The 72,089-nt window shown below is 39.3% G+C and overlaps 1 protein-coding gene across 2 annotated transcripts; it reads left to right on the forward strand.

Moving 5' to 3' along the window:
* The first annotated feature begins 4,505 nt into the window (after positions 1 to 4,505).
* Positions 4,506 to 53,932, forward strand: mtss1lb (MTSS I-BAR domain containing 2b). Of its 2 annotated transcripts, XM_026294257.1 has the most exons (15): positions 4,903 to 4,989; positions 18,663 to 18,724; positions 18,957 to 19,030; positions 38,000 to 38,084; positions 38,601 to 38,692; positions 39,367 to 39,441; positions 40,485 to 40,493; positions 43,956 to 44,113; positions 46,088 to 46,195; positions 46,284 to 46,381; positions 47,477 to 47,753; positions 47,905 to 47,979; positions 50,713 to 50,895; positions 51,706 to 51,871; positions 52,263 to 53,932. In XM_026294257.1, exons 1-15 carry the CDS (start codon positions 4,903 to 4,905, stop codon positions 53,147 to 53,149), a joined length of 2,436 nt encoding a protein of 811 aa, XP_026150042.1. In that variant the 3' UTR covers positions 53,150 to 53,932. The 2 variants fall into 2 exon arrangements, with proteins under 2 accessions (XP_026150043.1, XP_026150042.1); XM_026294258.1 differs by lacking the exon at positions 40,485 to 40,493 and having other exon boundaries at positions 4,506 to 4,989.
* Positions 53,933 to 72,089: the final 18,157 nt, after the last annotated feature.

Below are 72,089 nucleotides of genomic sequence, written 5' to 3' on the forward strand. Positions count from 1 at the left end.
TTGGCGCCCGACAATTTCTAACACACATGACATTGCTTACAAGGCAGGTTATGCATGATTTTGACCTGACTCTATTGTATTTGAAAGTATGGGGGTTAAATATGGTTTTCAGTAAAACAGTTTTATCTTCTATGCTTCTATCTAGCATCTAAAATCTGCTTTCTGTAATTATATATTACTGTCAAAAAGGCTGTGTTAGTAGGGGTTACCACTGATTTTGCTTCCTCTAAGGCCAAAACAAAACAGAAAGTCATTTTTAGCTCTCTTTGATAGAACTTCCAGTTGATAATAAATTGCTTTTTTAAAAGAACAACTCATCAGATGACACCAGCATAAGTTCACATATTGCAAGACAAGTACTGTGTTGAGAACTGCTCACATCTGCTTTCAGCAGGCAACACTGGTTGCTCAAGTTCTGGTGCTTCCTCTCAAAAGAAATGCCTGGTCATCTGATTTTATGGTCAGTTGACATTTGACCCCACCCAGGGGCACTGGTCTGAGCAGACTATATGAGCAGTTACATATGTGTGTGTTTCAGCATCAGCACAGCCCTGCACAACACAGAGCTGGAACCTGCTCTCACTTTAATATAGTTATAACTTGAATTAAACAGCGGTTGCTAATACTAAACAACTATATTTATTTTTGTAATTTCTGTAACATTTTGTTTGCTTTTTGTTGTTTGTTTGCATTCATAGGTCTTATTAGACCTATTAGACCTAAAGCAGACCTATATTTTTTTACTGGAACAGGGTAAAGAACTGTTCAATGCCGTATAGAAGGATTGTTGTGAAAGTCAACTTTGCAAAAAGGAATGTGGTCAGAAACAAAAACTTGACTGACTTGATTTGAGGTCACTTAAATGCTTGGTGAAACTGCATCATAGAAAATCAACAACAGAAATCTCAGCTATTGTTAATGACGAATGTAAGATTGTTTTCACAACGTGATGAGAGTAGTGTCATTATCAGGGGTTTTCACATGTGAACTCGCCACCATAGTCCTGACCTTAATGCTACTGAAGGTCTTTAGGGCGTGCTGGAGAAGATTTTACTGGTTCAACTTTCCCATCATCAATACTTCATGCAGTTATCAAAGCTAAAGGCGCTCCAACGATATTTTAGTGCGCAAGGTTTTTTGACCAGTCAGTTTAAGTAAAGACAACTGAGCTTTGTGGGCGTTAGAAGTCATTTCTATCCTTTACTAGTTATGTGGGGCAGTGCAGTCAGTGGTTCAGTAAGAGGTGGAAGTAATTAATAAAAATGTATTAGACAACGATCTCTTGCCATAGAAACATGTACAGATCCATTTTAAACACAGTGCCTCCTACACCGACTCCATACAGGCTCCGCTACATGTGATTCACTGCAGCATGTGAATCATCGTATTATGTTAACTCTTTTTTAAAAAAAATACCATTATAAAACCCAGTGACTAATCTTCTGAGCAGTTTGACCACAGGCATTTCAAGCAAAATACATATTACAGAAGAGAGATGTTTTGATGCCACACGGGTGAAAATGTAGAATAAAACAGTTTGTACTGTATGCACTGGCAACAGCAGTGAGATTCACAGTGCTATCAAAAAAGTCAAAAGGTCTGCTCGGCATAACATAAGAAGGGTATGTTTTCTGTTCCATGCAAGAAACAAGCACAGCTAATGTGGTAACTCATGGTCACTGAAAAAGGCAAGGTCATTTAGGTCTGTGAATGAACCAAGCAGCTAAAAAGGAGCATAGTAAGTAATAAATAGGTAGTTCCTGTTTTTCTACTCTGTCTGTCGTTACTGTGTCACGCAAGAATCTAGCGGGCCAGTGTAAATAGAGCAGATATATGAGAATTGGGGAAACTAACAAAAAGCATACAAAATGACTGGCCATATCCTTTAAGGTGCAGTTTGAGCATTCAGGATTCAGCATATAGCTTCAAGAGCTGATGAGCTCAGAAAGCATAAAAGATATAATACTTATTGTGATGCTGCGTTTTATGGCATCGTGATGTGTATGTGCAACAGTCAGAGAGTAAGATTTTGTGGAAATATGTGATGAACTGCTCTGTGTTTTTGCAGATATACTGTTTTAATCCCCTTCCCTCATCCCATTTTTAACTAGAGATTAAAATATCCAGATAACTGTATAAAGTGGTCACAGATGATGAATTGTGTTGTGAAAGTTTGGACATATCTGCAACACTGGCACCAATGAATTTGATAATTTGTGGTAAATGTTTTAATAGAATAAATAGGTTTTAGGTCTAACAGGTGAGAAAATCAGGATGAAGATACGCAAAGTCCTATTTGACCCTGCAGAACCTTTAAGTAGAAATCAGCTCCCCAGTTAGGAATGCAGTAAAACCTTGTCAAATTGATTTAACCTGGCTGGAATCTGTCACTTTACCATACACAGCTGTTAATACACACACAGTGTTTTCATGACTCTTTAGAGTATATTTACTTTCAACATTTGATCTGATCATTTTCAGGAAAGGCCTCATTGGAGATAATGAGAACTAGAGAGTATTTTTTCTACACTTCACCACATGTTTGTTGGTTTTCTGCCAAAGTCCAAGTGAATCAGCAAATGTTGTTGGGTTCCACAGTAGCAACAGTGTGTGTGAAGAAACTCTGTGCAGGAACGACAAGGCAATGTGTGAATATAAAGTCAAACGTAAGCTCCACACTAGAAACACTGACAAGGGTGTGTCCTGTCCTGTGCTATGTGAGGTCTCTCTCAAGATGCTGAAAATTTAGCTTAGAACAATGTGTGTGTAAATGGGCTTTTCCCTATATGCATAATTTGTTTTGAGTAGAGTTCGTGTCTTCATGTAACATAATGACAACACACCACATTCTGAAGTCATCATGTGGTCATGCCATGACAGCAACAGCTTACTGCACTCTCTGCTGCTGTCTAATTTCCAAACACTTCTCCCTTACATGATCCATATGTGGTCACAAGAGTCTCCAGTGCACTCTGACCTTTGACCTGCTTCTTTACAGCACAGCACAAGTATAGCACATTTACTCCATATGTATACAAATACACAACTCTGTAGTTTGGTTCTTCACTCTCATACCTTAGTTTTATGTGAGCATCCAACAGAAACAGAATATTATCCAAATGTTGTCTCATGAGCTTTTTTCATGAGCTATGAACGAACACAAGAAACTGCTTATCATGTGAACTTCATGGGGGAATACAAGACTTTTGTGCTTCTAAGGTCCATGTGTTTTAATAAGAATGTCAGAATATGAAACAGGCTCAGACTTTTTCAGGGAGGCTGTTCCACAGTCAGGGAGCTCCTTTTTTTTTAGTCTAGACTGTGGAACAGCTGAAGGGCTGCATTTGTGGACCTTGAAAAATGGTCCAGCCTGTAAGGGATTAAAAGGTCAGAATTAAAGCTTGTAATCAGCCCTATCCTGGGTTTTAAAATCAATCCTAAAACTAACTGGTGACTAGTGAAAGATGCTAATGCACTGAAGGTGAGACGTGCTCGTGTTGTTTGCACCTGCTGTTAAAATCTTGGCAGCTGAGTTTTGCACTAATGCCATTATGTAATTTAAACATGAATAGCAGTTTCTAGATTTAGGGCAGATTCAAATGGCCTGATCTTTGAGCTCATCCTAAACTGACAGAAACAAAATGACACATTTGTGTTTATGTGAATAATTGGGGTCAAACAAAACAGAGATTTCTACACTGCTGGGTGATAATGTGGGAATCAGGTGCCTCTGTAATATTAATGTACTGTTACAATACCAATTAAAAGAATTGTTTTTTATGGTTTTAGTTTAACTTAGCTGTCATCTATTTTAGGATGTCAGTTTAAAATGGGATGAATCAAATAAAACTCTAAATTGTCATTTATTCATTATTATAATAAAGAATCAAGCCAGAGTTTAATTAGCCAAACTCTAAACAGAATTATTGTTGGGAAAGTTTCTTCAGCACCAGGTTTAGTTATTCACTTTGCTCCGGTAGATCAGCTGTCATACAGATTAATGTTGCTACAACGCCAAATAGACATGATTCGTGATAAATCAAACACATGGCATTTTGTGAAGGATTCGAACAATAAATGCTTATGTTTATTTTTTAAAGTGATTAACCAGGGTCGTCAGGAGTGTGTCATGCACACACCTTCCTGGTAGATAAATGTACTTGACATTTATCCCCAGCTGTTTCTTTATTCTGGTGGTCTATGGTGTGTGTATGTTTGCACGTGTGTCTGTGCGTGTGTGACCGTGTGACAGGCGTCCAGGGTTGTCCAGCCTCCTTTTTTGACTCCCTTGCAGTTGGATGGATCGTATTACTGGCTGCTCTCCCCGCACCGCTGAGCCCACCGCCTCTGCACCAATCACAGCCTGCCTTTACCTACGCGCACATGCATGCACGAATGCACAGTCAGATCCTGACATACATACACACACACACACACACACACACACACTGCGATCGTCGCTCCAGTTCACGGCTGCTTTCACATGCGTCCTCGCCATAGCCCTGGCTGCGCCAAGATGAGCGTGGTCCCGGTACCCTCTGAACGTATCACCGCCTGCTGACCCAGAGTCAGAAAGAGAGAGAGAGAGAGAGCGCGAGAGAGCGCGCGAGAGAGAACGAGCGAGAGAGAGAGAGAGAGAGAGACAGACCATCTTTCCTCTCTCACAATCCATCTTCCCTTTGCTTGGAAGAGACCGTAGCGCAGCCGTTTGTTCCGGCATCCTTCTTTTTTCATCCCCCCTCTTCCTCCTGTTCCAGCTTCATCCCTGCGTTATTATCGGCCTCCCGGTTTAAAGGACAAACCGGACTGCCGGTGCTTTTGTGGAAATACATTTTTGGATTTTTTTTTCCTGTTGGGTGTTGGTAGCGCGCAGTTGGTGCGCGCTTCTGCAAATTCCGGTGAATGGTGGATTTGGCAAACATGGAGACCGTGGAGAAGGAATGCGGGGCCCTCGGGGGTCTGTTCCAGGCGATTGTCAATGACATGAAGGTAAATGGTTTAATTTTACCTCTCACCGATTCTCTGACCGTGGATAAACTCATGTGGTCCCTCCCTGACAATAACCATACAGCCAAATTACGATGGAGCTGGTGTCTCACCTCTACTGAAAGGTTATGCTGATATAGGGTGTATGTAGGCTCAAACATTAGGATGCAATGGTCGTTTTACTGCAAGCGATGCAGCGGCCCGGTGGGTTGTTGGTGCGAAACCCGCCTCCTCCACCTCCTCAGAATATTGGCTGCGTATGTGGACGTCAGTGCACCCGTTATTTAACATGCGTAACGTGACGATTTCACAAAACATTCACTCCTCTGTTTCCTCCCTCTGTTTCTCATGCATCTGACATAATGTGATGATGCGCACACAAACTGGGCTGTGTCGCTGGGCACCTACAAATGCCCTCACAAACCAGGAGCTCCATTCACGTCAGTGGATTTGCGAACGTCTTAGAGAGGCCGCTAAGAATGATTGAAATAATGGAGCTATCCCTCAGTTAGGCTTTGCTGAGATACATTCCGTTACATCGTATGAACCTGGCTGGATTATTACTTGAGGTGCTCCATCATCATCATCGTCGCCTTAAACATTGTCTTGTTTTTAATGAGGGAACACTGAGACATGAATAGATACATATTCAGCCATGAATACTGTGCGTCTGCATGTGAGTGCGGCGTCATTGATTTTCTGTCAGGCTGATCTGACACGACACATGAAGGCGTGAGAAGCCGTGCAGCCGTCAGGCACCCAACCTCCCTGTCTCTTTGCCAATTGGTGCGTCTGTTCTCCTTCAGCCGTGTGTCTGTCTGTCAGTCAGCGATTCTGCAGCTTGATTTTTCCAGCATGGCACTAACAGCAGCTCCTGTCAGGCTTTAGCGGTTCAGCACCCACCCACCCCATTCTAAGTGCACTGTGTGCACCCATGCTCCTGTATGATGCTTTGGATAAAAGCGTCCATCAAACGATACAGTGTCTGCCAATATGTCTGCCTGTGAAAAGTCTGCATGTCTTTCTGTCTGCCCATCATGTCTTCCTTCTCTCTTTGTCGCCTCCATAGTAAATATTGTTGTTTATGCATCCCTGGATCAGCCATGATTGTTTCCTGCAACATGAGCCGCAATATATGTCCAGGTTTTGTCAATTAGACCTGAAATGTAGATTATGTACATTTACACTTTTATCCTGTAGATTCTGTTTCTCTTTTCTCATTTTATTGTCATCTGTGTGACTGAACATACTAGAGGTCAGTACATTCCTGCAGTAGGAGAAGAGGAGACTGTTGACTCTGGTGTTACACTGAATCATCCAGGATAATCCAGGATACAAACTCAGTACTAATGCAGCAGGTCATACGTGGAACAACAACTTTTACCATTATTAAAATATGGAGATGTGTTGATTCACTTCATTTTGACAGAAAACAATGTGTGATTTCAGATTTCACAGCATGGCAAAATGACTGAATAAAATACCCAAAGAGGAGTTAACATTGACTGGAGTATGATTTCGGTTTTTCAGACTGTCATGAAGTATCACGTCATCTCAGTGCGCAAGATTTTAATGTATCTTTTTGTTTGCTTGGATTCGGCATTTCTGTCATTGGATATTTATTAGATTATAAACTTTACAATGACCTAACCCTAATATCAATATCCAGACTGCCTGTTGAATAAAAAAAATTAGTAAGATTTTAATATGTGTGTCAGATGTTCTCAGTAATATAAGCATCACACATACTGCCTGTGGTGTCTGGACTGTAGACATTACACAGACACAAAAAAAAAAATGCAGTGCTTGTCCTATGATGGGAAATTAGGGGTTTTGGCTACAGAGTTCATTCATCTGTACTTTGGTAAACACGCAGGAGATTCTTGTGAGAGCTGTATGATGGGATGCACCCAGAATGCAGATCATAAATCAAGGCTGTTTCAAGGGTTCTGTGCTAATGGGAAATCATTATTCTGCCAACTGCAACCATTTTGAGATGATAACAGACTTGTGAAAATGTCCATCCCTCTGAAAAACACTCAGTTTAGTTGCATAGCAACATCAGCATCTATGACACAGCATCTGTATTAGTCCTTAACAGAGTTCAGACTGGAGAGGCAAGATGAGTGGGACACAAATGTACTGTTGTACTGTGACATGTCAGAACCAAATAACATGTTTTTCAACATATGTATTTATTTCAATTTCTTGTTCAATTGGAACTGGAAGTCATTTGTTTCTTGTCAAATGACCCCATAATCTTTTCTTGGGCCCAGTGTCATTAAACTATTAATCCATTTGCGGATTAATAGTTGCTCTTTTGCATGGAGACATTGCAAAAATGCCCCCTGACCTACAGAGCAGTATAGTGCTAACACTTTCTTGACATCTTGATATTAATATCACCACAAGAGTAAGATCTCACTTTATTAGAAACATTTTGAATGTTTTTTCTTATGCTGATGCACAAACACCAGCACACATAACAATGAATAATCCGTGTTCAAAGAATACCACTTTAAAGGCTTCTCCCTACTCATCCTTCGCTTACACTGACTCTGTTTTCATCTATTATTCATTCGGTTTTTAATAGTCCTCCTGTTTATGTTATCCACTCACTCTCAGATATACGGGTCACTACAACCTGGGACTTCAAACATCATTGCCCTAGAATGGATGAATTCCTGAATACCCAAGGAGGCAATGAATGCACATCAGTGAGTGGATGAGAATCATTTGAGTCATCAGCCCCCAACAAACTTTGACTCTACAGGAAACAATGTGGCTTTAATCAGTGTTTATAGCTCACCAAAGACCAAGCTGTTGTCAGACGAAACAAATGGATTAATAGTTTTCCTTCACCGCTTCTCGGAAACAGTTTGGCAGCTTGGCTTATTAAGTGCATACAGGGTCAGAATCACTGTAGAGAAGACATAAAAAAAAAACACTCCATGATTAGTGCACTGCACGCTTTCTGCATAAATCTGGCACATAATCGAAAATCAAACACATGATGTGCACTAAAAGGCCTCAAAAGGAATCCTGAACATCTGGATGTGACAGTTTGAGAGTGTATACCGTAACAGATCTGTGATGTGACTGTTCAAATCCCTGTCAACTCCAAGATAGATAGATAGATACTTTATTCATCAAATCTAAGAGTGAAATATCAGTTGACAGGCTTGGAATCTAAACAGAGCTGAAATGACAAATTGATAGGCAATAAGTATATGCAGAGTGGATTAATTGACAACTGTTTTGATAATCAATAAATCGTTCCAGTCATTTTTCAGGCAACATGCCAAACATACATTGGTTCCAGATGAACAGTTTTGAGGATTTGCCAATGTTCTTTTTGTATATAATAATTAACTAAATATTTGGCTAGATAAAACACTCAATCTGTGGATTTGGGGAATTTTGATAAGCATTTTTCATTTTTTTTGAAGAAGCACTGTTGATTGAAAAAACAATGAGTGGGTTAATTGATAATAAAAAGAATTGGTAGTTGGTTAAAGTAAATTAGATCAGACAACATGACTTAAATGCTTATGCTTTTTTTAATTGCATTTGCTGGTCCCTGGAACTATTAAAATCAGGACGTTTTTGCACAATACATAAGATGGAGTTAGTGCAACATTCTTGTGGCATTTAGAAGCAAACAGTTATGTCTGAAGTCCAACTTCTCCCCTTATTCCATCCTGCAGTCCTACATTTACCACATGCCATCATTGCCAGTGGGCCTGATGCTTGGTGCATGTAAGTGTCATACATGTCCACGAATTCACAACAAGAAACAAGGTAAATGCTATATATATATATATCTATATGTATATATATATAATATATATATGTATATGTAAATGTTGTACTCCAGTGTCAGCAGATTGGCTACATACTGTATTCAAAGCACTTTTTCTTCCTCTTTCCCTGCTATCTTCCTCTTCCTCCTGCTCAGGTCCTCCCTTCCTCTTTGTCTCCTCAGCAGATCCTCCACCCAAGGCAAACCAGTCACCTCTTAAGTGTGTGATCTGTGTGTGCATGATTTATTGTACGCGGCCTGGCCTGGGTTTGTTTTGTGCTGCAAAGACCTGATAGTTGGAAATGAATAAATGTGCATGGTTGGAGATGTAAAGAAGCTCATGATAAAACATCAGTCTTATAGGAGTTACAGTAATTTCTCATGCTGTGTATAAAAGGAGGATGTTCGACATTTGAAATAGACATATGAAACTTTTCTACATGCTCACACTGTAAATGTGAGGGGTTGTATGTGTAGTCATTATGTAGTTGCCTGTCAGCATGTATCTTTGGAGGCTATGTCTCAGAACTTTCTAGTAAATAACACCCACGCACACACAGGTCACAGAGGGATAATATGATGAGACACAGAGGTCATGTTCATAGTCAGCTGGTTCTATGGACCAGTAGAGGCTTTTCTCTGCTATTCACTGTCTGCATGTGAAATTATCAAAACACATTTTGAATAAGGCAAAGAAAATATACCATGCTTTGTCTTGTTTGTTCAAATATAAACTCTATAATCAAAATAAAACAAAACAGTAATCACTGGGAGGATCGTGAAAAAGCAATGGAACAATTCTTTGACACCAAGATAATTAGCAGTTAGGTGTCATCCTCACTGAACGTGCACTGAAATAATATTTATAGCATAGCTCTGATTAGTTATTGTGGTTGCTACTCTCAATACAGTAGTTCCAGATTTGAAATATTAAAATTCAATTGCTTGTTTTTGGAGTAATTTCTTGTGTTCATTTCTTGCGATCTCCTCATTTTCATCCTTGATGCAAATCATATTCATATTTTCCATTTTGAGTTGGAATACACACCAAAGAATCAAAATGCATCTAGCTGTATCATGTCATTTTTCAAAGCAAAATCCTCAAACATTTGCTGTTTGAATCGTCTCTGATATGATTATTTTCTGCATTTCTTTTTGTTTGCATGCAATGAGTTGTCTCCAAAATGTCCCTCCCACTATGTTTCAGCCACAAGTAAAATAAAACTAAGTGGTTTGTATCAAGCTTGTTATCACACACATTATCAGTCAGAATATGAAACATACATTATATATTGGTATACTGTATATATGGAATTACAGCTGCAGCTGCATTCAACATCTGTTAGGAAATCTCACTTGCTTGTGCACAATCCCTCTACTACAATAAGTGTAGTATATATTTTTCAATTTTAGATTTTAAGCAGTATGAACAATAGTTGTGCTGTTACACAAAGTAATGTCGAACTATATTTTCTGGATGACAACATTGTGAAAAGAGAATGAATAAAGAATGAATAGAGTTTATTTGGATTTATAGGTTGTTATGTTGAGTTGTGGAATTTGTGATGGGTGTTTGATATTTCAGAGACTGAATGATTAATAAATTAATCAGAAGACTAGTTGAACTTGAAAGTGATCATCATTACTGTCCTAGTTTCAGACATGAACAAACAAAAAATAGCTTTGTTTGGTTTTATGTTATGAAGGTTTTCACTGGTTAATACTGTAGCCTGCTATAAAACTATGGGATATAAGCATTTCAAGAGTCCCATTAGCACATCAGACATAAATCCTTGTTTTGCTTTGAAGATGTTTTTTTCTTCACGTGCAGAGATGCTGTTGAAGCGTAAAGTGTTCATCTCTGTTGTGGTAGGAACCAGGAAGAGACTGCAGCTTGTTTTGGCCAGCCACATCTGCTCTACTTATTTTCTCTGACCATGACCAAACCTCCCATGTACAAGTGGGTTAGTGTCCCTGTAGTTACTAAATGTTGGCGGTTTGAGTCTTAACTGCTGATGCATTTGTAGCTCCGTCTCGCCCATTTCCTATTCAGCACACATTTCCGATATGTGCAGTAAATCTTTTGATCAGTGCATAAAATCTCACGAACCCTGGCAAATAATAGACTTTATGTTACACTGACGCTGGAGTTATGATGTGGAGTTCAGGTGTTCCTGAACATGTCTGTGTACATATACCCTCAGTTGTATTAGCAGTAGAAGTGTGTCTCCAGTCCATGTCTACGTATATATATATCTATTCAAGGGCAAGCAGAAACCATTTATGGACATTTAAGGTCTGGTCTCTTTTGTTTTCCATTCCACATCTCTACCATCCTACCACCATGGTGCGTATGGATGGCAACAGTCAGGTGATGAGTGGCACCTACAGTATGTCTATAGACTTCATGTAGCACCTGGCTTTCTTCATCACGTTTGGTTTCATCAGATCTTATCCTGATACTCTTTAGTCAACACTTTGACAAACACCATGTGAGTCGTGGTTTCAGAAAGTTTTAAATGCTGCAATGTCACCTTGGCTGTCATATTACTCTGGTATTTGCATTTAGACTGAAGTCTATCATTAGTCCAGTCTGTGGTGTATTTGTGTCTGTGTGGTCCAGGGGACTTTCCACCACAACACTGTTAAAAACAGAGTGTGTGTCAATCGACAGAGGGAGGGAAAAGACAGAGACAGCTCTCTTATGCTTGTGGCTCCTGCATGTCCATAAACCCTTAGTTCCATCTAACCAACAGGCACTTTCCATCCGTTGAATAATTTGACACAGCAAAGCAGGGAAAGCACAGGTGATAGTAAAATTAACTCCATACCAGACAGCTTGTTTCTGTGCAGTCAGAAAATAATGTACCTAAGACAAATAGATCACTTTCTTCCATGTTTTAAATTGCAGCCATAACCGTGGTCTCTTTTGAAAGGTGATTCTTTTTACAACAAAAAGTCAGAATAAATATAAGAGAAGCTACAGAGCCACAAATATGCTAGAAAGGTAGAAATGTGTTTCCCTTTGCTGTTTTTCAGACTATCTGTGCCAAAATCTGTCTGTCTGTATCATGCAATGGATGTGCAGTTGGTGGGTTGCAGGAGTGGTATCCTGTAAGGCTTAGTTGTAGTTTAATAGGCCTTATCAAGGCATACATACTTTTTAGTGAATATCTGTATAGAATGAGGCCAGATGTTGAAGTTCAGTCTCATTTTTTTTTACATATCCTTTTAAAATAAGCCTAGTGATATAGTGACTTATTATATGGCTAGTGAGCCTCTTTAGCCAATCAATTGCTAAAACTACAACTAGCCAGCCACAATTTTAATTTATTCCAAAATATATACAGCTAGCCTGGCATACTTCTGTCTTATAACTGACTGAGTGACAGGTCTCTTATGGTTCGTAGTTTATAACAGTACCCTGGCAAAGCTGTGATTATACTTGCAATTGCAGCAAAATCCACTGAAATGAATTGACTTCAGTCAGACATCTCATTATTGTAGAATATTCCAGCTCTTCTATACCTTCAACATCTTTGTAGATCAGAAATTTCTCCAACAAATTCATTTTGAAGATGAAAGTTTAAGGAGCAAGGCAAAGAAGTGATCAAATTTGCAGTAAAGCTGATTTTTAGGTGCCAATGTGCCAACAGGATCACTGGACTCATAAACGAGCATCTCCCTCGTTAGAGCTTGTTAAAATCTCTGAGGTCCTTTAGCTTGTTAGGGCTGGTAGAGATGAATGGGGAAGACTGGTCATAGGAGGTGTGGAGGCTGCTGGGAGTCAGCCAAGACAGCCTCTTTCACTGAACCCTTTGTCAGGCCTGTCAAAGCCTTCACATCACACTCTGCTGCTGACTGTAAAACACACTGATCATTATGAACAGGCCAGGGACAGAGAATAACAATGAAAGTGGCAAATCGATATTCACTTGTTCATTTCAAAAAGAAACTACTGAATAAACAGAAAGTTCTCCTCATGCTCTACATGTCACATCTTCAGTTTAGAAAGATGTGTTTGTGGTGAATTTAACTCTGTGCTTATATGTGTGTGGGGTGACATGCATGATTATGATATCAGGCAACAGACTGAGCAAAAGCTATGAAAATCAGTGTTTGTTCTCTTGTTAGAAGCTGCAGATTTAAGTCACAAAGTGGTTTTGATTACCTGTTGGTCAGCAGATATGGGCCAACATTAGAATTAAACTGGACTTGGCTTCCTGGCTATATGTCTAATATTCATTCTTATATCCACTATACTCAGCATCTACCCATAAAGCTTTTGTGTTTGCCATTTGGTTGTCAGATTTAACAGTATTTTTTTTTTTTTTTTGCTGAAAACACCTGCCTGCTATGATTGTAAGTGATGGTAATTAAAGATGTGAGATTGAACCAAGCTGTAAATCCAAATTGATGAGCTGATGGATTGTACAGAGCTCTGTAGAGCTGAGGAGAAGCACTGAGTTGGTTTGTTGGTTATATAAAAATATTAATAAGTGCAGGTTTAATGACAGATATTGTTCCTGTACAGTACAAAGATTGATGCTGGGGGTCAACTGTAATCCAATGAAAACCACAGTGTTGCAACCAGCATTCACGTAGGCAGAGATAATACTGTGGCTCCTCACTTTTTAAAAAATATTTTTAGAATCACCCGAAGCTGCTTCTAGTCTTCGGTTTTTAGCACATGGTGGTTTTAATCTGCTTGATTTCATCAAGTTCCTATCTAAGTGCTGAGAGACATAGTAACGGTTGTGGTCTGATAGACACATCTTCAGCAATCATCAACAGCCTTTCACACATGCGGATAATGAGTCCAGCAAAGGAGAAAAAAAAAGGACATTTTCATACCTATAAGAGCCTGTATGATTGATGGCTGTGAACACAGCTCTGAGTAAAGATTATGTAGATGGTTCCACCTCCATCTTGATTTTTTTATCACTGTGCTAGTTGGTCTTTGTGTATCTCTCTGTACATTTCGTTGTTCATGCCTGATTTTGTGTTTACGTGTGAAAAGTTGCTTTGGCCTAGAAAGTGTATAGACCTGAAAGGGCAACTCCACATCAAACATGGTTTTATTTGGCATGGTTAGCACAGAGATATTTTCTAAAGTCTGAAAAAATAACTTTAATAATGTCATTAGGGCTAGACTTTCTTTTTTACCTCTTCTGATACGGTTGCATTTAATTTATCAGTCATTATGTGTATATTCACGGTTACCCCTGTCTGGCATATTACATGACATTCACGAGTACTGTTTTACCCAGAACATCATGCAAACATCTTATTGTGCAGATGTTTTACTGATAGAGTCTCTATGATCTCTGGCCTTGCAGCGCAAAGACACAACAACACACAGATGGTTTCCACTTTCCCCTCATCACTATGTTTAGATTGGAATTAGCTGCTGCACTTCATCAATTATGCAGCGAGGCAGCCTCTGTCTCCTCATCTGCATCTTGATTCTTCTCCCTTTGAAGCAAAGTGCCAGCTGATGTCCCGGAGAAGTGTTTTACTCAGCGTGAAGGAGCAAATCATGACTCCACTTGTCTTCTTACTGCATAATGCTTTTTATAAACAAGTGACATACTGGTATGCACAACATTCTTGAAGCTGAGATTCATCTTTTTCAGTTCATCTTTTTGGCCAGCACGTTCTCCCACTGAAACAGCAAAATAGGATGTGACCATAAGAAACATAGGAGTGTGGTTAGTGTTTGTCTTAGAATGTACATTATTTTGTATTCACGGGAAAATACCTTAAACTTCACTATAAAAAGTACAGGGATAATTTTACACAAAAATGTGATGTATTGCTGATATTTAGGCTATATCAGCATTGTAAATATAACTGATCAGAACATTAGATGCTTCGATCTAGGCAGTTTAAGTTAAACAATTTCTTGGCGGAAACCCTGCAAAGTCCGATTTTGTCCATTAGTAGAGGCATGATGCCTCTCCTAAAATGCTTGGAAAAAGTACAACCTGTTAGGAAAATGTTATAATAGGTTTTAATGAATGTTTAATCAAAATACTTTTAATGCTCTCATGTTTATAGGGCAGTCTTATCTATCTGCAGAATCAACTTAAAAATGTTATTTGATAAATTTTTAACACCAATAGGATCAAGGCAGATGAATATTTAATGACATTTTACAGACATTTTATTACATTTCATTACAGATAAAATATATCAGATTTAGTGAAGTATTAATGCCAGTATCCTGTGCTGTTTAGTATTTTACAACAGGACTGTGCAGTCTGTGTAAGGGAATCAGAGTCACTGCAATAGAGGAGGTAACACCATTCTTCCTGGGAGAAGTGAAAACAGATAATATGTTGCATTTTTCTCTGTGGGTTATACACCCGTCTCCAGCCTTGATAAAAATGAGTTTGATCCTCTTTTTGAAGAATCCTAGCTAGTCGATTATACATATGAAACACTGTGAAATTAGACTCTTTTGTTTGGTTCTTGCATTGCTCTTTTAACGTATGAATTGGCTCGATTATGCAACAAAAAAATCGGACTAATCCTTACATCCCTCTCTGCTTGCCTCCACCCAGTCTCTCTCTCCCTCTGTGGCTCTTGCTGGATTTCCTCTGTTTTTCTGTCTTGCTGTGGGGGGAAACAAAGGGAACAAAAGAATGAGAGGAGACAGTAAGCTTCTCATCAACTGTAGTGAGTGGTGGAGTGAAGCTCTCAATGGAGCGCTGGGCAGACTGGGTGGACTGGTAGTGCTCTGAGAACTAGGCCACAGGACTGTTGATGGCACACCAGAGTCCAGAACCTGGATCTGATGAATCAAAGGATTACTGGATTAAAGAGTGTAAGGAAAAGGAAAATACTGACTATGTTGCTTGATATAATTGATTAATATTAGAGGATAGAAGAAAATGGAAGGTCCCTTTTGGATTTAAATCAGGGACAAGTGCAGGGTAAATCACAGTTTGTCTATTTTTTATACACAAGAAAAAAAAAGAAAAAATGAACCTGACTGATACAACATGCATCAGAAAATGCATTTTATAATAGTTAAATTACAAACAACAAGCATTACATATACCTACATGGTGACTATGGATAAACATCCATAAAACTGTTTTAGAATCATAAAACATACCTTAGAAATTCATATCATATTTATAATAATCTTGATTAGTCTTAGTTTAGTCAATCCTGTTTAATTATCAAAATTAACAAGATAATTGTCAATCACAGTACAAACATAAACTGCAGTTACTTTTATTTAACTAGCTGGCTATTTATGTAGCGTACAGTGCTGTTACCCCTTTCTTAATCTTTGCAAAATGCTTCACTGTTTCTTTAGCAGACAGACACAGCAGTCAAGGGGCACAGCACTGGACCAAATCTGAGATGTGGGTGCAGATTCAGAGGTCTGGAAGCAGGTTTGAAAATGAGTCTGGCCTGCAGATAAATTGCAATCTCCATGGCAACATTCAGTTTCACATCATCCACATCCACAAGAATTGCATTGTATATATAGTGTTCATAGTACCGGCAACATATTTTGAAAATTGCCGTATATGGGGATGCTATGGTAGCCGAATAGGTAAGATGCATATCACAGAACCATAGTCTACACTTTGACCACAGCTGTGTTGCATTCCCCACCCCACTCTCTCTCCCAATGTTTCTGGGCTACTTTATATACAATCTTCCTTCCAACAGAAGCAAAATGTCAAACAAAATCAATGAAAACTTCACTATGTCATTCTCTGCTAAGAGATCTAATGACTATGCCTGTAGTCTGTATATGATCGTGACATGAACAGAGCCTCAACATGAACATACAGAATTAAATTGCTAACAGTTAATGATCATCAGATTGCTACGTTTAGTCTGGCTTTGTTCTGGCAGAGGCCATGAAGAAGGAAAGGCAAGAAGGGAGGGTATAAAGAAAAAAGGAAAGAAAATGTGTCAAGGTATAAAACTATATACTGGGATGTATTAAATAGGATCTGTGTGTGTGTGTGTGTGTGTGTGTGTGTGTGTATGTGTGCATGAAAACTAATCATGCATGCACTGCTGAGTTTTTCTGTGACAGAGGAAGTGGTGATGTAATAGTATACAATCCAAAAGCTTTTTCACACACTCACTGTCTCCGGATCTGTCTCTCACTCACTGATGTGTTTGCCCCTCAGCCACCATGATATTCTAAGTAATCCTTAAATGCAAAACTGAACTTCAGAGAATTCACAAAGCTGATATTCGACGTTGGACAGACAGCCTCTCTCTATGTTCTTATTCCATTTCCCCAACTATACCAAAAAAAAACTTTCATCTAAGTGAATACTGAAAAGAACCAAAATGTATGAAGAACCCATTACTCACTATACGTGCATTGTGCAAGGTTTCCTTAATTCCTCATTCCTCAATTCTATGAAGTTTATCTACATGTCTCTCTCTGTCTGTCTATCTAGTTCTGAAACACTATAAAAATGTTATACCTTGAATTTCTGTTTTCATAATGTCTATAATGTGCAATAGATGTGTTCAATAAAGATTCTACTGGTTACCTATTAACTGAACAATAACATTGTGGGATCTTCAACAGTATTTATTTAGTAGTGACTTGGCTACTTACTGTAACTTACAGCAGAATATTAACACAGCGGATGTGGGGAAGACCTGCACACACAGGAACACACAAACACACTCAGGCATCACTTGGTCATTTGCCACCAGGCTCTTTTCCTGGACTTAAATGCCCAAAATATTCTAATGAGGTGCAGGGTTGCTCATGTGTGTATGTATGAGTGTGTGCAAGGAGGAGGCATCACTCTGTGTTATCCCCCATCCACACCACTTAAGCTTTGTAGGGCACTTCAAACAGCCTGCAAGAGGAGGGAGAATTGTGTGTGTGTGCGTGTGTGTGTGTTGGTAGTGAGGGGTGGATTGGGTAGATTTTGATACCAAGGGGAAATAGGGCTGTGATTTTAAACCAAATTAAGCCACATCAAACAGGCCATATCAAAGAGAATACAGTCCTTACTGTCTGTGCCAGTCTGACATCATGACAGGATGCCCCACCTCCAACATACACTCCTATTTCCTTCCTATGGTCCTACTTCACTTTCATTTTTTCACACTTCTGCATATTTACTTAAGTTTCCTTTCTCACATTAGCAGATTTCCCATTTCTTTATTCCTATAAGGATATACTAATAATAATAATATATATACTAATATAAACACAACCATCCACACACACACACACACACACACACTCACACAATGTGCAAGAACAAGGGTTAGAGGTTAAACTGGATGAAGTATAATTTTATATCCACTGCAGCTGAGGGTGTGAGAACACTGTAGAGCAGTCGATCAGTCTGAGGAAGGAGTGGGGGAATCGGGGAGCAACATCCATTAGAGACGTAGCTTTAGCTTTGAATTGTGGCTGGCTACTCTCTGATGCAGCCTGACGCCAGTAGCTGTCAAGTATTCTGAATATGTAGGTGGATTAGATAGCTGCATTGGCAGGAGAAGAGGGGCGGCTGTAGGTTTTGGGGCAAAGGAAGACTTAAAGACAGGGTGACAAAGGGGGCGACAGAGTTGATGGTGATAAACTGAGACAATATCTGATTAAAGTCTCAACAGCTTTTACAACAGTTCTAGAACATTCCTCAAACAGCTCTGAAAATGCCTGCTTTATTTGGTTCTATCATTTGTGCAACAGCTTTTTCTGACATTTTGCATTCATTTAAGAAACTGGAATTTTTTTCATATTTTATTCATACGTACCCACCTCTCTCTTGTCAAATGTGGTGGGAGGTTGGGGGCATACAAGGTATTTAAAAAAAAACAAACAAATATATTAATAAATGCCCTGTTGTCTGTGTGTTGCCAGTGCTCCTATCCTGTGTGGGAGGACTTCAGCGCCAAGGCCACCAAACTGCATTCCCAGCTCCGGTAAGTTTCTTTGAGGACAAAATTAAGAAAATATAAATATAAAAACACACTTCTCTCTAAAATAATGTAACAGCACATTGTATCCAACTTTTGGGATAAAAACCTTCATTTTTATTTAGGCCTTTTCATTTAAAAAAGGTAAATTGAAAAAATACATTTTGACTATGTAATTTGAACTGATCAAGGCGCTCATTATTTTGTTAAAAATAATGAATATTTTCTGCCCATCTAGAACCACTGTTCTGGCTGCTGTGGCCTTCCTGGATGCCTTTCAGAAGGTGGCAGACATGGCTACCAACACCAGAGGTACGACACCTTTGTGTGTATGTGAGAGAGAAATAACCAAATCCCACCAAACTAGAAGTCGTATCCCTTGGTGCAGTTTGAGTCCATTTGCCAAACTGTGGTTTGCTCTTCTGCACACTCTCCACATGGCAGCACTATTCTTATCTGATTATCAGATATTATCTATCAGCATGACTGGAGGTACACTTTGTCCAAAACTTTAAAGCAGCTGTGCAGTTTCCATTGAAAAGACAAAAAATACAGAAATATCTTGGCAAGATATTTTTGTTAGACTTTCAAATGCAATGGGAAGATCAATTTCCTATTCTACAGTTTTGCTTTTGAAGGCTAGTGTTAGTCAGCTGTGTGTTGATAGTTTGTGCCAGTCTGTATGTTTTGTCTGTATGTATGTAACTCAGAGCCACCAGGTTATGAAAAACATGATGTAATGTCGTATGAAGATGCTGTGACATCGGGGCAATGTGTTTTCTGTGCCCATGCTGCACGTGCATTCAGGACTGCTTGTAAATGGGAAACCTGTGATTTGCAAAGCTCATTGTAGTATTTTTCTTTATACTTCATAGTATTATGGTTAATGGATAGCTTTTATGGTTTTTGGCTTAGCACTCTACATGTAGGCTTACAGCTTGGCATTAGTTTTAATAGAGTGTGGGCTGAGAGCTGAGAAGGGCAGACAAACATTCACCGCCCACTGAAGGCCATCTGAATACTATGGGACCACTGAGAGAAAAGAGGAAAATTAGGAGACATCAGAGGCTGTAATACAGAATAGAGAATTCCCCCTCCTGTTGTCACTTATTAGGTGCAGCTGCTAGACAGCGTATGTAATGGCGATGTGTGTGTGCTGCCCCAGGTGGGCTTCTATAGAGGATACAAGAAGAGACTCATACAGCTTTTACAGGCCAGACAGGAAATCACCAAGCACCGTCAGCTCATTACAGATGCTGCTACCACTGCCATACACACAGAGGCAAAAATATAACATAAATTATGTTGGCATAGACTGTGCATCAGAGGCTCTTTGTACTTTTTGTCCTGATGAGTCATTTCTGTTGGAGTCTGTTCACCAGATTGCTGTACAATCGCTGCTCTTTCTTTGCGATGTTCTCTAATAGATTTGTTAAATGGATGGAGGCAGGAGATGGCACCAATAATGATGCTCTGTGCCTTCTTGCCATTCATTATATCAATGTGCCACTTATTACAGTGTATCCATATCTATGTGGTGTACTGTATTTTAACTGAGCCTAATGGGTACTGATGATCTTATGCTCTTCTCTTGTACCAGCACTCCCATTTATGAGCCAGCTTTGGCTTTTCCATTCTGCTCTTCACCAAATTTTATTTCATTTAAAATGTTGAAAATCTTCCTTGGCTGGATGGAAATGAAATACTGTTGATTTAACAGTGGTATAAAGGAAACTAATCTTTTTTAACCATGCTAGTGGCATGGCTCTAGTGATGACAGTGTGAGTTGGTGCATCTCTTTGGTCCAGATTGATCCTCAGGATTAATTGTAATAACATTCTGCACACTTAAGTGTTAGCATGCATAATAAACAAAGCTGTTTACCTCTGAACACCTTACACACTGTGATGCAGTAAACTATCCCACAGTAGCGGTTTTGCCCTGCTTGGATCTTGGCCAGGCCCTGTTTTCTGCTAGGCCTCTAATGTCTAATGTCTTCCTGTCAAGCTGATAAAGTTAAAGATAAAGATGGTGACAGAGACAGTTGTGTTTGTTATGGGGCAGGAGGAAATGTGCATATGTTTGTGGATTCCCTGGTGAGAAGTGAATTCTAGTGTGCTTTCACTCTCCTCTCATAGCTCAGCCATTCACTTTCCCCAGGGCAAACAGGTTGTGTGTATATGTATTTGTGTATGAGAGGGAGTCTGTGAGAATATCACAGTAAAATTCAGAAATATGGGATGGTATGATGTGTGTGTGTGTGTGTGTTCACTAACCTGCCTGTTTGGCACTGCTTGTGGTGAACCTGCTTGATGTAGTTTCAGTATAGTTTATGAACACAGCAATCAGGATGAGATATTGTTGTTATCGGTACTTTGCTTGATGGGACAATTGTGATGCAAAGTATACGAACCACAAATGGCAGTGAACCATTTAAGATATTGAGAAGAGAAACCAGTCATGGTGAAATAATGTTTTTTTCACCCCTAAGTCACCTGTGCTGTCATTTGCCAGGAGGAATGGGCCAATCCTTCTGATGGTGACCCCATGTGTTTGATTTACACACAATGTACAGACAGAGTCACCAAATATTTAAAAAAGTAGATGTAAAGTTTTGACCCTATAAGAATGTGATAAATAAAAGCCAAAATAAAAAATGATCTCTACTATTATTCAGACTAAATATTCAGTTGTATAAAAAAATGCATTTAGCCAAGGTGTGTGTAAACCTTCAGCCTCAACTCTTAAGCGCAGTCAGTGACAACAGCTGTGCTGTGCAACTAATTATACTGTGTAAAAACAATATCTTTGTGTGCAACACTGCTCGTACCAAAGAGTCAAAAAATGCCATTTTAGATTACGGTCATGTTGCCGTATAGCTTTATAGTTTTGTGGCTAATGATGCCATACAGGAACACTGTTTCAGTGCTGTTTCTGTTATACCCTAATACACTTGATGATGGAAAATGATCTGCAAGTGCACATAAAAAGAACAGAGATTGTTTTTGTACTAAACAAGAAGTCAGCAGAAACAGGGCTAAAGATTATCTCAGTGGCAGATGGTGGAAAGCAGAGAAAAGAGGCTGGAAAGCTCATTTCCAACATGTTTATTGTCTTCAGTGAAACCAAAGTAAGGGAGCTGGGGGGCAGGAAGCAATGAAGTTTATGGGAAATGTGGTCTTGATTTTGAGAAACATTACCACTCATAATACCACTGAAGTGACATGGAGGTTGCCCATGATCCTGACTGTGCTCTTGTGATTTTACAGTAATTGTACCAAGTTAGAAAATTTAACTATACTTTATTAGTGTTTAGAACTGCCACACACAGCTCATTTAAAACCTGACAAAAAGAACAAGAGCACATTGACTTGCAGTAAATAGAGAACCCCAAATTTAAGGCACAGTGGCTCTGTGTGGAGAAATGATAGTTTAGTGTTTAAATGGTAGTGAAGTAATACAGACCAACAGCTGAGGATTGTTCCAGACCTCAGAGAAATGGAATGATGACTGTATGAAAACACAGAGGGCCATGCTTGCAAGCAGTGTAGCGGGGACTAAAGCCATAGACTAGACAGAGGACTGTTGTGTGGAATTGTGAGGAAGTCTTCAATAGTTCATAAGTCTTCAATAGCAGGCCTGTGTTGTTGCTGTTGTTATGAGTATCAGCTCAGCCAATGGAACCCGATGTATTTTTGAACGTGCGTGGTCAGACTAACTCAAGTAACTCTTCCCCAACACCAACTGGGTGGTGCTGAACATTATTATATTGTCTATTATGTGAATATTAATTAATAATGAATCCTTCAGTGTTCAGCATGCTTGTGTGTCTTACAGCTGTATTGGTGAAATTGTGCTGTACTTGTGTTATATCTGTTATTTCAAATCTTTGTCCATTACTTTTAACTGTGTGTTGCTTTAAGCCAACTATTGGAAGTGCTTATAGATTACTTGTATCTATCAATTTCAAAGAGCTAACTCTGTAGACCTCTACTTGCATGTAATAGTTTTAATATGCTTTTAATGGCAATATATGATGTTTGTTATGTTAAACGGTAACTTTTCCTTTTGTCAAATTGAGTTGTGTTTGTGTGAGTGAGTGAGTGAGAAGGAGAAGATGCGATGACATCTTGTTCCTGAAATGGACCATGTGGAAAAAGACACAAGACACATGTTGCAGCCTGGGTTTGTTCATGTCTTTTTGTGGTTATGTCAACAAATACCCTTGTTCTGAGGACATTTTGGCTGGTCCTCACAAGTTCAAATAGCTGTTTCAGGGTAAAGTTTTAGGATTAAGTGAGGGCAAGGTTAATTGTTGGTGCATTTTGTTGAGTGTTATGGGTAAGGGGCTAATGAGTGCACTATGTCACTGGGTGTCCTCACAGCTATAGAAAGATGAAGGTGTGTGTGGGCATGTGTTCATTCAGTATAATAAAAAAAAGTGTTCAGCACTCCCTCAACTAGCTGGCTGCCTAGCAGGACACCCCACGCAGGCTGCACTGATGACTCCCTTGGTGGGAGGAAGAAAACACTCATGTGAGGCCACTTAAATTATTACAGCTACAGACACACACAGAGCACATACAAACAAGCCCACATGCAACTCAGCAGGAGTGATTTCCCTTATTCAGCCTGCAGCCTGGCACACACCCCCCCCATCCCCACCCCCTAAGGATAACCTGCTAGTTATTACCACAACACTATCTTGCTCTCTCTCACACACACACACACGCAGTTTTTGCATGTGTGTGTAATCATGTAGGCACTGCAAAGTATAAAGCATGCCAAGCGATCATGAGCACACACACATGCACATACACACATCTGCCTGTTGAAATGACATGCAGTGGGAACAATAGGCAGTCGGTCTTGCCCTAGAAGACCATGATTAGGTTGTATACACAAAACACTAAGCTGCATTTGAGCAAAACGTTATTTGTAAGTTTATGCCTCCTGTGTGTGTGATACATGCGTGTCTCCCCCTTTTCTCATTCCTCTGTCCAATCGCAGACAAGCGTGATCGCATTTACGAGCATGGTTGCCAGGCAACAAGGAGAGAGAGTGAGAAAGAGTGAAGTGGTGGCAGAGAAAAAATAGCCACGTTGTTGCCAAGAGGAAAGCAGAAATCTGAGCAAGATGGTTTAATTGCATTTCACAAATAGCAGGCCATTCATGGTCAGCTGGAGATACATTTGATCTGATGCAGTTGAACCAGAATGTTTGAACTGGGGTTCTTTATTAAATATAACTGGGTTAGCATATTAGGTAGCTACTGGCCTTACCTTAACCTTTCTGTGGTGGCTGTATGCAGGATACAAGCTCTAATTAAAACCTAATTCTCTGCCTGACTCCGGGGTCGTCTCTTTCCACTGCCCGATGGGGTAAAAGATTCTGAACAAGCCAGCAGTTTAGATGGACTAAACCTTATTATTTGGAGAGAAAAACAGCTATTTCACACTTGCAGCAACATGTTTGGTTCATAAGTTAATAGCTAGCATCATACTTGTGTTGATTCCTATCCAGGGGTACTCTTGTCCTACCTTCCTCTCTGTGCTCTCCTTGTTACCTGTGTCTTTCTAGACTGTCAACAATGTAACAAAGACAGAAAAAGCATAATTGCTTGAGCTTGCATGTTCCCCGTGTCTTCGTTTGTTTTGGGGTTTTCCCTGATTCTCCGAGTAGCCTCCCACAGTCCAAACACATAGAGGTTAGTTTGGTCTTTGTGATTCTAAATTATCCGCAGGTGTGAATGTTTATCTGTGTCTCTGTCAGCCCCTTGAGAGACTGGAAGTCTGTCTGGGGAGCACCCTGCTTCTAGCCCACTGTCAGCTGGTAGATAATGTCTTGTTTTCTGTTGCTATACCCACTAACTGTACAAAAGCCTTTTGAGATATAACATTGAGATATGAATGTTTGATAGAGTTTGACTGAGTAATATGTAAATAAATCACATTTGAAAAGAATTTGCACTGGACGAATTTGTCTCTTTTTTCTCTCTCTTTCTTTCCCACCCTCTCTTGTCCTCTGTAAGTAGGCCATGGCTGAGAGGCCTGTTGTTTTGGAGAGCTGCAAAAACAACATCATTGTCTTTAATTAAGCCTCAGCCACAGTCTACATCTATTTCCCTCCCTCCATTCCCCGAACTCCTTTCTCTCTCTCCCTCCTCCATGGGGCTTTTCTGCCCAACTCTTCAGTACTTCCTCCTCTCTCATCTCTTACTCCAAAAGCTGTTCTCCTCTTCCCTCCTCTCTGTTCCCTCTTCCCTTCTTCTTCTCTCATCCCTCTTCCCAACAACTTTCTCCCATCATATACTGTCTCCCACTATTCCTATTTCTCTTTTGCCCTCCTCCTTCCCTGTCTCTCTGTCTCTGGCAGCTCTCTAAGGACATTTCCTGATGTCACAGTGCAGCATTGTCCCAGAGGTCAACAACACAAGACATGCTCTGTTGCTCTCTCTCTCTCTCTCACACACATGCAAGTGCAAGTGCACACATTCAGTAAGCATGGGAAGCTGAGTGCAGTGAGTCTTGCTGCTCCAAGGCCAAGTCCTGTTGAATGAGACAAGAGGCTGGAGTGAAGAGTGTTAGAGTCACCAAGTTTGAATTTCTTTATGTGGTCATCTTTAAAAATAAAGATTCGGTCCTTTCACTTAGCTTTTAGGTTTTAGTAATATTTAGTAGCTCTTACTGTGCCCATCAAAGTATTCAAGCAGCACTTTGAGAATTTGGTGTATTGGTGTGTGCCCAGATAGTGAGTGTTAAATGTTAATCCGCAGCATTAGCAGTCATCAGCCAGGCGTGATAACTGGCGTGGGTACTGCTGGCTCAGCTGTACACAAACACACACACACCCTTATAGTGCTATCCTTCTGAGGACCCCTCCTGTGACATCTGGCTACATTTTTCTGTAAATCCTGGCTGTAATGATCAGAACTACACATTTTGTTGCAGCCTTTTTTCTAACCTTAGAAATAAAATAAATGTTAAATCACCCTGTAGTCTTGAATGGTTGTGAGTGGGCTCTGTTGGTGGGGTTGTTGATTCAAATACCAATGACACAAAGAAATACAATTCAGGCAGTCCAATTTGAGGAACAGATTCAGCGTTAGAAGGTTGCATTAAACAACTGCATTGTCACTTTAATGAATGTATTTTATATTCAGACTTGTAATGATAGCACAGCATTCTTTCTGTGTTATTTATTGAAGCTCTGAGGCTAGGGAAGTAACCTCATTTTATGAGATTTGTTTGAAAGCTCCATTAAGGCTAGTAAGAAGTATTAATAACTTGTGTGTAGTCTCTAACACATCACCTGTGAAGATTCCTAGTCGTCCAGGTGAAGTTAGCTAGAGGTTGAGTCATGGCAACTGGACTTCTAGGTTTTTAGGACGTTTCACTACTCATCCAAGTAGCTTCATCAGTCTGAGGGAAAGCTGGTATGGAATCTCTCACACAGTAACACAGTATGCCTGATTATTTTCTTGATGAGGATGCTGAAAAATTACATGTTATTTGCTGTTCTCATGCTGTTCACGTATGTTCACTCTTGAAGTTTGCTGGATGCTGGCTAGAAGCATTGTTAGCTGAGTAAGAGTGAAACAGTAGGCTAACAGTAGAACAGTGGTTTCCACAACTACCTGACCTTCTGGCAGCCAGACGCTTAAAAAGTAGACACACAATGACCTCCTGACTCTCTTTCTCACACTCACACACACACACACACACACACACATACACACAGAGAGACAGATTATTTTGCATCCCCTGGCTGTATGCATGTTTGTATGTTTCATTATCTGTGAGTAAATATCTGTGCTACTGTAACTGCTCATTTTACTTCCAATCCTATAATCTGTAGTCCTTTAACTGTTGGGGTCAGGAGTGTGCAAAGAGGCACAGGAGCATACATGATGCTCAGACTACATTACCCACAATTCTATATTTAGACCACTGCAGTATGTGACTCAGCACAGCCAAGATTCTGGTATGACAGCAGAGCTCTGATTCATTGTGATGCTACCCTCTGTGTACAGTTCAATGCATAGCCTATTAAGACTAGTTCATAGAAGCAGTATCATAATAATTTGAATTGATGGATCCCAGATAATGTCAGGTGTCAGGTGTATATTAATTTTTGTAGCCCATAATCACAAATTTGCTTCAAAGAACTTTACAGTTTGTACAGCATATAATACCTTAATCTGGAATAAGCATAAACTCCTATTTTGTATGACAGATTGAATCCCTAATATACAAAAATACATTCACAGTTTTGTTAAAGATAACAAATACATTTGCTAATTTTGGTTTGTTTCTGTAAGCAGCGATATTCTGTACTTTCTGTCCATGTTTTAATGTAAATTGTGTGTGTTCTGGATTATTAGGCATGCAGACATGTAACATGAGAATATACATACTACAAATAAAATAAGGGTTAATCCACTCATTATCATGTGTATATAATCCTCTTGTCTTTGATCCTGACACACCCATTTGCACAGACCCCTGATCTTACTCTTAAGCAACTCATGTTATGTGGTCATGCAGATGGCATGCTGCACATTACAGTGGATGCCATCTATATAGAATGTGAGGTTACCATTGTGCATGCATATGCAATTAAGCTGGCTTGAGAATGTACATGCACAACGCATAGGAACCTGTGGTTCAGTCGGTATGCAAGGTTATATGCATGTAATCTGTGACAAAGTGTGGAGGGGCAGTCAATTCCAAACATCTTTTCATGCAGAGCAGGATCTTGTCTCTATGTTCATCATGTTTTAAGCTGTATGTGCTTTACATGCAAATGAAGGCGTAAGGAACCAATGACAAACAGGTTTGTGTAATGTATGTGACTGTTTTTTCCCTACTTGATCTCTTAGTGTATTAAGAAATACCAGGTCAACAGACTGAATCATCATCATTTCCTCATCACTTTAAAAGGCATAATGTAAAATGAAAACCTCTTTTTTGTGGCAAATTCTAATTATCAATTTTCTTATCGAACCATCCATTCCTTATTTTGAACTGTTCCTTTAAAGTAATTTTTCTGAAAATAAGTGCTTTCTAAAGGGAATCTGTGTAGGTGTAAGAATGGTCTTGTGTAAAGACCATTTTTGGAAAATTTGGAAAAGATTGTCTCACCCTAATGGGAAAAGTTTCTCTGTTATTTTATTGAACAAAAAAACAAGACTCTGGATTAGATTGTATGACTCATTTGACAGATATTTTAACAGTTCATGGATAAGAATATTTGGCACTTGTGAGTGTGGAATCCTCCAGTTTTAATGTTCTGTCCCTTGTACATAAATGTGTGATATGTATTGAACTGTTGAAAAGTGAGGAAATTGTTTAGTGGTTGCAATATTGTTTAGCTGACCATTTCAACATATGATAGCAGAGGATATGTATATATATATATATACACACACACACACAACGCACACTCCCACAAAGCAACAAAAATATGTTACGTTGATAAGCTCTAACTTGAACCTAGCACACTGGCTTTCAGGATTTGCCAAAGCATCAAAAGCCCCTTAAGATCTTTAAGATGTCATGTAGCCTCAAGAGGTTAGGAAGGGCAGAGAGCACAGAAAATTAGCCACTCAACAGCCAGTTCTGAGAAGTACCACCATCTGCACAGCCATCAAACAAGCGTTTTGTTTAAACTGGAATGTTTACTGAATTCTTAACCAATTACGGACACGATTTATGTGTCTGGACATAGAATTTCAGACGCTGCATATGTACTATATTCATACTGAACGTCAACATGGTTATGTTGATAAAAAGAAAGATGTCAGATCAATATCAGGTTGCTAAGGTGCACAAATGTATTTTCAATTGATTTTCCTTCTCATTGGTTCTAGTTCAGCATCAGGTTGCTGAAATATAGTATAGGTAATATGAAACAGTAATACAATATGTTGATGTTTTCCATGATAAAGGTCAACGGTTTTTTAAATGCATTAGTATTGGTGAGGTCATCAACCATGGGGCTGATAGAGATTCAGCATGCCTGTGTATGTCCGGGGCAACAAATAGTCTCCAATGTGTGTGCAGGTGCATGTGTAAACCCAGTTGTTTAAGAGGACTGTGCTCCCAGCTACCTTACTGAAAATACTGACAACTAAACACACGGAGCACTAGATTTTAGCTATCTAGCCTCAGCCTTTTGCTATAAAACTGTGAATTATGCATGTATTAGTAGCAAAAATCATTGTTAATGGAAACAGTTATTTTTTTATAATGATTGATGTATTTAATTAAAATATTATACATATACTTATTTATTTGACCAAAATGTTTTATGTATATCTATCATTCTGCCTTTTACTTTGCAAAATATATTTCTCTCCTTACACTGAGACAGATCCAGGGGAAGCCTTTTAGTCCTTCTGAACATTACTTTTTTCTTGAATTTCTTTCTTTTTCCCATGAAAGCTGGCCTGGCTGCTTTCACTTTTGTGTTGTTATTTTTAGCAGCAGAAACTGTCCTTTGCCAAAACCCCCAATTTTTCAGTGTATATGCCCCGACTAGAGGCCTGTAGTTCAGCACTGTTGTTCACTGGGGACAGTGTATATTAGTGTTTCATGTTGTGTATTTGTGTGTGTATGTGTTAGTATGTGTGCAAGAGAGATTTAAAGCCTCTGTAATCAAAGCCAGATAATGTGCATGCTTTCCCAGGCCCAGCTGACTCCATTCTAAACCATTACACTAACACACTCACTGTTCTACAATACCCTGCATATTAATGGGTCCAAGGTGCTGGGCTTTGGGGTAAATGTATGTACATCTGTGCATGTGTGTTTGGTGGGTAAGGAAGTTGTCTGGCAGTGGAGTTCCTCTATGATACCACATTGAGCTCTTTAATATCTAACTAGGTTCTGTAATCCTGTAGCACTGTTCATGTTAGATTTTCAGGATATCTGGATGGGACCTTTCATCTAAATAAAAGAAACAACATGGCCTTTTTTATCATGAATGTCATTGCAAGAAGCAGCTAGTTAGCAGAATTTATCATGTCTTTGTCCCTAGAAGAACAATGCACAGAAACATATAGACGCATGTGTCTCCAATTACTTTTGAGCTGATGCTTTTTGCTCTGACCTTTGACCTTTTTCTGTTCAACATAGATGTGCTTTGACTTTTATTCCTAGCATCTTCATGCTCAAGGTGACTTTTATTTTAATATACAGCAAGGCTTAGGCTTATCATTCTGCTTCTCTGCTAATCACTTTACCATCCTCTTGCCACTCCTTTAATAGTGGGATATTAGGATAAAATCTTCTCATAGTATGTATTTGTAATTTTATGTCCAAGATCAGTGTAGAATTTCAGATATTTCCCAGAATAATACTGATATACTGTCTTATGCAAAAATAACAAGATAGAAATCTTCATTTGAACGATGCTCTAAAAACTAATACTTGCTGGCACAATGACAGCATTTAACAGAGTACAAAGTAAAAGGTACAGTTTATTGCAGGGCTGTTGCACTGGATTTCTTCACATAGATGTTGATGTTATTTTGACAGTTTTGTTTTTTTCCTGTCTAAATATATATTTCAAATATAATTTTTGGCTGCTGCTGTCAATTGTATTTCCACGAGTTCAGTCCATCTTAATGACCTGTACTGGGATGGAATTACAACTGCTAATGATATAATTGCTAGTCTTTAATCTCAGTGACCATTAGGCTTCATCAGTTGTGATTGGAGCTTGAACCTTCCCCTTCTGGATGTTATAGAGTGCTAGATGCATGCTGCAGCATGTGGCAGTCTTGACTATTATTATTATTATTATTATCTGTATTACATGTACCATCTCTAGTTTAAAAATGAAATATTTGGATCAGTTGGGGATAGGAGCACCGTTGGGAAAAGTTACTTTTCCTGCAGGTAGCATTGAATGTTACCTTCTGCTCCCTTGTTCATTCAAGTGGATCAGTCAAGTGGATCAGTTTTAAAATGTTGAGCATACAGATACATACATATTTTCTGATACACTTTTTCATTTCAAAATCAAATACATCATGAAGAGTAGACATTTTAATTTTAGGGAGTACCTAATTACAGATTACATAAAGAACAAGCTTGAAGTGCTAATTACTGTAAAGGGTAATTGGAGTACTAAGGCATTAATAGTAGCTACTCAGGGCTGAAGAAGCTATAATCACTATCCAGTTTAAAGTAGCTTAGTAGACTGACTTGATATTTTAGCTCAGCTCTTATAAATCCAAGAACAGAAAGTGTAAAAACTTCTGGTCAAGGCAGTTATCCCATTATTTATAGTTAAAACTGCTTTGACATAATACAGGGTTAGTTTCATATTGGTGGATTTCGAGTTAGTTTGGCATTGTTCTCAATAACTAAAATCTATTTAATATATGAAGTCACTAATGTCATTAATGTAGAACATTTTCTATTTCACTCAATCAGTATGTTGTCACAGTAGGCTGGCTTCTATTTATTATTTCCCCCACCCCATGAATAATATATTGTATATATGAAGAGCCTCCTCTCTTCTTCTTGTGGCTGCACTGGAGATGACACTGACTGGCCATGGACATCAGCCAGACTGGACCAGAACATTGATTGTTCAGGTTAATCACAGCACATGCTCATCTGGGTCACATTGTTCAGCATGATGGGTAGTATTTGTACAGTAAGCAAAATATGATAAGCACATGAACAAGTAAAGCATTTCTTGCCTGTGCTAGCACAAGGAAAATGAGACTTGAACCTTTCACTTGGGAAAGTAGACAATTAATGGGGCGATAAGGGGCAAATGTTAGCATTTGTTTCAACACTAGGGATAGAAAGAAATACAAATGAAATATGTGAAGAAAAATAAAAGAAAAAAATCTGTTGCATAGCACATTTTGTTTTTGGCCTGACAGTATTGGTAAGTTCAGCTGTCATTGGCTCGTCTTGTCCTATCACCATGGCAGCAGTGGTTAGAGTGAAGAGATGTGTTTTGACAAGAAGTGACCTCGACATGCCCTCCTGACTTATTCCATGGATATTGAGAGCGGGTCAGAGGTCAGAGCTCTGTGTGTGTGTGTGTGTGTGTGTGTGTGTGTGTGTGTGTGTGTGTCAATTTTTGTTGACTAGAAGATTTTCTTACTGACAGGCCAACTTCTAGTTTGTCCTGTCTGCTCAATAATTTTGCTTTGATTCTCAAACTGTTTCTGAGACCCCTCAGCACACACCTTTCTGTCAGGAGTTTCACATGGCCATTTGAGACAGCTATTAACGTATTATTCATTATTAACACTTATTCCTTGCTTGTCTGAGCATACCTTCACCTTAACCTTTACTCCTGTCTCTGATCTAAGCAGAAGGCACACAGGTAAACACACTCAGAATGACCTCATTTAAAATTGATACACTGGCTGTAAACACACAGAAGTCACCTGTTGTAATCTTGTGAAGGTATGATATGTTGTGACAGGTTACCTGTGTAAAGTGTATAGAGCTGTATTATAAGATGTTCCTTTCTGAGACACATTTATCACATGGTGTGCTCTGTCAAATATCACCACTCACATTACTTACTCAACACATGAAGCAACATCATTGATTAGTAAATACAACAAGCCTTGCACTAGTACTACTAGTTTTCCCATAATCCTACCAAACCATGGCCTCTTGTGGCTTATTCATCCATCCATCCATCCATCATCTATACCCGCTTTTTCCTGAAAGCCAGGGTCACGGGGATCTGCTGGAGCCTATCCCAGCTCTCTCTCAGGTGAAAGGCAGGGGTACACCCTGGACAGGTAACCAGTCTGTCGCAGGGCCACATAGAGACACACAAAGACAGACAACCTCACACACTCACACTCACTCCTACAGGCAATTTAGAGTCACCAATCAACCTGTCTGTGGGAGGAAACCGGAGTACCCGGAGTTGTGAACCCACAACCTTCTTGCTGTGAGGCAACAGTGCTAACCACTCAGCCACCATGCTGCCCTTGTGGCTTATTACTTAAGTATAATGTATCATGCTGTAATGCATTCTTTCAGCATGTGGTATTGGAGGATTTAGCAATACACTTCACTGTTTGTGCTGTAGATGGTGTTGTAGTAGAGACTGATGACTTATTTTGGTCAGGGTGACTGGCCGCCTGGGTGTCTGGAAAGAACAGTTTTTGACTTGGTTTCATTGTGAGAGGAGAATCTAGGACTCCTGAATAATTCTGCTTTATCTAGCACAGCTAGTACTGTATTCTCTCTGCCTTTGCCTGTCGTCCCTTCTTTAATATGTCTCCTCATCACCTTTTCTCTGCCCATCTGTCTCTCCCTGTCTGTGTTTCTTGGTCTATCTCTGCCTTTCTCTTATTGTTGCTGTGTCACTGCAGAGATGCTGGTGTCAGGGGAACAGATGAGCAGTTGCTGCAGACGTCTGTAACCTTGGCAACTGCAGCCTCACCTGCTCTGGCATTAACCCTCCCTCCTTGTTATGCTACCTGAGATACAAAAGCAAAGTCATCCCTGACTCTATGCTCCTCTTCCTCTCCCTCCTTACATTCCTACATCCTTGTCTTCTTCCTAATAGTGTTATCCACCTTGGATTTTTCTTTTTTTCTTCATCATTTTTTTCATCATTTTTTTCTTCATCTTCATCGTGTGTCTGTTCACAGTATAACTCACCCCTTGATTTACAGTATGTGACTTACAATAGCACTGGATCACCTAACAGTTGTTAATGTATGGAAGCTCTTGATTTACAACCACATATCCAACAAGAGCACCTGGCAGGATTAAGATTACATTGGAAAACTGACCTCTCTAATTTGATAAGAGTTTCACATAAAGATAAATATTAAGAAACTGTGCAAATTCTGTTTTCAAGCCTTGAATCTAACTCAGCAGATGCTTTGTTAGTTAATGAGCGCTGAAGACATGAGTTTGTTTTGCGAGTGGGCTCTACTTGTGACCAAAATTTGGAGGAGTTGTTCCTCATTAAGGCTACAAAGTATCAGCTTTTGACTGCCTCTGTCTCATAGCTTTCATGAGCAGTATGTTTCTGTGTGTGAGTGTGTGTGTTTTTGCCCAACAAATTTGCCTTATACTCAGCTCCATCCTTATGATTGCAGAGCAAATCAAAAGTCTCTTGACTACAGAGCAAAGTCTTTTAAGAATGTATAAAATAAATTATGCAATTTGTAGTCTGGTAATGTGATATTGTACAGAACAGTATGTATGTATACATCACCTCATAATGTCTTCTTCTGTTTTAAGGTGAAAATATTAATATTGATTAGTAAAGTTAACATTTGACTAATGATGATTGTGTGTGTGTCCATTTATATGAGTTGTCTTTGTTTAACTAGTCTATAAAATATGACTTTGTCACTGTTGACTTCCCTCCATCACCCGATGTGACATATAAGAGGACTACACACTTACACACACACCCACACACGCATGCACACACACATATGCTTAAACATGCATACACAGGCTGGATTCATGTAGTCAAATAGCTGTCCAGTTATCTCTACCATTCATTTTTGTAGTTGCACTTTTGCAGTGGACAGACGGAGGCTGATGAATCTCTCTGCAAGATCATAGATAATAGTTGCCATGACGATACACCATGTATGTCTGTGTGTGTGTGAGAGAGAAAGGTATGCTATCATTAGAGAGCAGACTGTTTTGAAAGATTCATTGGTATTTTCTGGGAAAGAAGCAGTATATGTTGGCATTTATGGATATGTGTTTGTACTTGTAAGTACCTGGACACACTCCGGTGTAACTGGTGTTAGGGCTTGCTTTTGTGCTTTTGAGACAGAGTATCAGAAATACTCCATTAAAAAAAAAACAAAAAACATTTTTAACTTGAAGACTTCCTCGACTTTAGAAATGCTCCTTGTGTTTCTGTTTGCCATTTGTTGATACACAGTTAAATGGTTGCTGGACTCTATATGTTTCTCGTTGCTTTAATAAAATTGTGGCAAGCTTCATAAGTTATGTTGGTTATGTAATGATTTCCAGCATGGCGTGTGTGTGTGTGGGTGTGAGAGAGAGAGTGGTATTCCCTCTCTGTCATTCAGTCTTTTTCTCTCTCTCTTTCTAGCACTGCAGTTCAGACATGCTTTTCCGCAGCAGCAGACAATTTGACCTTAGCAACAAACATTCAGATTCTCACCTTAGCAACAGGCCGAGATCTGTGCAGTCATGGAAACCGTAACAAGCCTGTCAGTTAAGTCAGTTGCTAGGTGACAAGGAAGAATAGTTACTTTGCCATTCATTGTGTAGACCACCACTTTTCCTGCTCCATGACGATGATGATGAAGATTTTAACCAGAAAAATATGTGTAATATTAGTTGCATTTGATGCATAGTGTTTTAGAATAAAATTTTGGGTTACAGTTGGTACAAAATCATAAATCATACTACATCTGGGAATTTTCAAAGGTAGTATTCAGTACCGTGTCCGGCTGAGAGTCTGTCACAAACACATAGATATGCACCCACAACTTTGCAGTCAGGAAACAGATCAAAAGCAGGAACAGAAAAGTGAGTGCAAAGGACAGGACGGAAAACCAGTGAAGTCATATTTTCCAGGAGGAAATCCCTCCTTTTCTTTTTCAGGTTGAAGTAGAGAAGTACTAATTAGCTAACCTTCACCCTTTTACTTATCCAGCAGAACAATCTCTGCATTCATTTGGAGTGAACTTTGAGGCCACCTGGCGATAATAATAATAATAATAATAATAAATCCAATATTCACTTTAATTTTCAATTCTGAGGAAAGCACCTCATTCCTTAACTGCTAAATGCTCATCAGCTAATTGCATTATCTACCTGCTGTTTGTGAAGGAGCAGGTACTGAGTGAGTGATGCTTTGCCGTTTCATCATTACATGCAGTCCATTTCACATTAGTCATGTGATATTATAAAACATACTGATAATTGGCACTTTGGAGTAAGTATCAGGTGCATAATCTTTTAGGTAGAAGACAACACAACACTGTGGTACCTGTAAACCTAAAACATTAACTTGTTATATTTGAGCAGAGCAGCTGTGATGAATCAGCAGATATTAAGAGTGTTTGTAAAGATTTGTTTTCTCTGAGACTGCCTAACTGAATACAATCCAGTTTTATCATTAGAACACAGCAAATATTGTTAATTGTACAGTATAATGGATTTTTAAAAAAATTTCTCAATCTCTTAGCTCTAGTTTGTCTCTCTTTTTACACTTATTTTTTTTATTCTTCTTACCAAATCATTACTACAACCGCACCAACCATTAATGCTCTTTAAGTTTTATTTTGAGCATTTTGAATGAAGCAACTAGCCAAAATAAGCATGGTTCAAGTTTTTGCTTTTAGTTCCTAGAAAATGCCAAAAACATCCATCCATCATCTATACCCACTTATTCCCATTTAGGGTCACAGGGATCTGCTGGAGCCTATCCCAGCTCTCTTTGGGTGAAAAGCAGGGGTACACCCTGGACAGGTTTCTGGTATGCTAAAACATGTTGATTTTAATAAGCAAATTAACTCTTGACTTATAACCACCCACACAGATACACACAGATACACACACACACACACACACACACACACACACACACAAACACACACAAACACACACACACATGCATACAGTGGCTGTATTCCAGATGTGAAAAGTGTGCGTTATGTGCTACCCCTTGTGTGTAACAGAGACATGGTAATAACAGACAAACAGGAACCCTCATAAATGTAGAGATCAAACACACACACACACATGCGAACACACACTTGGCTCTAACTTCAGTCCCATGGTTCTCTCTCCAGCAGGGAGCTCATTAAAATGTGCAAGGCGAGCCCTCTCGTCTTCATGCTTTCACATCTCTCTTCCATCTCTTCCTCTGTCATTTCTTCCCCAGTCTGACTTTTCATTTGATATGAACTATGACACACTCTGTCTTCATCAGTTATGTGACTTTATGTCACTCTCTCCCACCTGCAGTTTCAAGATCCACTTACTGATTTGGGGCTGGACCACACTGTCAATACACAGTTCAGAATACTGCTTCAGTTGTAAAACTGATCGGCATGCATGGTGTAAACTTTAAGTGTCTGTGTGTGTGTGTGGGTGTGTGTGTGTGTGTGTGTGTGTGTGTGTGTGTGTGCGCGCGCGCGCGTGTGTGTGTGTGTTTGGGGGAGGGTGGCTTTGCTTTAATGAATGGTTGCCGGGTAGAACAGGAGGCGTGAGGGAGGAATTTGTTAATTATGAATGGAGCACTTCTTTCTAGATGTGAACAGCAGAAAGTATATATGAGCATGTGTGTTTGGTAATTGTAAGTGTGTGGGTACATAGTAGCATATGAGAATATGTGCCTTCTGACCGTTTTAATGAAGGTGATTATTGGTTTAAACCTTAAGGCTGGTGAGGCAATTAAATAAGTAATTCTTCACCACTGAACTGCTCACGAGCAGCACACTCTCAATAACTATGTATAGTTCAAAAAACCTGAGTTGCATAATCCCTTCATTGCATATTATATGCAAATACAAATTTGGTTTTAGTTTGAGATGATATTGTTAATATGGTGCATAAGGTTATGGAATAATGCTCTTCCTGTCTCTGCTCTAGCTGCCTTTTACTGTGAAGCCCTCACACATGTCCCTTGAGGAAATCCTACTTGGCTGTTGTTTCAACTGAATTTTCCATTGTGCACATTTCAGTGGCAGCAGTGATCATGGTATTTTCTAGGGACTGAATGCCATATAAGCCTTACCTTTGCTTTAGGCACATAAAGAATTAAATCAGTGTAGTATAAATAAAACAGTATTATTTTCTTGTTGACTTTCCATCTGTAGAGCATCAGGAGCAGCACCTTGTTTGGAAGTTAGCACTTAAACTGACCTTAACTCTGGGGTCAGCTTTTTCCACATGAATCTCCTTTGCCTTAAAATAGACTAGTGTTTACAGTTGCAGGTTAGCCCCTCACAAAAGTGGCTCACTGAACAATCTTTCACAAACACACACTCACGAGACACTACTTTATTTGGATAAAGCCAGGAGTGTGTGTAGTATCTATGAGAGGCAGATTGGTGCCTTGTGTAAACACTGGCTGAATGTAAAAGGATACAAAAGCTCTGTGTAGTTCTTCATCTGAACACATTTAACAGCAATTACTTTAGACAGGACACTAACAGCCATAATGTAAATATTGATCACAGCTTTGTGTATTTTTTGTAAATATGCAATGAGATGCTTTGGTAGCGTGTGTGTGTTTCACCACTTGAAGTTCACTGTTTTGTCTTTCCAGGGGCAACCAGAGATATTGGTTCAGCCCTAACCAGGATGTGCATGCGGCACCGCAGCATTGAGGCCAAACTTCGCCAGTTCACCAAGTAAGATACAGTACACGTCCATCCTTTTTTTCCTCTTTTCACTGTTTCTGTCCTCCTTGATCTCCTTCTTTTGCATCCTTTGCTAACCTTACACTGTAGCCCATGAAGGGGTTTCCAGTAGTCATAAAATAGTACACCTTGTGTGCTTACATCTAAAACTTTCCTTTTTTATGATCATGAGGGGCAAATGTTTGGTGAGGGTTTTTTTGAAAGCTATGGGATTCTGTTTGCTCTGTCATATTTTAAATGAGTGTAAAGAAATACAGACATTGGCATGCAGCACAGATCATTCTGGAGACCTCAAGAAGAGTATTGTTGTTTTGCCTTTTCCTTTACTCTCCTTAGACTTTAATGCCTTTTCCACAGCTAAAGCTATTACATGGATGCTGATGATAATGATGACAATGATGATGATACATGACCATTGTAATGACAGGGGTGCCCCGTCGTTGCTGGCATGGTGTTTTTAAGTTTTAATCTTTGTATTCTTCTCTTGAATCTGTGTCTCTTCTGCAGTGCTTTGATGGAGAGTTTAATCACTCCTCTCCAGGATAAGATTGAGGACTGGAAGAAGACAGCGAACCAGCTGGACAAGGATCATGCCAAAGGTACACACACATCACAGGTTATGATGCTAATTCAAGCAATATATGAGTTCATTGCTCAAAGCAAAATATACAACTGTCAAAAATGATCAACAGCTACCAACAAAACTGTAGCTTTTGGCCACTGACAGGTGTAAAGGTGTACTCGTGAGTTGTTCTCTTTTTTGCTACTAATTTGTTTAGAGAAGTCAAATTTATGGGTCATCCTACACTTTGCAGATACTGTTGTGTTTGTGTTCTTTTGTGTTACAAATTCCCCGAAACTCAATAAGTGATTGTGAACAGGACCATATATTGTATGGTACATATAGTAATTAATTGATACAAACACTATGATAATGTGGCGTCTTGTGCTGAAATATTACAATGAGATTGTTACTATGTGGTCATTACGCTTTCTGATCTCTAGGGTTTATAAGGAAAACTGTTACTGATTGCAGGTCTTGTCTACTGGCAGCATGAACTGATGGCCACAAACCAAAGATAATTTTTAATGCTGATTTGACTCAAGGATCAGAGTTTTACTCTGAGCAATGAAAAGCTTGTATTAGTGAGCCTTGGTTCAAAATCATCTGGAAGAATTTATGTTTAAATATTGGTAATGCAACATAATATCAGTACATATAGAGGACTTTAAATGTCTGTCACTAAAGCATCTCTGTTCATCCTGTTTGAAGAATACAAGAGGTCACGCCATGAGATCAAGAAGAAGTCATCTGACACTATAAAACTACAGAAGAAGGCTCGTAAAGGTAACAGCAAACAGTGAAGCTCAGACTCCCCTTACCTATGACAGATGTCAGTTCTACTAATATAAGTGGTGTTTATGTCTAGCTCATGTGCTGTAACTGTTGATACCTTTGGACATTCAGTGCATTTATACTACTGATATCTCTAGGATCACTCTTGCTAGAACTGCTAATGAAAGGTCAATTACCAAATGTTGACTTATGGTTTGCATCTGATTGTGGTCCATGATAAAACCATCATAAAACAGTTTCTAAATATAGTGGTTAGAATCAGTGCCAGCACACACACAGGCAGAAACGTGAATCATTCACTGAGGTTAAGAACCACACACTCCATATAGGTTAGGTCATAAGATTTCTAAGTTTATATTGCCATCTAGTGGTGCTCAACAATATTGCAGTTTTCTTCTAATTTGTCCTGAAGTACTTTTCAGTGATGCACCAAGCATTAATTAGTGGTTTCTTTCTAGAATAGCTTCCAGTAAGTTGCCAAATTAATACATACAGAACTTTTGAAAAGTAAATGTCAAAATAAAGTTTCTGTTTACTAAGTTTTGTTTTGTTACAACTTTGACTGAGACATGAGTATATATTATGTGCATGTACTTGTTACTGTTTCATGTAAAAAGTAGTAATAAACAAAATGTAATAAAATTATTAAACTACATAATAATATAAAAAATAAAATAACACTCGTTAAAGGAAGCTTTGGTGAAATTTCCAGTGAAACAGTGCAATGTCCTTTTCTGTTATGTTTGCCAGTGTCTGGTTAGCCCAGTCAGTGCTGTGCTTGGTGGTATTATTTCTGGATTTAGTTTTGGTTGCAGCGATGTTATTTTGCTCTAACCTGTGGCACTGTGGCTGTCCTGTGATGGCTTCCTTGTACTAACCTTAACGATGAGTTCTGCTATTTCTCCTCCCCCAACCCCTTTTCTCTCTTTCCCCCTTTCTCTTTCTCTGTTTTGCTTCCCTTTTGCTGTCTCCTCTTCCCACTGCTACTGTCTCTCTACCTCTCCATCCCTGTGATATTTGTCCCCCTGTAATAGAGATCCAGGGTAAGTATCAACCTATCGCTCGCTACAGCTGCCTCACCTCCTTTCTTATTCACACTCCCAGCCTTCTGTAGATTACTAATCAGTGTGTGAAATAGATGCTAAAACCCAGCTGAACGTTATTCAGCTTACTGTAGTACTTTTTAGATATTACAAAATTTGCGCTACACTTGGCCCTAATGGCCATGGAAATGTTTCTGTATATGTTTTACAATATGGAGTAGTCATGAAAATTAACTCAGGGGCAAAAGAGACAGCCTTGTAATCAAGGCTGGATTAATTCACCAGGGGTCCCTATTAATGAGCAGTGCATGCAGTGCAGTATTTAGCAATTAATTATTAGCTTGGGGTAAGTTTGTTACCATATGCATTCACAGTTCATTCTGTGATGCTACATAAACAGCGTAAACCAAAATAAAAAGTGTCTTAAAGTTTTTATCTTTGGGTCCCTCTACAAACCCATGCCTCAGTATCAAATAATAATGCAGATGGTCTACCATCTTAGTTTAGTCCTGAAACAATATCGTATCTTAACAGACCCCAGGACCATCTACACTAACTTAGCTAAGCCACTGAGTACCTTTGTGGACTCAAAAAACCTTTTAAAACAATAAATGGTATAAAAGTGTTTAACCCTTTGGAGTCTACCATCATACCTAAGGGTTAAAAAAGAGCTAAACTATTTTTTTTTCAGTTTTTCTCACAAAAAAATTGTAAGGTTTTTAGAGAAAGGAGTTATTTGACATGGTATTATGGCACATGGCTCAAGAATGAATTTGGTAAAATCAAGATAACCTTAAATATGAAGATGTTCCTGAATCTTCTGGTGATGAGGATTATAGTTCTATGGAAGTCATCTGTCAGATATATTAGAGGTATGATTATAACAAAAATAGCTCAGAGGATGTGAGCTTAGCTGCAAAGCTGTTGACAACCATGTTCAGCACACACACGACAATTATAGACTTGTGATTTATCAGCTCATTCATTAATATTTGGTAAGTGCAAGTCATCGATCATGTGTAGCACAGAACAAAAAGATTGTTAAAAATGAATACATATAGAAAATAACAGTTTTACAGTCTCTAAATGACAAAAGATTATATACATTTCTGATATCCTGTTCACAAGCAGTGTCATATTAATTTGTTGCCCAACCTGTGTTGCATAAGGAAGACAGAGGTATGTTGCAATGTTTGGCAGTTATTTATTTGGTTATTTTTAAAACATTGTTTCACTATTGTTGTGCATACAATATTAACAAATGAATGTGCAATTAATTATGTTACCACAAACAAATTGCTACACTGTTGTCGCACACTTTGCTTAGTGAGTAATCCAGCCTTGCCTGTAATGGGGCATGTTTAACAATCACTCTGATAAGTGCCAGCTGAATTTAATTCACCAAGAAATTATATAAAATTACCAAGATTATCTGAAACCTTCATGGAAAAATAGGTAAAATAAATAAACTCCGTTTCCAGAACTGGCTTACTAGTTGTCACACTATAGTTCCTAAAGAAGTTTCACTTAAGGTTTTGTCTCCTGGTGATGGATTAGTGTTCCCCATCTTTGGTTTTATAGTTTCTGAAGTTGGAGTCCTGCAGTTTCACCCTGACAATGCATGATATAACTTAACTTCTTTGACTCCTGCATGACTTCTGTATTTTCTGCTATTACTTTGTAGTCACACTGCAGGTTTTCATTCTACTCTCATGCTCCCTCTGCTCTATTGTTCTTTCAGCCTACCTCTGTTACTGCAGATATCTCTGCTGGCTTTTTTGCATGCTCAAACATGAGTTATTTTGTGACCTGTTTTTTAATGATTGCATTTCATGTTTTTTTTTTTTCTGTTAACAGTAGATAGGATTAAGATATTCTACGTTTTTGTTTTCAAGTGATTCCTCTGAAATTATAGCAACTGGCAAAGTTGTAAGACAGAAACACATTATTTGTGTTTTGGCTCTCTTATGTCAATACGAGTCTGGACTGACACAGTGATAGACAAAATTACACACACATTCATTGTAATAAGATTTTTATGAATACATATAGCTCAACCCTTAGTTAACACAAAGTGAGACCACAGAGTAAGAGTTTTCAAGTAGACTGGGTCTGTGGGTTGTACTCAGCAGTACTAAGCAGTGGGTTGTACCCAAAACCTTCTTGCTGTGAGTGTTAACCACCTGCCTGCTAGATTAGGTGTCTCCCCAAAATATGCCAACTATGATAAATGTAGCACCAGACTGAATGGTAGTGCAGTTGAATTTCATTTCAACATAATATATATATGTATATATATATATATATATATATGAATCTATTTTTTCATCTTTATTATTTCAAACTGCTATAATTGATAAATTTATGTTAACAGTTCATCAAACCACTCAGTTTAATGTCAAAGGGGCTTCACTGTTGAACTAAATGAGACACATACAGTATTTCCTCCAGGGGTTGGTGGAAGCCAAAATAGAGCTTAAAGGTGAGTAAAGTTGAGTCTGACATGTCAGGTGGACACAAACATGATTCCAAAGGGATACTTATGTACCTCAGTGATTGCTAGTTATGTAAATATGTAACAGTTTGCTAACAAGGTCACCCTAACAATATGAAAGAGTCAACGTCTGACTATATCCCAAGTAATTTTAAGGGTGACTCTATTTAACTACTTCTAAAAATAACTGATCTCAATCCTGTGCATTGCCTGAACTGTGGACCCATCTTAATGTGGCCAAGGTTGTTGAAAGCAACTTCATGTCACGGCTGTAATCCTTTCCTTTGGGCCATTTGTCTGTTTGCTTGTCTTTCTCTTGCTACAATGACTGTAAACCTGATTTTGAAGAGCAGCACATAAAAACTTTTACTTAATCAAAGCTTGGTTCTACTTAAACTACACTGCTCCTTCATTTCATTTGAACTCATTTGATGTCTAAATATGATCATGTTCTGTTTCTAAGGACAAATGAAATTAATAGCCAGTATTACATTATACACCATATTAACATGCATATTAATAATTTCAGAGGAAAAAGGTAATCAAGCTGTTGATTTATATAGTATATAGCAAATCCAGTTTACATCCATTTTTTATGTCACATATCGGTGGTGTACTTAAAGTATTGTTTTGACATAAACATGAATTCAGAAAGTACAGAGCCAAAACATCAAACAAGGTGTCTCATTCAGTCTGAATGTATGCTAATAAGCTGATGGAGCAGTGCATTATGGGACACTGAGGCTGATGAAGATAGCCCATGTTAAGGCTTGTTCTTTTCCATTGCAGTAAATGCCATTGTACACTTTTTCACTTACACTGTCTGCACCCCCATCTGTTTTCCCAATTTCATGTTTGAGTTTCTCAGACGAAACCTTTCTATCATCGTCTTCTCTTTCACTTCTGTGTCTCACTCACTTCTGTCTTACTTGTTTCCTCTCACCACCACTGTACCCTTCTCATCCCAGGGCGAGGGGATTTGCAGCCTCAGTTGGACAGTGCCATGCAAGATGTGACCGATATGTGCCTGTTGATGGAGGAGACGGAGAAGCAAGCTGTGCGCCGTGCCCTGGTGGAAGAGAGGGGCCGCTTCTGTACCTTCATTGGCTTCCTTCAGCCTGTTGTGGTGAGGAGATAGAAGAATCAGGGTCATGGTAGAGTGGAGGCAAGAGAGAGGGCAAGCACTTTCTGATCAGGTTTACAGTTGAATCATAGTCATCTTTGATTGGTTTAAAGAGGGTTCAGTTTTTTTGCTCAAAGTGACTCAACAAAGGTTATTGGTTGTATGATGCTAAAATACAAAAATGAGTCATTCGTTGCACTTGATTTCCACTGGGAGGCAGCATATTGCAGTTTAACAGGTATGTGTTTGTCTCACAGTAACAAGAGATGTCAAGATGAAAATTTCACACCACTATTATTGTGAACTTTCCTTTAGTACTGGTGTCACGGTGTCATCACATTACGGATGACAAGCAAGAAGCTTGTGCTGTTCTGTTGACATTGGTGGAACTCCCAGCTTGTCATTATAAGGCACCACCTTAGCTACAGTGCTGAAGATGCTCACAGTTACTACATTTCAAAGGCTCAACCAGTGATTCTCAACCAGACCTGGCAGCTGCGTCTGCATGTTCATATTTCCTCAAGCAAAAACTTTTGTGTCTGGTCTTAACATGAAATTGTTATTGTACAGGTCTACAGGTAACAGGGTTCTAACCGTTCAGTTCAGGAGGTGAAGAAAACAGTTATTTGTTGCATGAAGGTCAGGACACTTCAGGCCATCATTAAAAAGTTGGAACTTTTGGTGTGATGCTAAGAGCCTTTGAAATGCACCATATATACACAGTAACATTATGGTGCGTATGAAAACTGTTTCATTGTGATATGTGAATGCATCTAAGTGTACCTTCACAGTACACCAGTACATGATACCTGAGGAGTAGGGAAGAATTGGATTTGCACAATCTTGAGCCAAATGATTTCTTTCTTCAGCCATCACAAAAATAAGCTTAGCTTCACAACATGGTCATGATGATTTCAAAATTCTAATGGACTAATATTAGTATTGCATTAGCAGCTGGACCTAGATGGGCAAGGAGCCTGGTTCACTGTCCTGCTGTTGCTTTATAAAAAGCAATAATTTGGAGCCAATTAAAAGTTAAGGTATGAGTGGGAGGCTGTGTTCACAGTCAAGGCTGAAAATGAGAGTATTCATGGTAATGATTATGAAAGAACTGTCCTTAGTGTTAGCAATAATATGTTTTACCATACACTTTTATTTACACTTTTCCGTGTGGAATTTTTGATCTCTGGTAGTGCGTAAGTGGGACTACATTTATGTAGTGCACATGCAGAAAGACACATGCACGTGTGCTCATGGAAAGCTCATACCAATGATATCCCACTGTTCCATTAACCCCTAGCTATAACATACCAGAATATGCAGCAATGCACCAGCAAAGCCAGAGAAGAAGTCGACTGCTAGCTCATAAATATGGATGTAAACAATGCTGGTCTGAAAATGCTTTTGAAACCAGCTTTGTAAATGATTTAGGGGGAAGCAAATGCGCTTGACACATTTGTTAAATATAATGCATTTTGGTAGGAAAAACTGAATGTTTTGTAATGCAGTTTTAAAGGCAAGTTCACAGTCTGGTGCCTGTAATCTACAGTAAGCTTTGCTTGTTTACAGTACAAGAAATGCAAGTCAGAATCTAATGCTGTGTTAATAAGTCATTAATAATGAGGTATGACACAACCCAGTCACTGTACCTTGTAGTATTATTTGATGTTAGCATGCCATCCTCTGTTGTCGCTGTCAACATAAATGAGGATTGGTGAGAACACAGCCTAGCTGAAAGTAATAGTCTCAAACCACAGCCCTGATAAATCCTCCCTTCACGAAAGGGATAATGTTCAGTTGCTGCTGATTCACCTGTTTGATGATTTTGGAGATGTAGTTGTGCTGCTGTAGAACTGTACTGCATTCTTCAAAGATGTGTTCCTCTTAGCGTAGCCTAGTTGATATACTATAAATGTGATAATAAAATAATAGAAATACCTGCTAGTATGAGACAGTTGTTTGGATGTTGTTTCTTAGAACGGAGAGATTGCCATGCTGGGAGAAATCACTCACCTCCAGGCCATCATTGATGACCTCACTGTGCTGACAACTGATCCTCACAAGCTGCCCCCAGCTAGTGAACAGGTGAAACACATGTACACTGTGCAAGACACATGCAGAGAAAGAAACCGTTAACCAACTCTCCTTTACTCACTTTATTTGTTTATCTCAGGTAATTAAGGATCTGAAGGGGTCAGATTACAGCTGGTCCTATCAGACCCCTCCTTCATCCCCAAGCAGCTCTGGCTCACGCAAGAGCAGCATGTGCAGGTATTCACACACACATGCATACATGTACACATAGACATAACCAACGCATTATGTCCTTTCTGCTGTGCTCTTTGCAATGATTGTTAAACTGTTTGAAAGAGGAGCCTTCTGTGATGTTTATGTCACACTGTGAGTGTCAGTCCTGCTGTCTGTATGTCAGTCCATCATTATTTTTTCTTCAGTCATTTTCAGTTAAGTGGAATGTAAAAATAAATGAACCACAAAATAGCCAAATTAGAGGATTTTGGCATAAAGAGATATTATCAGCATCAATCTAATTCTATGACCTGCCTCTTCTTTCTTTACCTGAAAATATATGGAAAAATAAAACAGATTAATGTGGTTCCTTTGAAAAAAATGACTTGCTGTATATGTGATCAAGTCTCTGTCATTGCATGGATGTAATAGCAGTACTCCTCTAGGCAAAGCTCTGAAGCATGCAAGTTCACGGTCTTGTGCCTGTAGTGTCAAGTGTGTGTGCCCTGGATCCTCATAAGTTCACACACTCTTTGTCTACCCCCTCCTTCCCTTTTCTCTTCCTCCTTTTCCCTCACCACAACCATCATCCGCTGTGCTTGTTTCTCATTCCTGTTCTATCTCTTATAACTCTACTTTTCAATCTTCCTGTTCTAATTTGTGTCTTGTTTGTATGCACTTGTGATTGCCCTCTTTCTCTCTTGTGTGGTATTTGGCTACCTGGTGTCCTCTCATTTTTGGGATTTTTGCTTTTAACTGTGACCTTAATGCATCATTCCATTACTGACCTGATGAACCAACAACCTCCTTTTAACTGCTCCTGAACGTTAATCCATCATGTAAACCAATCACAAAATCTTTAAATGCATCCTTAAATCATCAATTTGTCATCTCCACCAATAACCAACCCTTCACATCTTACAAACTTTGTTTTACGACTTCTTCATCTTATATCAAACCATTACTTTGACATATTTCTGTAATCATACTCTTTCTCTGTAAATACTGTCCTTACACCACATGGGCAACCATTACCTTCATCCTACTCTCCCACTCCTCACCCCTTCAACAATCCACCCTACCCCTGCTTTTCTGCACCTCCCCCCACTCTCCCTGCAGCAGCGTCAACAGTGCCCACAGTAGTGCCTCCCGATCATCGGGGGGAGGCAGTAGTGGTGGTATTGGTGGTGGTGGAGGCTCCCAGCCCCACTCACCCACCTCATCATCCTCCTCCTATCGCTACCGCAGCAGCCTGCCACACCAGCCTCCACCACTGGGGGGCATCGCAGCACATCGCCTCAGCAGTGTCTCTTCCCATGATTCGGGCTTTGTGTCCCAGGATGCAAATATCTACTCCAAGCCTCCTTCACCCATGCCCTCGGACATCACTAGCCAGGTAAAGATGCCTTGTGTACACACTAAAATACATGCACTTATATATGCATATTAAAAAATGTGCAGTATTTGGACTTTATACACACACACATACAGATTTTCTATCAGTATTGCCAAACGTTTGTGTTTTTCTCTCTGTATTTCTACTGTAGAAGTCATCCAGCTCAGCATCATCAGAGGCCTCAGAAACATGCCAGTCAGTCAGTGAATGCAGCTCCCCCACCACTGTAAGTACTGGTCTTCTTTCTGTACAGTATGGAGCCCTCAACAGTACAACACACAAACCGCATTAAAATTGAAAACCAATTAAAATGTATATATTTTATAAAAGAGGCCAATAAATTAACAAATTCCACCAAAAAGGCAGCTGAGTTATGTGTGATGAGACAATCATCGTTGTTATAGCCTCACTTTATGACCCGAAGGTTGATGTTAATTTAGCTGTGTTTTTGTTCCTCCAACTATCACTGTCCATTACTATCACATTTTCATAGAACCTCTAAATCCACTGACACACAGTATTTACCACAGTCATAAGATATTTCCATTTGTTGTGCAACAACTATGCTCATCTACCTAAAATTGGTCTGTAAATGGATTCAGAAATCTGGCAGATACAATTTCATTCGACAGCTTATTACAATTGCTTTATTGAAACATTTCCTTTTTTTCCAAATACTGTGTCCTGATAGTGAACAAAAACACTTCAAACATGTCTGGTAAAGGTGAACTATTGTTTAAAAAAATTGCAATGACTATAGTAGTTTCAAGTCCTCATAGGGTAGAATTATACAGCACATGCTGTGTTAAATGATAAGTTACATTCACCAAGAAGGCAGCAGTTTTGTTTTAATAGTTTAGTAGATTTTTTAAACCAGTGGGAGACTTTGACTTCTGCTAAGGCAAACTCTGTGGGCTAAATGAGCTCTCAGCAGAAAATGCTTTTTCATCAAAACACCATCGACTTACTTTCCAAGTAAGGAAAAATTAGAAATGTTGGTTGAATTATCTTTTAATGATTTGCTGTGGTGGTAAGATATGTGGACTGGTGTGGTAGTTGAGTAGCAATCATCAGTTTGGTTATAAGATTTACAGCCATTTGCATTACCTCCCTGCTTACCAACTTATATCAACAGCAAGCCATACAAGGAATATTTGTATTCCATGCAATTTTTGCCACTAGAGTTGTTAGTGGCCCACCCACATAAAACTCTCCAAGATAACATCTTGCTTTTATTTATGTTTGAGCACTTCCCTCTTTCCCTTTCATTATACATTCTTTGACTGGTATGCACATCTGTTTGCAGAAGAAAGCATTGATGCTTGTGAGCCAAAGTAAATATTCATGTCTGATTTTAAGCAGTATCTGTCATTCACAGCAGCTTGTATATAACGCTGCCTTCCCTTTCAGTTGATTAACAGCCTTAACAACCTTCTGACGGCTGTGTGTGATCCATCTCATGTTTGGCTGACAGACATTGTCGAGATGCACGAGAACCTGCTTTCACTGGCTACCTTGACTCAGCTTGCTGCCAATCATGCAACCCTGATAGTTATTTCTGGGTATTTTTTACAAATGCACACAATTCAGTTCTAGGAAAAATACATTAAAAGTGTAAAATTTACATCTGAAGCCCATCAGCTCAGGTTCAGCCGGTCGTTTCTCTCTGTCTTTTACAGCCTTTACCGGGTAACAGCTGCAACATTCCTGAATTCCTAAATTCTTCCCACTGAAAATAAAAATGTTGATTTAATGTTTGATTTTTTTTTTTATATTAAAAGGCTTAATTTCTGCTCCATATGACTGAACAGGAAGTAAAAACTTACTATGGAAATTATCTCTTGCCAACTACAGTTGCAGTGTGTCCACATTCCAGTATGGAGGCCTCAGTAATGAGTCAATTATTTTGCTATATTCTGTGCTACGATGATGTAAAATTACTTCACTGAAGTAGAAACTATCAAATCAAATCTGAAGTTTAAATGCAAGCTTGGGCCTGCTTGAACACATCCCATGACCTTTCTAATATACAGGCTTCACTGACATACAGTAGTAGTTAGAATAATTAGACTTAGGTTGCATAAAGAGTCATTTTGATGCATGGACAGCAATAACTAATTGTGTTTGGAGGCATTTTCCATTGTCTGACCCTCTGCTGATCTGTTCCTGCTCTAATCTTCCACACTAAAGACTTGCCTGTAGGTATCGGATCGATATGTTGCTTTTATTCCTGTGTGTTGCTGCACCACAGCTCGCTCTCTGTCTCTGTTTGTCTTTTGCTTTTTCTGATGATGTGACTGTCTCTTGTCCCGCAGTTTGGCTCGTCCTTCGCTACCTTCCGCCCCACTCTCTTTCACTCTGGCTCCACCAGGCCTCTTTCTGTCATTCTTCCTGTTCCTGCGTCCCCACCCTATAACCGCCCCCCTGGATCCAGCTCTTCCTCTCCCACATCAAAGGTTCCTATCTGGAAGGTTTGTTATCCATTCGCTTCCATTTATTTAGTTGCACCTTTTCTTCCATTTCTGTTTGCTAACTTTCAGTTGAATGCATAGTTTATTTTCTTTCATTGTCCTCAGCTGATTCATTCATTCATGACCTCATTCCTTTGCTTCCTTAAAATGTTTGTTCCTACTTGTGTGTGCATACTCCTGTTTTGGCCTCTCCTGACACACTAACTGGTTTTGCAAACTATTAACAAAAGAGTGACCAAAACCAAGCAGTGTGGACCGCTGACCCGTCAAACTCATCAATTAAATGTATTGAAATGTATTGAAAAGAGGCCGTTACCCCGATACTACCACACAAGCACACTCTTCCAAACACCCAGGCACAATCCTTGCATAAAGGCCCCCTCTCTCTGCACTCAGATGAAGGGCTTCAAACTGCTGGATAGTGGACAAGTCTCTCGTGCTAATCTTACCTGCTACTTCCTCCTTATTAATTCCACTCACCTCTTCAGGATTGGTCCAAAGCAGGTCAGTATGAGCAGCCAGTTGCTGCAGCAGCAGTTCAGAGAAGAAAGGAACCTCTTGATAGGCTGAGGGAGAACGAGGCATCACCAAGCTCTCAGGGGTACGCTGGACCATCACACCCTGATGACGGACAGAGATCAAGGATGACCCCAGCTACCATTGCTGCTAAGGTAAAGCTTCAAACAGGTTGCGTATATGTCAGTCAAACCAAGGAAATAGGTTTGGCTAGGGACTCTATCTAGAGAGATGTAAAGTATATACTTCATACTTTATTAAATATGGGCTAGGAAATTATAAATACACACCAACACATATGAGTACACTTGCTTTCTTGACCAACAATGAAACCAAAGCAAAATGTTTACTAATATAAAATAGTATAATTCCACAAGCCATTTTTAAGGTGAACCCACTAGTGGTGATAACCTGAATAAACAAGGTGGAAACTTTAATGTGTCTCAGTATTAACAGTGTAAACTGGTAAAGCCTAATTTAAATACTATATCCAGTAAAATAACATAAACTTTTGAATAACTACAGTACATTTAATAAAAATCTGATGAATTATAGAGTAGCTCTGTAATGGTCTAATATTGGTTGTACAGCACTGTATGCACTGGGCTCATCTGGATGATTGTATGTGTTTTTCTCTTTTTCCTTTTTAAAAAAATACTGCGTTAATGGGTGTTAATGTGTATCTGAAACATTTTTCAATCAGAAACACACACCACACAGAAGTTGGTGTTCCATTATATGCCTCAAAGTCCTTTTCTCATTGTTTCATTTTCATTTGAGGATGATACCATAGGCAGCAGCAGTATGTGAACCAATCCCTATGAAGAAAATGCATTTTGTCACTGGAGTTGTGACAAAAGCCAGACTTCAGTTTTTAAGTAATTGTGAAACACATGTGGAACCAGGAGCAAACTACTGGCTGACTAGACATCATTCCAATGCAGCCTCTCTCTTTATGTCCTTAGCATGGAGAGGAGGTTTTACCAGCTGCCAGTGACCTGGCCATGGTACTGACCAGAGGCCTCAGTATGGAACAGCAGAAAAGCAGCAGAGACTCCTTGCAGTACTCCAGTGGATACAGCACAGAGACTACAACCCCATCCTGTTCTGAGGACACAATCCCTTCACAAGGTGAAATTCCATTCATCATCTAATTTTTGAAAGCAAAGCCAACATATCAAGGGATGATAAGATTTTTTTTATAGTCAAATAATGACATTTGCAAGCTCTGCTGAATCTAGAGCTCCAGTCTTTGGAGTTCAGTACTAACAAAATCAAACATGACTATCAATTTAAGCCACTTATACTTCTAAGTAGCAGGTACAATGCATAACAAATGTAAGACAGTTTCCTTGACAGTAGCTAGGAAATGACCATATAAGAAAAACTGAATAATATAAAGCAGTTTCCTGCACAAAGGTGCTGGCAGTTTCTGGCCTCCTTTGCCCAAATATCCTACTCACATTCATTTAATTGTGTTGCCAGTCATTTTCATGATGTCATGGTTTCCCCTCTGCATTAGGTTCAGATTATGACTGCTACTCAGTGAACGGTGATGCTGAAGGTCAAGATGGACAGACAGAGTTTGACAAGTCCTCCACCATTCCTCGTCACTCCAACATTGCCCAGAACTACCGGCGCATGATCCAGACCAAGAGGCCAGCCAGTACAGCAGGACTGCCTAGTGGGGTTCTTGGTCCTGGGGCCCATGGGATTCCAGGACAGCCTAGTGGAGCTGGTGGAGGTGGATCAGGGACTCCTGGCACTGCCACAATCAGGCGAACCCCATCTACCAAACCAGGGGTGAGGCGCACACTGTCCAATGCAGGCCCCATCCCTATCCGACCACCCATTGTGCCTGTAAAGACACCCACTGTTCCCGGAGACTCACATTCGCCTGGTGCAGGTGGTGGTGGGTATGCAGGTGGAGGGCATACAGGTGGTGTACCTGTACGTGTAGGCAGTGAGGAGTGCGTGTTCTTTACTGGAGTCGAGGATACGCAGGGAGCGCTTGATTATGTGAAGGCATCACCCAAGCGCCTCAGCCTGCCTAATACTGCCTGGGGATCAGGGGCAGCATTAGAGGTCTATGCCCAGCAGCATGGGGGTCTTGCAATGGGTACAGGCTCAGGGGCTGGAACAGAGGAGGATCAAATGATTGCAGCCAACCGGCACAGCCTTGTAGAGAAGATTGGCGAGTTGGTAGCCAGTGCACATGCCCTTGGAGAGGGGCAGTTTCCTTTTCCTGCCCTTCCTGATGACCCAGCTCCACCACCAACTGTCCCCACTGACACTCAGACAGGGACAGAGGGGGCAGAGGGGTCTGGTGATATGTTGACCACCATCAGGAGAGGAGTCCGCCTTCGCAAGACCGTATCCAATGACCGCTCAGCACCGCGTATCTTGTGATTAAAGTGGAGGAAGAAAGAGGGTGATACTTGTCAGCCAATAGGGAGTCAGATGTTGGTATGGTGCAACCCAGCCGCCTAGTACATACACAAAAACTTAACCATGTAGGGAAAGCTATATTATAACATAAGATGAATGAAAACAAAAACATACACAAAAAATAAGTTTAAAGACACCATTAGAGTAAATGATATATATATTATAATGATAATAATAACATTAATAATGTTAACCCATGCTGACAATTAAAAGTTAAATACTATTGACAGGCTCCTAGCAGGCCACTATAACTAGTATGTGTTGGACGCATGTTTGTCTTCTCAACACCCTCACCCAGGGACGAAAAGACTTGCAGGAAAAACAGATGCTAAAAAAAGAGGCAAAGAAAGAGAGAAAGACTGGGTTCTGTCCTGTTTGCCAACTTAACCCTTCCCCATCCTCTCCTCCAACTAATCCGATCGTCTAATCCCAGATGAAAGACTGATGACTGAAGGAGGGTCTACTGGAGTCAAGAGAAAGGGTGGTCAGAGTGCCATGTGACTAGCCGGATTTGAACCCAGGCTGTCTCAGCAGCAACACACTGCTTATTAGCCCACTGAACTGAAGCTTTGGTATTAGCACGGGGAGCTAACAAGCCAGAGGGTCCCTCTGGTTCTTAATGTAAATGAGTCTTTAAAAAAAATACTGTTGGCATTGAACCATGCTAGTACCCCCTTCTCCCCACTCTCTCTTTCTCTCTCTCTCTCTGTGTGTATGTGTGTGTGTTTGTGTGTGTGTATGTGTGTGTGTGTGTGTGTGTCAGTGTTTCTGTGTGTGGGTGAGAGGGCGGTGGGGTTAGGGGGTGGGTAGAGCTCTGCTGCAGGACAGCTGGTTACCCAACGAGGGCAGGGCTTTTCTCCTGTTTGTTGTGCGTGTATATCGTGACGTCATTTACCTTGTTACCACTGTATGAGAAGTTATGAGAAGTAATCCAGGCGTATAGATATATTCATATATATTTTCTAGAACCAGAGAGAAAATGTTAATCAGAAATGGAGCAATAAATGTGTTTTATTTTCTTGTTTCAAAGAAGTGGATCAATGGAGGACTGTAAGTTCTCCTCTGTCACATTCAGGCAATCATCAGGAATGCTAAATTATACATTGACTGTGAATTCATGCCTAGCCGGTTTTGGTGTGACTCTCTCTCTGTCCCTGTCTCCCTTTAGGAAAGGCAATGGATTACAAAAATGTTGAAAAAAACTGTAAGCACTTTGATAGGTGGTCAAGTATCTACAGTAGCCACAAGGTGTTGCTGTAGTCATGCTGTATGATAGGCAGAGTGACTGTGAGAGAGACGATTGCCTGTAAAGCTGTGTCCTGAAGAAATTAGTTAATTAGAAGAAAAAGACAGGGAAGGACAAAGAGGAAGTGATAAAGATGTGTTGATTTGGAGTGATTGGTCAGATGAAAGACGGGATTTGAAAGTAGAGCAAAATATCTAAAATTGGATTGAATGTCAGCGCTCTAAAGGGTTCAGCAAGCCATTGCCTGCTATGGAATATGAATAGTACTGAAGCTTTTTCTGGTGTAGTTGCAGAGGATCCTGAAAGAATGAACATGCAATGCAAAAATACAAACACAAATAGGTCAGACTACTTTTGGATATAGGATTTTAAGGGTTGGTTCACCTAAGTGGAAAAAGTATTTCCTCTCTAACCATGAAAATAGTTTTAGTTTTATTTGTCTATGTTAAAAATTTCTGCATCCCTGTCAAAGCAGTGGAGGTAAATGTAATTTACTTTGTGTTGTTCATAGCACATTTTAATAATTTAACAGCTACTTGTCTTCCCAGAGACAATGCCCCTGTTACTTTCCAACTTCTTTGCTTTCATTAGAACCACTTTCTGCTGCAGAAATGGTCCCTCAAAACCATTGCCAGCACATTGTATGGATTACACAGAGTAACAGGGACAGTGTTTCAGAAAAGATGCACTGAATTTTTCAAATCCCATTTTCAATACTGTTATCATGACAAATGAAATTCCATTCACCTTCAGTGCTTTGGAGTCCAGACAGAAATGATGAAACCTGGACCTATAAAATCAAAACTTTTGCCACACCTAGGTATTCTAGGGAGGCAGCAAGGAGAAAATATTTATTTTTAATTTGGATTCACAAAATTTTAAACAAGTGTTAGCAGTTCACTTGGTATGCATTTGCACAAATTAATTGGATATTAATTTAAATGGTGTGAAGATACTCTTGCGTTTTAGGTAATATTCACTTGTTTTCATGTGTAAATCATATCAGCATAGCATCTTATCTGCAAATGTAGTTTTACCTATAAGTCCTGTATATTTTTGCATTGTGGGAAAACAATGCTGAACAAGTGTTTTGTACCAGATTTGCTCTAGTTAAAACCTCCCTCTTTTCAAAATTAGTTATAGCAATCTTGTGTTATTTAATGGTGTATCATTCAGAAATGTAGTACAGAGGGCTATAGCTGCAATAATGTTACCATAGAGGACAAAAATTTGACAGAACATGTAGAGATGGTTGCTATCATTAGTTCTTTTACTAAAGCTATTACAATTTGAAATTCAGTAATTACATTATTACAGACCTCAGCTGGACACATTACCTTGGTGCAGGAGATACCAAAAGTGAAGAGGTAAATGAACCTTCCTGTAACTCCAGTGGTGTCTCACAGTATTAGTCTTCTTAGCTACCAACCAGCAACTGGAAGCTTGTCATTGCTCAAGCCATCAAATGAGGATGGGATGTTGAGGTAGTAGCTGTGGATGTTCTTGCTGTCTGTGTTAAACACAGCAGATTTGATGTGTGTCTTCGGAGGCTCGGAGGCTGTTGGAGGCCACCTTTGACAAAGGTACACCGGGTACAGAAATGATTGAGAACTTGATTACATTTTTCAAATAACTTACCCAGCTCACTAATGAGTGGTGTCACCTGAAATATGAGCATTTAGATCAGCATTTAATGAATGTAGCTCCAGTGATCTAGTTTTATCGATTGTTGTGAACACAACATTGCTGTGTAAATTTAAAAAAAAAAAAAAAATCACCAGGTTAACCCCTGTGCAGTTCAGCTCAGCTCAGTGCAAGCAGCCCAGCTCAGTTCAGGACATGGCAAGGGTTATTTATGAACATAAGACATGAGCAAAAACGTGATGCCTGTTTTTAATGTGATTGCTAATGACAAATAAGCAGGAGGGTTTAATTAGAATTTTGAAGTTGACAGAGAGAGATGTTGAATGAGCATTTCACTGCCTGTTCATACAATATGTACTGTATGTGCTGTACTTGTAAAAGAGAATCAGGCACACAGATTTGGTATAAAGGTTTGTTAGAACATATTACACTGACAGTTCAGTTTTATTTTATTCTACAGTGCTGTTTGAATATTTAGGCTTACTTTTAATTAATGTAAAAAGAAGAAAAAAAAAGTCCAGTTGTGACACAAACTACTAAGCTGTGTAACATATGGATGTAGGATGTGTGAGCTGGGAGTGAGTGTGTCCTTGTTTGGCTGTTGAAATGTAGGCTAGTGAACGCTTCATCAACATGTCTGTACACTCTCCTAGCAGTGACCTGAACATAGCCAGTGACATCAGTGATCATACATGCTCTTTTAGTCAACTTATTTATTTTTTTCCTTGAATAGAATACTGTTTTAGACACATTTGTGGCTGTTTTAAAAGAAAACTAGGATGATCTAATTTAAAGGCAGAGAGAGGAAAATGTTGACAATTCTTAAGTGTTGTCACTCTCTGTGAGCACATGTTTTTTTTTTTTTGGTCTTTTTTTTTTTTTTTTTTGGTCTTTTAGGACAATAGTCCAGTAAGGGGATGTTTTATTAATATATTTTTGGGGGAGGGAAACTACTGTATGTGTGTTGTTGTTGAAGATGCTGTGTGTTGTAGCAGCTGAATCAGGCTGGGTGAGAGGCTGGAAGGGAAAAACAGAGGGCTTGGACTCCATCCCCCAAAAACCACATTTTGGGTGAGACAATGTTTATCTGAAGAGTTTGTGCAGGACCACCTGTTGAGGTCACACTTTACATGGATATACAAACATATGCTGAATGTACCACAGGGTGAAGGGTGACATCGAACTGTACATGTTTGACCTGCTTGAGCTATTGCAATGTCAGACCTTTTGTTCTTGTGCAACAGAATGAAGTTTCCTGTCTAAACTGTAGGAAAGCAATACGGGGTAGTGTGCATGTACGTACATTCAATGATGTTCCAGTGTGGGTATGTTAAAGCAAAATACCACTGTTTTGTCTACTCTAAGCTACTTATATTCACTCATGTTGCATGACTCTGATGGTTTAGAGATCCTTTATTATACATCCAAATGCACTGCTAGAGCTGATTACACTAGTCTGAATGTGTATTACTTCTAGTGCAAACTGAAAAAACTGAATCCACTGCCAGTTCTCTAGAATAGATTATTGCCTGAATAGAGGGTTTACAGTGTTGCAGAACAGACATGCTCCATACTCCCATTAAATTATGGATAAGAACTCAGGACAAGACAAAGGTTCTAACTGAATGAGAGCTGAAGACAGTCAAACTTCACACAGCTTGTCATGCAACAGGATGACTGAGAGATGAGAGTAAGATACAACGCTGCTATTTTCCTTTAAAATGCCCAATTAACAGCACAAAAGTTATTGAACTAAACAATAATGTCTGTTTTTAACATGCTGAATTAACTGTGTACTTAACTGTCTGAACAAGCTGAAATAACTACTCTGCTACAGATGTGTTAATATGCCCATTTTTATGAGTGTATGTGTATGTGGGTAGAATTAGGCCTATTGGCACGTTGGCAAGGCAGGAGCTACAATGAAAACAGGACATTCATAGAAAAATATGTAGAGACATTTACATGCGTGCAGGCATGCATGCGTAGACACACACACTTACACACACATGCATAAACAAACCATTTGATACACACACAAACCAGTCTCTTCTTCCTCATCAGAGAAAACTACATAGTCCTAACTGCAGCATGTCCAAACAGAACAAACACTGTAAAAATCAACATTTAACATCAGTTTCATAATTTTTGTTAAAATATTGAAAATATCCCATTTGAACTTTCAATGACATCACTAAATTTTGATTTCTTTTGCTATTAGGTTTCTTGTTGCAAGGCCAAAGTGTGCGCTGAGAAACATCTAGAATAGAACCATGGAACATTTCTGTCATGTTACAGGTAGTTACAGTATGCATACTTGATTAAAAGTTGAAATAATGACTTCAGAAAATACTGTCTTTCTCTACATATAACTAGCCTGACTGACTGTAATACTGTTGCATATTCAGTATGACAGACTCTCAAATGCTACAGCAGTTGGTTGACATTTTGGAAAATACTGGTTTTCTTTCTGAGAGTTAGATGAAAAGTTAGAGCCCACAGATAGCTAGCCAACACATCTAAGATGTGATAATACACATATATTTAATCCGTACAAAAACTAAAATGTTAAAACAACAAATTGTACGTTCATGAAGGCTAATGTTCTGGGCTTTTACTTGCCCAGGTGCAGTGACTTCCTGCGCTTAATGGTGATTGCCTGACATCCTCCCAGGACTCTAGGAAGAAAGAAAACACAAATTTTCCAAAACGTTGAGATGTTCCATATTCATAATGGAAACTTGCTGATTAATTATTTTGACTTGGTGGGACCACAGCACAGCTGAGACATGAAGACTCAGCAGCACTGTTGTCTGAAAAGTCTGGAGGTGTATGAAAACTGCCAATTAAACCACTATGGAATTTGTGTTTTAACACTTGCATCCTTTACCAACGACTCTGTAGTATGGAGAAAGTAAAAGAAATACAAATTTTACATATTCCTCTTTGATTGCACCTGTGTACCCCTCACTTCTTTTTTCTTTGTATTATCTTCTTCTTTCTGTTCTTATGATACCACTGATTGGTCCACCCAGGGATACTGTCTAGCTGACAGGCTAGAAAACAATACTTGTCATGATCAGAGTCTCAGTGGTTGTACTCTCAGCCCATCACAGCTAATGAAAAATAATTCTGATGAAGTCTTTATTTTCACCACAGTCTACAGTGATTATCAACTGAGCTCTGTCTCTCTGCATCCATCTCCCCTTCATGTTGTTCCTTCCCCTCCCTCCATCAGTGTGTCTCTACATTGTATGTCAGTATGGACGTCTACAGCACTTGAGATGTTGGTTTGTGTGGTAATGGCTAACGGGTGGAATCATTATGGGCCCAGAGTGTGTTGTTCAAAGAAGGGGTAGAAGCATTAGCTTGGGCAAACTTCTCCCTTATGTACACAGTAACATGAGCTGGTTTCAAGGGAAGCAGCTGGATGTCTGACGCTCCATCTCAGTGCTAGATTACATTTTAATTAATTTTGATCAGGCTATTTAAGACATCTTTTTGGCATCGTCTCACAGGCAGCTTGTATTACTTTGATGGTTTCTTGGGGAGCAGTAGCACAGCATACTGGCCATTTCACTCATCATAAAAAAACCACAGCTGGTAGTACCACCAAAATATTTTAACTTAATAAACAGTATTGCTGCTTCCATTATAGTGAGCTAAACTGGCTAAGTAAAAATCAATGTAAAGGAAGGATAACCAACTTAGTAAGGTTCAGCATAACAGTACAATGTACCACAAAGAAGTACAAATACATCAGAATTGTGCTTAAGTACAGTACTAGAGTAGACATACTTAGTTTCTTTCCACCACTGGCCAGATGTGACAGAGGCTGCCTGCTGATAACCATAAAACATTTATCCAAGCTCACATCAGCACCCTTTGCTGCTGTGAAATTGTGAATTTCCCTGTTGTAAAACAAATAAAGGTGCATCTTATCAATGTCTCAACTGAGTTTCCGTGGTTACTCAGATTTATAGGAAACTGGCAGACCTCCACTCTTTTGCTCACAGTGTGAATATGCTGTTAGAAATCTATGTGGAAATTTTGTGGAGTGCTTCTAATCACAGTGTTGGCTCCCTTTAAATGTGTATGCTCTATTAATATTGCAGTATGTCCTAAATGAAAATTCAAAATGTCATTCATTTGAAATAACTCAAATGAACATGCTGAGGCTCTTGAGCTAACTGAAAAAAGACAGACATTTTGCTGGTAGGTCAACAGGTTGTGTTTATTTTATCAGACCAAAAGAAGTATTGTGAATTTGCAGTATATACAACCCACTCCCTTAGCCATCTGCCCAGGTTATAGTGAATGTGTTCATAGTGTGTGCATGAGTGTGTGCATGTTGCACAAGGACACATGGTTAAGACCCCTACTGTTCCTCCCTCCCATCTCCCACACACAATCTGTCATTCCTTCCTGCTGTTTAATACTGAAAAATCCACTGCACACTGCTTCACGCACACTCATCTGAAGCAAACATGACTAAGGTAGATTCTCTGAAGCCACATGATGTTCTGCTGAAGTTCTCCAGGGGATCATGATGAAATACATTGCAACTTCCTGTCATATAGCCATGCAGAACAGTGACCAGAGTGGCCTCCTGGTGCCACTGTCACTGTAACTCAATTGAATGTCTTATTGTCTGGAGAATTTTCAATTCTTGGTAGTGCCGCTCGTTTGCTTGCTCTTACTCTTCTTTTTTCTTCACAGCCTAAATCTAAAACTCTGCAATGAAATATCTCCATTATCATTTCCCCAAGGCTGTTTTGTTTAAGGATTGCATTGTGACCTCCCAAGTAGCCCTGCAGACACTGTGCTCTTGTCTTTCCCTCTTTTTTCTGTCCCCTACTCTGCTTTTATTTAATTTATTGCTAATTAATTTCTAAGGTTGTTTTACCTCTGTCGCTGATAAGGTTTTCTTTTCTGTCTTCCTTTTTTGTAAAACTGACTCCTATTTTTGTTAACTTTAGTCACTGCTAATGTAACGAAACGCACTGTGATGATTCCAGTATTAATAAAAGTTGTACTTAAACTGTGCGCTGCTGTGTGAAGCAGATCTTATTTTTCAAGAATGAAACAAGGTGAAGGGCCTTCAGTGGATACTGTGACCAGTGAATGAATATGGGTCAGTGACCTGTGTGTATGTCCTCTAAAGCCCACTAGGGGGCAGATAGACAAACTTTAGTCACTGAACCAAGGAAATAATGACAGTGTGACACTAGGGGCTTATTTTCATGGACAGTTAAATGCGTCCTGCCCTGTGCGCTGGGGGCGTGCCAAGCGCTCTTAATTTTCATGGCCCGGCGCGGCTGGCATTGGCTACTTTCACCTTTAAACACAGGACTCTCCCTTTCATGATGCAGTTTGGTAATCATGTGCAGAGTTTTTTTTTTTTCTTCCAGAGGGCGACAGCGTTAGTTATGAATAAATCAGACCAAATGTGCTGCTGTGCGCAGATGATGTCTTTTCTTTCAGTTCACTTGTGAATTGACTAGGACGCGTTGAAGGTCTTCCAATCAGTGTTTTCTGTGCGTAACGGTGTGTCGTTTTATTAGTCATACAATGATCGATAACCTTCTGCCTTTAAATACCTCCTTATTGCTACATGTGCATTGAAAGCAGGACTAAGTTTTTTTCTGTTATATTTCATTTCATTTTAAAAATATATGAATTGCCTGTTTTGCATAAAAATGATAAAATATAATAAATGTCTATTTATGATCACCACATTCTGTCCGAAGCCTGGGTGATAAATTAGGGATTTATATTAACTAATAAAACCCAACCAGGCTCTTTCACATCATGGTGGTTATCACTACCTGCGGTCCAAGTAACAACATGGAGCTCCAGTCATTTTGGTATGTTAGCCAGGAAGAGGGATCATTCAGTGGTTTCCACGGTTACTCGGTGTTTTGAGCTGACAGCTTGGTAAGAGAAAGAAAGCAGCGGCCATGGAGAAGTTGTTTCCACAGGCTAATCTTTGTTCTGTGCTATATGAGCCTCATAAGTAGCATGTCTGCTGGTCTACAGGAGAAACAGGCGCTGGTTGCGCAGAATTTAATTAGCGGATATCTGCATGACTGTGACTTGACTGTGACTTGACAGTGTGCATCATCGCTCCTATTATAGTCCTCAAGTGGAAGGAAAGTGCGCAAAGCATATGACCTGTTGTGCGCAAGTTGTTGGCAGCCATTCAAAGTGCACTCACTGCGGGTCACCGCTGGATTCGCAACATGTTGCATCTCTTAAACTTGCTTCAAGAGGTTACACAGCAGCACACTGTAACTTTGCAGCTGTAATGATTTGGCAGTGAGTTTACTGAGCTCACGCTTCGTTTTGCTATTTTGGGAAAGAGAAATAAATAGTTTAGTTTACATGAAAACTAAGTTTTACGTTTGAAATCCCAGACTATTTCAGTGTTTGACTACACAGTACAGTAAATATGTGAAGAGGCAAAAAACAGATTCATCTTTATAAAGAAATGTCCTGTGCAGTTACATTCTGGCACTAACAGATAATGATTAGTAAACCAGGTCCTGCTCACACCTTAGTGGACTTTAGAGTTTCCTAAGTGGATGCTGAGTGTGCTGTCTCCACTTCTATTTATCTGCCTTTTTTCCAGATCATTGACCCAGTGACGCAGTGGTAGATCACTCATGGGGGTGAAAATGTGGGTAGTGAGGGTAAAGTAGATGTGTTCTTTTGTGTACTGACAGGGGGCGCCGAAGACCTTTAATTTGCCCATGAAGAAGTGAAACACCTGAGCTGTTCAGGAAGGGGACAGTCAGCCAGCTATAGTCCTATCAGCCAGCATGTCAGCTTATGTCCTCATGTTGGCTGAGTTTCTGCTATCATAAATGAATTTAATTTTGCAAGTTTATAGAGAGTACACAGTATAAATGTAAAAACAAGTAGAGTCAGTAGTCTTCTCTTCATGCATGAGGTAGTTCTTAATCCAAATAACATTTTTCATTATGTTTTATTCTATATGTGCTCCTTCTGCTCCTAGAGATTTATCTTTGGCTTCATAAAAAAAGCACACAAAAAAAAGAAAGAAAAAACAAGAAAAGCTGCTGCTGCGACGCCTCCATCTGCTGAGAGGCACTGAGCAGTCTATTGGTTAACACAACCAATTCTTGTCAGCCCGTCTTTATTAAATCACATTGAGAGAACAAGGACAGACTTCTTTTACTTAACACCTACTCCCATGTTACCGGCACTGAACCACACAAAGAAACTTTAATTAAAAGTTAAGTGGGCCACAATTAATCTGAAGGAGGGATGCTTCATTCAGATTTGCAGGAGACTGGAAACCTAACTTCTTGTATTGTTTGTGTGTGTTCTTGCCACTCCATCCCTCTCATGTTGGGACTCTAATTAAATGTTTTAATGGTGTGGTTTGTTTCCTGTATGACATATTGAAAACCTTCACATATTGTTGTGGCTTTTCAATATGCTGCAGTATAAATGGCACATTTTTTTTACATTTTATTATTAGTTTTATACTTTTTTTTGTTTTTTTTCTAACATTTTCAATCATGTTCATGTTTCTCTTTGTGCTTATGTTTTGTGTCCATTTGTAATTATGTACCCAAATAAACCAAAGTAGCATTTAAAGTTTCCAATACAAATAGAAAAAATAGCCGAATATGAAAAAATTGTAGCCCAAAATCAGCAGGGTGTGTTTACTTTATTTTAGATCAACTAATCCCCCTTGTCCCAATCCTTAATGCTAGCTAACTTTGTCTGCTCATAACCCCGCCCACGTCCACAGGTAACACTACCTTCAGCACAAAATATTCTGGGCAGTTTGTAAAAGCCCTGACACATTCACTGCATCTTTTGTCTCATTTACAGTTAATCAGAAAACCACCTTCAGACACACAGTGATAAGATAAATGTATTTACTAAGATAAGAAAAATGAGGGGGCAAGTAGAAAACAACCAACATGCTGTTCAAAGGCAACATAACAAAAACACATCATGTACATCCTGACCTGCTTTCTTCTTCTATTGTCGCCTTCTTGTGTATTACTCACCCACAAGTGGTGTCGGATTTGCAACTTCCATGTGAATATATCCACAATAATTGTGAACAATGCTCACGCCCACAGAGGAGCAAACACATGGGTCACACAGCCCATGTTTGAGAGCATTAAATTATAACACTAAATCATGTTAGCAAGAAAAATCTATTGTTGGTTTTGTTTAGTTAGATTGTTTCATGGAGGTAATAAAATATATAGTAACGCCACATCTTTTAAAAATATGGTGGGATAGTTAAGAATTCATGCCCAAATAAATCCCAGAAAAACATGTTTATGCCTTTGTCTCTAGAATGTCAGACTGTTTCTCTGGTCTCCCCTCAAAGCCTGTTAGATGACTGCAGCCCGTGAAGACAACTTCTGCTGGAGTTCTAACAAAGACCATAAAAGCTGAACATACACCGCCAGTTGTGCTTTCAGTGATTTTAAAATAGTGCTGCTCATTTACCCAGTGGTTTAGGGCAAAAATACATTTCATAGTTGCTTTTACAGTATAGCCCCTCAGCCATCAGAGAGTGGCTTGTTCCTTCTAAGAAAAAACATGGTAAAAGACTTTAGTTACACATACTTATACAAACCACTTTGTTACTGATGCTACTTTTAAATCACGGCTGAAAGAATTCATGTTTAGGAGAATATTTTTATAAATTATCCTCACTTCCTTTCTCTTTCTCACCCACCTTGTTGTTGAAAAGATGGCAAGTACAGAGCTGTAGCAAGCGGGATATTGATGCCTCCTTGAAGATCAAAGAAGGTTTAAAGACATCCCTTTATCTGGCACAGCACACAATTACACAGAGGATGGAAATGGAGAAAAGGACTCTTTGTTTGGTCATTAATAATGGCAGCGTAAGGTTTCTGGCTTTTAAATGTGCATGCAAAATGCAAAGCCTGAAAATGTGATAACATCACTTAACATCAGCGTTGTCATGCTGCCTACTCTGAACCTTTCCAACTTACTTGGTTCTGGTGAGCAATAATAGCACCTGCTGTGTAAATGTTCATGCACTGGGATATATGCTACCAGTCAGAAGTATAGACACACTTTCACACACACTTCAATTCAATGAGAAAGTTTGTCCAAACTTTTGACTGGCAGTGTATGTGTCCTTTGTCTATGAGCAAAAAAGTCCAAATCCATATATTAAAAAAATGTTTGTGTAGAGTTTATATTTCTAAATTGCACTTCATCACTCATGGAGTTGACAATTATTAAAACAACACTTCCTTTCCAGGCTGTTAAGCACAAGCATTTTACCTACTGCTGTGTCGCAATCTATTATTAAATTATTACTACTGTTAATGAGAGAAAAAAGCAGGTTTCGAAAATATGGGTCAGGTGTCATATTATTCAAATAAAGCTGCCAAACACAGTGTTGCAAAAAAGTTTAATCTAGCTCAGCTTTTGATGCAGTGCAATGCAAAGTAATCTGGCAAAGTGTTCCTGTAAGTGCACCTTTCTGACGGGTTGATTTGTAACTTGAACTCTCTACGCCTTCTACCTCGGAATTGACACTACAAAAGATCACTTGTTTTGTTTTTAGATGTAAAAGTATTATAAACCACCATGCAGCCTACATGGATGTGTTATTCTAACTGGACTTCATGGACTGAACATCATTGTCTCAGTGGTTTCTGAAGCAACTACCAACGCAGAAACTCTGCATTGTTTTAACATAGGGTTATTTTTGTGTGAACACCCACTACATAAACAGTCATTTTGTATAAGCTGCTTTAAAAAATAAGAACATTTCTGTTTATACTGTGTGATATTTTTTCAAGTTATAATTCCTGGTTTTAAAACAAAAGCAGCAGCACTGGATAGATTTGACAATTTCACGATTTACTGAACACCATTGTAAAATATTGACATGTGCAGTGGCTGGAAACAATTAAAAGAACACATGTATTTCACAGTATTTGCAGTCAATATATACCACCTTTATTTGGCTTTTTGGACCATTTTCCATGTGACAATATTTTTATACAAATTAGTAAAAACTGAGCCATCCTTAAAATGACAAAATATCTAATAACCCATGTCAATAACAATAACGATACTCTTATCGCAACTAAACATAGTCAAGAGCTCAAAATCTGTGTGCAATGGATACATTAATACATCTAAAGTCTGGTTCTTAGTTATATCTGAGCCATAGGTAGTCATGTTGTTTTTAAGTGCTGTATTTGGTTGACTTTATGTCCCATGTTTTATTTTATATTATGTTATTCTCACTGTTTTATGTGTTGTTATTCCCTTATTGTATTCATATTTTAATTTTCTGGTTCTTTAATATTCCTACTTGTACATTTACCTTTTTATTTCTCCTAAATTTCACTTTCATGTCCACTCTGTTGACTTACTTATTCTACAGTAAGGGCAAGTGAACCCCTTTAGTATTGCAGATACATTAGTCTTAAAAATGTCTGGATTTTTGTTAAAGGAACAGTAATGAACAAACATAATTTATTTTACTAATTACATAATGAATGAATCATTCAGACATTTGTGTAGATTGGAAAAAGTACACACATTTCTGAAAGTGTTATACACTTATGGCTTATTTAAACAAATCACAGCATTTTCTTCTTCTGAAAAATGTTGAAATTAAGAGCTCCTTTGTCATACACACCTGCATGCCTTTTGGTAAAACAAAAGAAGCTGTGAAAAGAGCCAGATTCTTTTTATTCTACAAAGATCCTTTAAAATTACCTGAGCAAACTGAATGGTGCATCTTAGAAGTAGTGATAAATAAGAAGAATTGTCTTCATTTAGTATCATAATTGTCTTCAATTGACCCAGAACATACATCTAAAAGCACCAAGAATGTATGGGAAGAAAACACTACACATTCTGAAGTGGCTGCTATGTGTCCTAATATAACTGAACATCTGTGGAAAAAGCTGAAACTCAAAGATGGGAGATGGCAGCTATCACACGTGAGAGAACTGAAGCAGTTCACTGATATCTGAGAAGAGCACAGGTCTCATTAAGAGCCACGAAAAGCACTTGATTGCAGCGATTGCCTCTAAAAGCAATGCTCCAAAATACTGACTTTTGTCCATGCTATTTTCATATGTTGTACTATTTAATATAATATAATACATTGATAAAAAGCAGTATGACTGTGAAGTCAAGAATAGTGGATATCAATTACTACTGTAAGGTTATTTCAGAGAAAATTGTGTTTTTCTTTTTTAAGTGCAAAGGGATCAGCTCTCTTGCCAGTCTGTATGTTAATGTGTAAGCCAGGGACATCGACAAAAGTCACTTGCACTCATGACTTAGCAAACCTGGAGTCCAATCAATGAAACAAGACTGAGCATGTGGATTAGACCTTATTTGACTTATAGAACAGACTCAGACATTTTGCTGTTTACAAGAAGGATCTGCTGCTGTGAACCATGCTTTCAGAAGACATAACCAGGGTGGCTGTCTGCCAGCTGAAGCTCAGCACTCAAATGACGTAGCAGAACAATGATCCTAAAAATAAAACTACTACAGAAAATGTGCATTTTGGTGCTGTGGATGCTGTGGAGTGGGCTAAAGAGATCCATCCAACCAGCAGATATCCTAAGAAGAGCTGAAGATTTTCTGTGGGGTCTAAAATAAGTTCAGTTTGAGCACTCTCACGGTGCACAGTCACCGACCACAGAACGCCCCCCTGGATTGGCATGTGTTTCTACATATCAGCCCCAGTTTTCTGGATAAGTGTGCCAGATTAATTTCTGCAGTCATCTCTCTGGTGAATTTCCAACATTTTCCCTTCAGGCTGCCTGTTTGTGCACTGACCTTGGTTTATTTTGGACCCAGACCCCAGCCGTTTCTTTTTGGATCTACGGGATCAGAGACTGGATCACATCTATGCTAATTACTGGACTTTGCCAAAACCTCTTGCTGTAGTGGTCAAGAGGTCTGATTAGCAGACTTTAAACACATGTAACACTTTGACATTAAAGGAATGTAATGATTTCAGACAGACCAAGGACCTGCCAAGAAGCAGTTTGGCTCAATGAAACTGTATTAGGCTCATTTAAAGAATAGCAACAACTCACCCATTATATTAAGAAGTTGAATTATTATTCTAGAGCATCTGCTTTTGAACGTGAGGCGAGAAGCTGGATATCATACTTTGTAGTGATGATACGGCAAAACAAAATTAGGTAGTAGGATATCTGATCAATAACATACTGAAGAAAATAAATGTGCACTGCAGCGTACATGTAGCTATACTGCCTGACATGTGTTCATTATCAATTATGAATGTTAATTTCATTTTGCAGGTGTGGACAGAGACCCATACAGCATATCAGCCACACTCTTCTAGTCCGACTGAAGGAATTTGAGTGTTGTTATGATTATCAATGGGGAGGTTTGGACAGTGCAGTATAAATGGATGAATTAATTGAGGATTGAGAAAATATATGGTCGAAAACTAATAGCATCCAAAAATTCTGCCTTATCCATTAACACAATTGTCCTTATTTGTTCATTTGTAGAGCATCATTTTACAGTTGCTGTTGAAAGTCCTTTGCAAAGTGATGAACCAATGGGAAAGAACTGTAAGTTATAATCTTTATATTCTCCATGCAAACACATTAGACACCAGTTATTGGTATTTCATTCACAGTGTTCATTACTTATATCCTGCGACTACTTGGACTCCCTTGGCAATTTGATAGACCCTCTCTAACAGAGAGTGAGATCATACAGTTTCACAGATTATAATCTACAGATATGAGTATGAATCTGGCTTCTAGAAAATATCATTTTTTGTGGCTTGATTCTCTTTCTCAAATGCTATCTCTGCACTGTCTCTGACACTGTTGTTTTCTTGTTTTTCATTTATATTCTTTCTCATGCGTTTTCTTGCATTATGTTATTTCTTCTTATTTCTGTCTTTCTATATTTTTTCTTCTCCTATTTTCCTTTTCTTTCTCACTTACTGTCTCATTTAGTATTTTGCAGATGTCAGTGCTATTGTGAACTACGGGAATGTATGTCAATTACCAGCTTTTTCAAAATGTCCATTCAAGACCTTCTATGAAAACAGGTTAGGACTTCAAAAATGGATAAAACATGAGAACAAACTGATAACAAATGGAGAAAGAGAGACAGAGGGAGAGGCAAGACAAAATAAAGGAAGAAAAAGAAATGAAATTCCAATCATGGAGCAACAAGGCTACAGAGTGACATGTTTTGATTATCACACTGATAGGTGGCCTACTGTGAGACCTCACAATGAATCAAGCAGATCTCATGTTTAAATGTATATGTTACTGCAAATTGAGGGAGGGTGTGGGGGGAAGAGAAAGGGAAGAATCAGCAGAGAAAATAACAAAGCTAAGTTGCTGGAGATGAAAAGGATGCCTGGAGTTTGGGTGTCTGAGAGGATGACAGAAAAATGTCAGTCTCCTCTGCATTTTGTGGCTCTCATCATATCCAAACATGGCTGTCAGGCTTCAGGGAGAATGGCGGCTTCTTCGTCTGAAGCTGCTGAAAGCCAAATCAGAAATCACAGAATACCTCAGCTCACAGCCAATATCATCAAGAGTGTCTTGTCTGCATACCGAGTGGCCTCGAGGAGTAGTAGGGACAGGAGAAGAGGAAGAAAGAAGAGTTGCTGATGGAGAAAAGAAAGCCTGTCTCAATAAATGACATGTGGTATGTGCTCACAGCATGTCCACAACAGAGTGAATGACAAAGAAAAAAACAATACAACAAGAAAGCACTTCGGAGGAAAGTGACACCGAGATAAGAGAAATGACACACAAATGTGCATGATTTGCAACAGAATACAAACTGCCTATTATTCACTGACACACTAGAATATTTTCAATTCTGAGTCTCTGAGACCCTGATATCTCAGGGACAGTTTGCTGGTCTCAGCTCCACTTTCATCAGTCTGTATATCAGAGGTTCCCCAACATTCATGAGGTTTGCTTCAGTTGTAGTTTTTCTTCAGTTGACGATTTTTTACTGAATTATCATCTGTTAATCCAAGTCAAGTCAAGATCTATGCTTTTCGCTCCAATATGGGTTGGGATCTTCAGTGAAGGACTGCATTTGTACTCCGGACATTGAGCTGTTGGTGGTTGGACTGAGGCCATACTACCTGCCCCATGAGTTTTCACACGCCATTGTTGTGACTGTTTACATTCCTCCATCAGCTGCAGCACAGCGCGCATGTGACATCATCCACACAGTTGTCGCTGGTCTCCAGACAAAACACCCCAGTGCCCTTATACTAATTAATGGGGATTTTAACCACGTAAGTATTTCGGAGACTCTGACCAACTTCAAACAGTATGTGGACTGTGCAACACGAGAAAATAAGATTCTTGATCTCCTTTATGCCAATGTGAAGGAGGCGTACAGCTCTTCAGCCCTCCCTCCGCTTGGTGGATCAGACCACAACTTAATATATCTAGTACCAACGTACAAGTTGTAAGACAACAGTCCGCTACCAAGAGATATGTGTTTGCTAATGAACTTAAGCTGTTCTTCAATAGATTTGACGCCACCTCTGCTTCTTACTCTGACCCAGTGTCCTCACACACCATCCCTCCTCCCTCCACCACGTTATCTGATGCCTTGGGGTCTCTTCACACCATCCCTCCACCCAACATCTCTGCCAATGCTGCCTTCCCATTGCCCACTGATGCCATCTCCTCTATCAGCAGCCATACAACATTGAAGTATACCTCACCTCCAATACCTCCTCCGCTGCCCTCACCATCTGATGCCTCATCAACACAATACACAGGCCCAGCCTTTGCCACATAACAGGTGAGGAAGGAACTACCCAAACTAAAGACCAACAAAGCAAAAGGACCAGATGAGATCAGAGATTAAGGTGTGTGTTGGACAGCTTGCAGAGGATTTTCAGCAACTCTTCAACCTCTCTCTGAGGCTCAAAAAGGTGCCTAAGTCATGGAAAACTTCCTGGATTGTCCCATTACCAAAAAGAGGCCGTCCCAGTTCCCTTAGTGATTTCAGACCAGTAGCGCTAACATCACATGTCATGAAAGTGTTTAAGAGACTGGCCCTGCAACACCTGAGGTTTCAAGTGTCTGAATTTCTGGACCCCCTGCAGTTTGCATATCAGGAACGGAAGATGCCATCATCTTCTTAATGCATAGAGCATACTCCCATTTGAAGAGGCAGGGCAACACTGTGAGAGTCATGTTCTTTGACTTTTCAAGTACTTTCAACACTATTCAGTCCCACCTGCTAGGTGCAAAGATGCAGGCTATGGAAGTTCCCGCAGACGTGGTGGAGTGGATCACAGACTACCTCCCTGGGCGGCCACAGTTTGTTCGCTTAGATAAAATAAAATAAAAATAACAGCAGGCTGAAGATCAGATGGACAAAACAAGACAAAAGGAGGAAAAACCAAAAATGAGCACAGCCATAATGTCACTAATTCTTCAGGAGCTGCGAACAGTAGCAGAACAGCAGTACAGTAGAACTGTACACAACTCTGTTGGATGTTCACAGTTGGGACAGTTAGAGTAAGGATTTTCCTTTTCACCTTCTCTTATTTCCGCTTCCAGATATTTTTAAAGTGTGTTCACAACCTGATCATGTGACTTCTTGTCTTTCTTGCACTATGGGGTGTATTTTTATAGGTGCTGCTGTTCCAAGGTGTCAACAATTAACTTGGTAAGTACCATTTTATACATAGATGCAATAATCTGTTCTGTTCCTTTATAGTCATAACCATCAAAATTATGATGAAAGTTTTTCTTTATATTTATACTATATATTCTATATATTTATACTCTGCATGTTTTCAGAAACAACCAGTGGAGGTCTTTACCTCTAGCAGTTAATTGTAATGATGACGCCCAGCATTTCTCCATGGGATTCAAATTACCTTTACACGCATGTAGGATGTGTACAATTATTCATACATTTATCTCATTAATAACAGCCTCACTGTTCACAGTTCCC

Source organism: Mastacembelus armatus, chromosome 3 (genome assembly GCF_900324485.2).
Source record: "Mastacembelus armatus chromosome 3, fMasArm1.2, whole genome shotgun sequence".
Classification (NCBI taxonomy): Eukaryota; Metazoa; Chordata; class Actinopteri; order Synbranchiformes; family Mastacembelidae; genus Mastacembelus; species Mastacembelus armatus.

What these genes read in the sequence shown, in the direction of transcription:
- mtss1lb (XM_026294257.1), top strand. Translation starts at nt 4,903, where the DNA reads ATGGTGGATTTGGCAAACATGGAGACCGTGGAGAAGGAATGCGGGGCC. An exon ending in CATGGCTACCAACACCAGAG is followed by an intron (nt 19,031 to 37,999) that starts GTACGACACCTT and finishes TTGTCTTTCCAG; the next exon opens with GGGCAACCAGAGATATTGGT. An exon ending in AATGCAGCTCCCCCACCACT is followed by an intron (nt 47,980 to 50,712) that starts GTAAGTACTGGT and finishes TCACCTCTTCAG; the next exon opens with GATTGGTCCAAAGCAGGTCA.